The 72,089-nt window shown below is 40.2% G+C and overlaps 1 protein-coding gene and 1 pseudogene across 1 annotated transcript; both read right to left on the bottom strand.

Moving 5' to 3' along the window:
* Nucleotides 1-9,588: 9,588 nt before the first annotated feature.
* On the bottom strand, nt 9,589-28,553 carry MED6 (mediator complex subunit 6). The gene is made up of 8 exons (XM_043472424.1): nt 28,408-28,553; nt 23,503-23,662; nt 22,315-22,406; nt 20,941-21,023; nt 20,533-20,641; nt 19,022-19,137; nt 10,453-10,480; nt 9,589-9,994 (listed from the first exon to the last, which is right to left on the bottom strand). Exons 1-8 carry the CDS (start codon nt 28,427-28,429, stop codon nt 9,864-9,866), a joined length of 741 nt encoding a protein of 246 aa, XP_043328359.1. The 5' UTR covers nt 28,430-28,553; the 3' UTR covers nt 9,589-9,863.
* On the bottom strand, nt 13,103-14,115 carry LOC122443812 (annotated as a pseudogene).
* Nucleotides 28,554-72,089: the final 43,536 nt, after the last annotated feature.

A 72,089-nucleotide genomic window follows, 5' to 3' on the forward strand; every position in this document is an offset into this window, starting at 1 on the left:
GGCTTGGAGAATTTTGAGCATTACTTTACTAGTGTGTGAGATGAGTGCAATTGTGCGGCAGTTTGAGCATTCTTTGGGATTGCCTTTCTTTGGGATTGGAATGAAAACTGACCTTTTCCAGTCCTGTGGCCACTGCTGAGTTTTCCAAATTTGCTGGCATATTGAGTGCAGCACTTTCACAGCATCATCTTTCAGGATTTGAAATAGCTCAACTGGAATTCCATCACCTCCACTAGCTTTGTTCGTAGTGATGCTTCCTAAAGCCCACTTGACTTCACATTCCAGGATGTCTGACTCTAGGTGAGTGATCACACCATCATCATTATCTGGGTCGTGAAGATCTTTTTTGTACAGTTCTTCTGTGTATTCTTGCCACCTCTTCTTAATATCTTCTGCTTGTTAGGTCCATACCATTCCTGTCCTTTATCGAACCCATCTTTGCCTGAAATGTTCCCTTGGTATCTCTAATTTTCTTGAAGAGATCTCTAGTCTTTCTCATTCTATTGTTTTCCTCTATTTCTTTGCATTGATCATTGAGGAAGGCTTTCTTATCTCTCCTTGCTATTCTTTGGAACTCTGCATTCAAATGGGTCTGTCTTTCCTTTTCTCCTTTGCTTTTGGCTTCTCTTCTTTTCACAGCTATTTGTAAGGCCTCCTCAGACAGCCGATTTGCTTTTTTGCATTTGTTTTCTTGGGGATGGTGTTGATCTCTGTCTCCTGTATAATGTCACGAACCTCCGTCCGTAGTTCATCAGGCACTTTGTCTATCAAATCTAGTCCCTTAAATCTCTCACTTCCACTGTATAATCATTAGGGATTTGATTTAGGTCATACCTGAATGGTCTAGTGGTTTTCCCTACTTTGTTCAATTTAAGTCTGAATTTGGCAATAAGGAGTTCATGATCTGAGCCACAGTCAGCTCCCAGTCTTGTTTTTGCTGACTGTATAGAGCTTCTCCATCTTTGGCTGCAAAGAATATAATCAATCTGATTTCAGTGCCGACCATCTGGTGATGTCCATGTGTAGAGTCTTCTCTTGTGTTGTTGGAAGAAGGTGTTTGCTATGACCAGCGTGTTCTCTTGGCAAAACTCTATCAGCCTTTGCCCTGCTTCATTCCATACTCCAAGGCCAAATCTGCCTGTTACTCCAGGTGTTTCTTGTCTTCCTACTTTTGCATTCCAGTCCCCTATAATGAAAAGGACGTCTTTTTTGGGTGTTCTAAAACTATTAATAATAGACAGATCAATAGACCAGAACAGAAAGACTAGAAATAGACCCACACAAATATGGCAACAGATTTTGACAAAGGTAAATCACTGGAGAAAGGGTAGACTTTTTATATACAGTGCTGGAACAACTGAATGGAAAACAAAACAACTTAATTTCATATCTTGCATCACATACAAAAAATAGTGTAAAATAGACCACAGACCAATATGTAAAGCCAAAAACTATAAAACTTCTGTAAGTAAACACAGGAGAAATCTTTTAAACTGACAGCTGAAGGTTAAGCAATAATTTCTTAGATGTGGCAGTGAATAAAAAATTCATGAAAGAACAAAGTGATAAGTTGAACTTCATCAAACCTACAAGCTTCTTTTTAAAATATTTTATTAAGAGAATTAAGAGACAAGCCACAGAGTGGGGTAAAATATTTTTAAAATGTACATTTGCTAAAGGACTATTCAAAATATATTTTTTAATAAAACCTCAAAACTCAGTAAGAAACAAATCCTCAAGAAATAAGCAAGAGATCTGAACATATACTTTACCAAAGAAGGTACATGGAAGGCTAATAAGCACAGAAAAAGATGCTCCACATCACTAGTAATAGGAAAATGCAAAATTAGCCACAACGCATATCACTATACACTTATTAGAACGGCTAAAATTTAAAAGACTGACCAACCAACTGATGGTAAAGATGCTGGGGGATTAGAATTCTTACATATATACTGCTGATGGAAATGTAGAATGTTACAACCACTTTGGAAAACAGTTCTGCAGTTTCTTAAAAAAGTTAAACATTCAACTACTATATATCCAGACATTCCACTCTCAAGTTTTTACCCAAGAGAAAAGAAAGCCCAGGTTCATACAAAGATATATACATGGAGGTGCATAGCAACTTTATTTATTTAATAGTCAAAGTGGAAACGAAAAAAATGTCCACCTATTGACCGGAAAACAGATAGCAAATCATGGTGGTTTCAGGGATGTACACATATATAAAAATTTAGCTAGCTATATTACAGAAATCACAAGTCTGTGTGCCCAACACACAGTGAGGCCCATCAATACTAAACATTACAGTTTGGAAGAGAGAAAGGTTCATTACAGATTCATACAAAGAGATGGGTGGCTCATGCACTGAGAACCTCAAAGTTACTGAAAGCTTCCAGCAAGTCCATGTAAAAGCCAAGGGTGAGGGATGGGTGTGGTTAGTTATTGCAGACTTCTCGGGGTCAGGTGCTTTGTTCTTGAGGTCCGGTCACGGTCAGGTAATTATGTTCCTGTAAATCTCCACCAGATGAATGTTACTCTCTGTCCTGACCAGAATGGGCAAAGTCCCAAGGCACAACTTTCCCTCCAAGGTCCCAGCCCTGGCTAAGGGGAGGCGGATCTCAGATGGCAGCTCTTTCAGGGCCAGGTACCCACATCCTGCCCACTTGTCATGCCTGAGGGAGCCAGGCATCCAGCTCAACTGGCCCTCAGTCTCCTCAGACCGCCCAAATGGGGAGACCAGGTCTCACAGACTATGACCAGATAGATGGCTACTGCTACTAGGTCACAGAGACAGGGATGGGGGAAGGGGTTCACCGCTGCCTCAAGGCCTGGACCAAGGCTAGTGGAGGGCCTTAGTGAGGGCTCTGGAGCCCTGCAGGACATAGGGCCGTCTGTTCCCTGGGCCCTCCAGCTCACCTGCTGGCCCAAGGCTTGGGTGAGCTGGAGGCCCTCCAGGAGAAGGCCTGGTTCTCCCTCTTACCTCACTCTCCACCCGATGACCACCACACCACCCACCCTTGACTGAATCACTTTCCCCAGTGGTCCCTCACTGAGATACAAGTGGGCAGGGCCCACTGAGAACCCCGAGCAATGGCTGGGCAAGAGCCGCCGCCTTAGTTACAGGGTGCAGAGCAGTGAGGCACGGCAATGGCTGCCTGCCAGGAGCTGTGCTCACTCTGCTCTGCTGCAGTTACAGAGTAGTTCACTATAGAATAAACAAACTGCAATAAAGCTGTTTTATTAAAATAAAATTTAAAGGGGTGAAAAATTATACTGTATTAAACTAGTAGCTCTGTCTCTCTCTCACACACACACATACACACACACATATACACACACACACAATTTACTCTTTACTGAAGGAGTTTAGCAAAAATGCAGTTAATACCCTCTTAGGCTTCCTCACGGAAACAGACTTAGGTTATATCCCTTTTAGGAACAGTCAGCAGCTGGCTTTAGTAAAATTTTATCAGCCCATGGTGGGAACAAGTTACTGAAAATTAGTTTTGCCTATTTGTTCAGGACCAATACCAAGAAGTGAAACAGGCTTGATCTCTCAATTTCCATAGCCTCTTCCAGAATGCTGACCCCCTAAGCTTCTCTTTCAAATTAAATTCCCTTCACCCCAGCGTACCCTTTTGCTGCTCTTTTCCCTACACCTCCTCACTCCCCCCCTCCAAGCCGCTTCAGTTGCCTGCTCAGTTTCCTCTTGTTCTCACTCTACTTTTTTTCCTGTACTTCTCCCTCTGGCCAGCTTTCAGACCCTGGAACCCCAGCTGCAATTCCTTATAACGGACCAGCACTGAGGAACCGCCCCTTCCTCAGGGCCAGGGCGGCTGCCGCCCAACCCAGAAAGCTGGGTTCCCGCCTTGGAAGAGGGTTTGCTTAGGAAGCAAATTTTCGTACTCAAGTCTCCATCACCCACCTTCCCAAGACCGCAAAGAGCTGCGCTGTAATTCTCCGAAAGACCGCCCACGATGGACAGCTTTGGGGCCTGGCGCCTGCGACTGCGCCCTCCGGCGGCTCAAGCTGCAGGTGCTCCTAGCCCGCCCGCAGGCTCCGCGCAAATCCGGCCCAACTGGCACCGGGGCTCACCCAAAGTGGGGCTTCCCCAATGTCCCCAGCGCACGTGGAGCCTTCGCGGGTGGCTCAGGGTCTGGCCTCCAGCTGCACCCGCGTCATTCGTCTACAGCCTAAGAAGCTCTTGGTTTCCAGACACCTACAGGGAGCAGCGTGGGTTCCAAGAGAATTAGCCCTTCATCTGGGATAACTGCTACTATCATGGTTACGTGAAAGGGCTCCCAATTCTCTGGTTGTCCAGCATTGGGGAACCTTTCGAGGGATGCCACAGATAAATGACCTCACTTACAAAATTGAGCCCTGAAGCACTCTACCACATTTGAACACCAGTTGTTAGATAAGATACTAACAAGGGTCAGTTTTCATGAAATGCAGCTTCGAGGAAGAAATAACTATATCAGAAGCTGGAGTTCAAGGCAGAGTTTAAAACTGCCACAATGCCACAAAACTGCCATTCCCTTGGTTGCTGGACTCACTGGCCCTTTGTGGAGTGTGCTTATGGTGGTGGACAATCACAGTTTCAATTATTCAAATGTCTCCAAGGCCACAGAAGATATATTAAATGTGCCTAATGTAACAGATCCAATCTGTCTACAGCTATGTCTTCACGTTTCTGTAATTGGGACTGAGATTTGGAACCACGGGAATCTTATTAATGTCAACCAAGACATGAGTCAACTTCTTGACAGCTTCAATTGAACTGTTCATCTCTACCCCCATTTGCCACGTTTCTGGGCATCTGTTTGTGTGCAAGGACTTTTCTAATGTATTTAAGTTGGCTTGAATCTCAGGGATATGCTACCATCTTTTTGGGCTAGCAGTTTATAAATGCCTCAAAGGTAAATCAAATGCTTTCATTTTGCAGTGGTCATTGTTCAACAAGGGTCATAATCTTGCTATGTCTTACCAAGGACATAGGAATTCTGTTTATGTGAGAAAAAACATTGCATCATGAATGCCTATAATACAAATATCAGTGCTTCTGGCAACTGCTGCTATGGAAGTTACTTTAACCTCATTAATTACAAGGGACTCTGTGTGATGAATACACCAACTTCTCAAAACATCACCCATCAGAATAATGTCATAACAAGGAAGCGGAAGTTGAAAAAGTATGCTGTGACTGTGGATCAGAATGTCAGTGCAGAAAGGATCCTTGTGTACTTCTTGTAAATTGAAACCTTGGGCAGGCTGCTTTTGGATCTTGCAATGTAAAATGTAAGTTTGCTTCTCTTGGAATGCTCTGTAGAGCACAAAAATGTAACTTTCCTGAGTGGTACAATGGAAGTTCAAGGTGACACCCTGACAATTTCTATGTGCAGGATGAGATGTCTTGTGGTGACATTTTGTGTTACAAAATGTGTAACCACCACAATAAACAAGGTCAATACATTTTTGATCAAATGGCAAGGAGTGCCCCCTGAGCTGATACAAAACAATTAACGCACAAGGAGATAGTTGAGGCCAATAAGGTGTGGAAATTCAACATACAAAAGATGTTTTCCTTCAAATGTTTTGTGTGAAAGAGTACAGCCATGAATATATAAACAATTCCCAATCTAAAGTAACACAATGCCATAATTCAGATAACACTGTTAAAGGTATCAAGTATCGGGAAGCCAGCTACCACTTCAGGACGGATACAGTTGATATTGGAGAAGTAAAAGATGGCACCCTGTGTGCTCCAGGCAAAGTGTGCTTAAGAAGGAGACTGTCAGTTATTTGACCCTCAACTCTGTAAATTAGTGACATGTCATTAACAGAGGAGAAGGCAATGATAAAAGACACTGCAACTACTGATTGGAGTATGCTCCTCCCTATTGTGACTTTACAGGCCTTGGAGAATGCAAAATAATGAAGCTTATAATCAGAAGAGTACATTTTCATAACTGCAATGTAGAGAAAAACCTCAAACAAGACACAAAAAAGCATTAATAAAGGAGGAGACTGACAAACTAAGCTATGTTAAAATTAGAAACACTTGATCATTTTTCAGTTCAGTTCAGTTGCTCAGTCATGTCCGACTCTTGGCGACCCCATGAAATGCAGCACGCCAGGCCTCCCTGCCCATCACCAACTCCCAGAGTTCACCCAAACTCATGTCCATTGAGCCGGTGATGCCATCCAACCATCTCATCCTCTGTCGTCCTCTTCTCCTCCTGCCCTCAATCTTTCCCAGCATCAGGATCTTTTCAAATGAGTCAGCTCTTCGCGTCAGGTGGTCAAAGGACTGGAGTTTCGGCTTCAACGTCAGTCCTTCCAATGAACACCCAGGACTGATCTCCTTTAGGGTGGACTGGCTGGATCTCCTTGCAGTCCAAGGGACTCTCAAGAGTCTTCTCCAACACCACAGTTCAAAAGCATCAATTCTTCGGCGCTCAGCTTTCTTTATAGTCCAACTCTCACATCCATACATGATTACTGGAAAAACAATAGCCTTGACTAGATGGACCTTTGTTGGCAAAGTAATGTCTCTGCTTTTTAATATGCTGTCTAGGATGGTCATAACTTTCCTTCCAAGGAGTAAGTGTCTTTTAATTTCATGGCTCCAATCACCATCTGTAGTGATTTTGGAGCCCAAAAAATTAAAGTCAGCCACTGTTTCCACATCTATTTGCCATGAAGTGATGGGACCGAATACCATGATCTGAGTGTTGAGCTTTAAGCCAACTTTTTCACTCTCCTCTTTCACCTTCATCAGGAGGCTCTTTAGTTCTTCTTCACTTTCTGCCATAAGGGTGGTGTCATCTGCATATCTGAGGTTACTGATATTTCTCCCGGCAATCTTGATTCCAGCTTGTGCTTCTTCCAGCCCAGCGTTTCTCATGATCATTTTTTTTTTTCCTCATGATCATTTTTAGGTCACCATTAAACGGTAAGAAGGCAAACCCGAGTGGACTTACACTCTGGCTTTAAAAATACATTTAAAAACAATACATGTAAGGACTCTTGTCCATGCATACAAAGGACTCTTCTGACTTTGGGAGACAAACAGACAAAACATACTTCACAAAAATGGACACACACACTTCACAAAAAAGAATATTCAAATAGTCAACAGTCACAGGAAAGAATGCTTAATTAACATCACTAAATCACCAGGAAATACAAATTTCAGCCTCAACAAGATACATAAGATGGGTGGTAGTGGTACTGTTCAGTCACCTAGTCACGTTCGACTCTTTGTGACCCCATGGACTGCTGCAAGCTAGGCTTCCCTGTCCCTCACTATCTCCCAAAGTTGGCTTTTCACATCAAGTGGCCAAAGTATTAGAGCTTCAGCTTTAGCATCAGCATCAGTTCTTCCAACGAATATTCAGGCTTGATTTCCCTTAAGATTGCTTGGTTTGATCTCCTTGCTGTCCAAGGAACTTTGAAAAGAGTCCTCCAGCATCACCATTTGAAAGCATCAATTCTTTGGCACTCAGCCTTCTTTATGGTCCAACTCTCATATACGTACACGACTACAGGAAAAACCATAGTTTTGACTATATGGATCTCTGTCAGCAAAGTGATATCTCTGCTTTTTAATATGCTGCCTAGGTTTGTCATAGCTTTCCTTCCCAGGAGCAGTGTCTTTTAATTTCATGGTTGCAGTCACCATCTGCAGTGATTTTGGGGATAGCTTTTAATATATACAGAATAAACTGATACGTGTGCGGACGTACGTGTATTCATTCATGTCATACACACACACACACACAATCCTTTTCTTTTTTTTTTGGCCATGCCATGCAGCATGCAAGATCTTCCTTCCAGAACCAGGGATCGAACCCATGCCCCCTGTAATGGCAGCACAGAGTCTTAACCATCAGGCCACCAGAGAAGTCCCAGTATATATCTATTTCTTAACTCTATCAGCTAAAAGAGCCCAGAAGTCATGGCACCCCAGTAGCAAATGCACACACCTAGCACACAGATCTTGATTTCCAAATATATTCTCTATTAAAAAGAAGGAGGGATCCTTAGAGAAATGGCTGACTCTAGGGTTTTTGAGATGAACCTGGGGTATCTTACTGTGCCAAAACACAAAAGAAGATACTCAAGGAATGACAGGATTATGTCAAAAGGACCACAGGAATCAGTATGAACCAGTTCCCATTGGCCCAATCTAGGACAATTTGAGCATCAGTATAAATTAATGATGGTGAAGAAATACAACACATTGAACAAATGAGATTCCAGGCATCTATAGTGATATAAACAAATAAGTACTGGCGTTGGGGGGGGTGTGCGGGTGCAGCTCTTATTTATAACAGAAAGCCAAGTAATAAACACAGAAAGAAAGAAGAAATTAGAAAACCACCATCTGGCAACCGTAATAGTAATAAATGATTCAGGTAAGAATGATCAATGAAAGCTGCTGGACGGTAAAAGTTTTGAGGAATAACATGGTATTTACAGAGCCTCAAACTACTTCCCCAGCCCCTACCCCCACCTCATGATACTTAAAATTACGAAAAGAAAAATTCTAACTTTACAGTGGAGTACCTGACAAACACTACCTTAACTAAGTATTCCAAGTTAACATCACTAGCAATGGAAGTTGGTATTTTCATATTTTGTTACTACTGTAACAGCAAAATAAAACCTTTGCGAAAAACCACCTGGCAATATGGACTAACAACAACAAAAAAAGTACAGATTCTAGTGATTCTACTGCTGCGAGTCTATACTGAGGAAATAAATGCTAAATGTAATCACTGCGTGCGTGCGTACTAAGTTGTTTCAGTTGTGTCCAACTCTGTGCGACCACATGAACTGCAGCCTGCCGGCCCCTCTGATCCTGGAATTCTCCAGGCAAGAACACTGGAGTGGGTTGCTGTATCCTCCTCCAGGAGACTTTCCCGACCTAAGGATCGAACCTGTGTCTCTTGTGTCTAACCTGCATTGGCAGGCGGATTCATTACCACTACCACCACCTGGAAGCCCCAAAATCACTACAGTCTTATTTAAATAATGCAAACTGGGGAAAACTTAAGTACAACACAGGGAGAGCTTAAGAAAAGACATACAGTCATTCACAGAATTATTCAGTCAATAAACTATAAATAGTCTATAAAAACTAGGTAACCATGGCATAGTGCATACAACAGACAAAACGTGATAAAGTAAAACAGTATGAACAGAAAAATTACAAACTATTGTTTTGAAAATATCTCACACAGGAACTTTCCTGGTGGTCCAGTGGTTAAGACTGCATGCTTCCATGCCACGCAGTGAAGCCAAAAAAAAAAAAAGAATCTACACATAGAAAAAGACGACAAGGAAAATTCACAACATTGCTACGGTATTTGTGAGACAGTGGTTTCGGTGAATAAGGTTGTTTTCCCTTTATCTTTCACATTGTTAGTAACTTTACTATTTTAATACTGAGGAATATGCAACTAAGAATAGAAAATCAGCTTAGTTGCTACTTTAACAAAAATCCTTTGTGTTCGCAAAATGTACCTGGAAATATTTCAGAGGGAAAATGGAGGGGGGGGTGGAGTCAAGATAAAGTAATTTATACAAATACCTTTATTTTGTTTTTAAACATATATAGCAGTAAACATGTGAGACAGGAAGCTGCTTAAGTCCAGAAGGGAAAAGGTTACGAAAGATACATTAAAAATATTTAGGTTGAAAGCATGAGCATCCTTACATCCTTTCTTAAAGAATAAGCACATTCTATACAAATGATTGTGACAAAGAATTTTAAAGTCCAAGAGCCTGTCACAGTAATGAGGTAAAACGTGGACAAGAGGAGTCTTGCCAGCTTCTCTCTTCTCCAATACTCACTGAAGTCTCATTCGTTTTTCAGGTGGGCCTTTAGTGCCCACTGTCTGTTGCACATTCTTTGCAGTCTCCTTCTCCTCAGATTTTACAGTCTCTGGTAGAGGTTCTGCCTCTTTCTTTGTCTGATCCACTAGACATCAAAAGCAGGTATTTTTTGGAGGGGGTGGTGGGTGGAGGGATAAGATCAGTTTAGACAATGGTTAATGTGAATGGGTCAGACTCTCAAATTCATTTGAACTACTTATCCCAAGTTCTAGATTTAGCTGTTTAATCAGGCAGATGTTTAAGAACCAATTCATTTTACCTGGTAAAACCCAAAACCTGGTAATACAAGCAAATTATGATACAACCTCAAATCACCTCACCTCTTCCATGCATCCTCAATACCTATTCATCCCACTCCAATTCATCTTTTAAATACTACTATAATTACCACAAAAACACCATCTTTTGGCAATTCAGCAAATCAAAACAAAGGTTAGGAGTAACAAATTACCATTAGAGAGTTGAAAAGGACAAAATGACAATTCATCTCACATGTTATAGTTACTATTATTTCAAGTTTAATAATTATCAGATGAACCATACCTGGGACAGGCTTTTCTCCAGACTTTTGCTGCATTTTAAGAAAGAGTACGGGAGGGAGGTGGAGGAAAAGGAGAAAAAAAACAGGGAAGGTTAGCAAAGCTTTCTTCTTCTTGACTTCACAATCTTCATTAAAATTATACCTGCATGCAAATTATATTATAAATGACTTCATGAAGAAGAACTACTATCCATGTACCATAAAAAGTAAACTTGTAATTTTCTACTTCTTATCCCCCAGTTCAGAAAAGACACAAATGTAAAACTAGAACAAAAGAATCAAACATTTAAAAAAAAGAAAAACCTGGAACATCAACAAAATCCTTTGTGTCTGCACCGAGGCTATATATTTTTAAAAAGTAGCTAAGGAGAATCCAATGAGAGGGAATAATGGAGTTTTTCAAAACTCCATAGACTTACTTGCTTAGGGGAAACGAGCTATAAGTAAGCAGAATGAAACCTGGATGACTGATTTTTAAAGTTGGCAGGTATGGGAAGTAAAGAAATAGAGGTATTTTTTTCTGACTATAAGACTTCTGTTGAGTGAGTGCACTATTAGAAATCAAACTGCAGGAAAAAATGATGAGGGCACTAGGAGTCAGGAACAAGGTCAGATCCTTCATTCAGCATGGCAATTCTTTCACTTGAGTGGGTCCTGTTGTCTCTGGGATCTCACTACCCAAGTTAAATACTTTAAAACACTTTCCTCCTCCCCCTCTCCTTCTTCCTCCTCAAGGCTCACAACCTACCCTTCACCATCAGCCAAGGAAGCTGTCAACATCCCAAACTCTCTCCCTTCTATCTACCTTCAAACATATAATACCTTTACATGCAGACATACATACATGAGAAATACTTCTCTATACTTCCCTGTCATCTCAGAATAAAAGTATAATGCTGGGAAGGATTGGGGACAGGAGGAGAAGGGGATGACAGAGGATGAGATGGCTGGATGGCATCACCGACTCAATGGACATGGGTTTGGGTGGACTCCGAGAGTTGGTGATGGACAGGGAGGCCTGGCATGCTGCGATTCATGGGGTTGCAGAGTTGGACACGACTGAGTGACTGAACTAACTAATAGAACACTTAATGCCTCTGTTTAATGAATTTCCTTCTGAATTTACATGCCCTCCCTAAGCTTTCTTTTCTATTCCTATGACTAAAGGCTTCAAAATTTTCTGTTACCACATGCTCCAGAGTCATGCTGCCCACTGCCTACCAACCCACTCCAACTACAAGTTCTGGGAACCACTACACTTAATAAGACCAAAACTGAGTTCCCCATTATTACCCACTGTACAGAAAAGGTTAACACAGAAGGCTACGATCCTTAGAAGGGCCAGCTTGCAAGGCTGGCCTTTGACTGGTATCTGGAAACTTGGATTTCAGGAGGGTTCCCACCACTTCCTAACTGATAACGGCAGTTCATTATGCCTAGACTGTTTGTATTTACAATGCTGTTTTTGCTTCCTTCAAAGAGTGCGGTGGAATTTTGCTATGTGCTAGCTGTGCGGGTGCTAAGTCCCGTCAGTTGTGTCCAACTCTGTGCAACCCTATGAACTACAGTCCGCCAGGCTCCTCTGCCCACGGGATCCTCCAGGTATGAATACTGGAGTGGGTTGCCACGCCCTTCTCCAGGGGATCTTCCCAACCCAGGGACTGAACCCGCATCTCATGTCTCATGCATTTGCAGGCGGGTTCTTTACCACTAGTGCCACCCGAGAAGCCGACATGTGTTAGGTAAAGGGCACCTGAGAAACCTCCCAAAACCTGGGCACCAAGTCTCTAACAGACTTCCTAGGGCAGAAATATCACAAACACATTGCTGCATTTTCACTGTTGAAACGAGTATATCCTGTATGACTCTTGGGTTATGGGTTTAAAATAGTGACTGAACACTGGACTACAGAGTTAACAATAAACTCCTTTGTGGAGCATATAAAGTTCTTCTAAATGTGACTTTAACCCAATTTTTAAGTCTCATATTTCACCACTCTTCCCTTCATAAAACATGTAAGAGTGATCAAACTTCAGAGTATTTTCTGGTTCTTTTTTTTTTTTTTTTTTTACAAGTACATTGCAGTATAACTGATATGCAAAAATATGGCACATATTTGATACACACAACTTGGTGAGTCTGGACATATACATACACCTGTGATACCATCACCACAATCAAGGTAATAAACATATCCATCACCCCCAAAAGATTCCTTTTGCTCCTTTAGTTTGGAGTTTTGTGTGTATGTGTGCGTGCACGCTAAGAACACTCAACATGAGATCCACCCTCTTAGCAAGTTTTTAAATGCACAACACCATACTGTTAACTATAAGCAGTATGTTATACAGCCTATCTCTACAACTTATTCATCTTTATAGAGCTGTAACTACATCCTTTTTACAACTCCTTATTTTCCTCTTCCTTCATCCTTTGGCAACCACTATAATGTTTTCTGCACCTGTAAGTCTGACTACTGAATATTTTAGATACCTCATGTAAGTGAAATCATATAGTATTCATCCTTCAGCGACTAACTTATCTCACTTAGCACAATATCTCCCAGGTTCATCCATGATACCACAAATAGTACAATTTCCTTCTTTTTCTAAGACTGAATAATATTTAACTGTATGTCTATCCCACAGTTGCTTTTTTTTGGAAGTTAATTTAAGAGTTTATTATGATTTATAAGTCTCATTTTAAAAACATCAGTCCATCAAACCATGTAGAAGTATGCAAAAAGTCTGCAAAACAAAACACACTTTAAACATGTTTAAGTAGAGAAGTTATCTGAAATTCTGGATTTTCAGTCACTTCATTATTCATATTATTATGCAATGGCAGCCAAATAATCCTTAACTTCAGTTGTTGTAAGCCTCCTAAATCCAGCTTCATTGCAGATTCCAACTTCTATATTATCTTCTGTCACCTGCCCTTCAAAGCTTTCCTTTAGGGTTAATATGACTGTATGAATGGCATCTTCAAGTTCCAGATCTTCATTGTATCTTTCCTCAAGGAAAGCTTTCCCATTCACATAGTTCTTTCCCATTGCTGTGGCTTTCCAGGCAAAGTAAGCTCCAGATGGATCTGACTGAAATAAATATGGTCATCTCTCATTCCAACCACAGATAAGTAAAGAAACCCCAAATGGGTGAACACCACCTGACTGGATGTATTCCTGCATCATGGAAGTTACTCTCTGGACCAGCTGAGCTGTGGGAATCGGTTCTTGGTAAATGAGATAGTTCTGTTGAGCTAGTTTTCGAGCTCTGTGCTCTGGGCCCATGCCACTATACACCAAACCTATATGTGTGGTGATCGCTTCCACTTTGTGGACACTTTGCTCATCGTACAGAATGGGCTTCTGTTTCTTCTCAGTTGCCAAGACCACGCCATTTGCAGCTTTAATTCCCACTGAAGGAGCTCCTCCGGCTACAACAGCCAAAGCATATTCTATCTGGACAAGTTTACCAGACGGGCTGAATGCAGTCAGCAAAAAGCTGTAACCATGCTCCACCATCTTTACCTGAAGACCTTATCCCAGATTCTTTATCCATTCATCTGCTGATGAACATTATGGCTGCTTCCAGATTTTGGCTATTGTGAATAATGCTAAAATATTCACAATAATTATACATGTGGGAGTACAGATAACTCAGATTTCAAACTATATTACAAAGCCACAAAACCCAAACAGTATGGTATTGGAATAAAAACAGACACAGAGCAATGGAACAAAATAGAGAGCCCAGAAATAAACCCATGTTTATATGATCAATTTACACCACACACAAAAATTAACTCAAAGTGGATTAAAGACTTAATATAAGACCTGAAATCATAAAACTCCCAGAAGAATAGACGGTAAGTTCCCTGACATCAGTCTTGGTGATGACTTTTTGGGTATGACACCAAAAGCAAATGCACCAAAAGCAAACATTAACAAGTGGGACTATATACATCAAACCAAAGAGCTTCTTCACAGCAAACTAAATCATCAACAAAATGAAAAGTCAATCTACAAAATGGAAGGAAATATTTGCAAATCTCATATCTGATAAGTTAATATCCAAAATATATAAAGAACTCATACAAGTCAACAGCATAAAACAAACAATTCAGTTAAAAACTGGGCAGAGGACCTGAATAGGTATTTTTCAAAAAAGATACACAGATGGCCAACAGATACATGAAAGGTGCTCACCATCACTAATCATTCAACACAGCACCATAAAGCAATTACACTCCAATTAAAAACAAAAAAGACAATTGGTGAGAATGTTTAAAAGAAAAAAGAGGGGAGGAACACTTGTGCACTATTGGTGGAAATCTAGTTAGCCACTATAGAGAACTATATGGAGGTTCCCCTAAAAATTAATAACAGAACTATCATATGACCCAGCAATCCCATTTCTGGGTATATATTCAAAGGGAATGAATACAAGATCTTGAAGAGATACCTGCATTCCCATGTTCACTAAAGCATTATTCACAAAAGTTAAGATATAGGAAACAACCTATACATCTGTCAACAGAAAGGATAAAGATGTGATGTGTATGTGTGTGTGTATGTGTGTGACAGCGAGACTTATGTGATACAAACACACACTGGAATATTATTCAGCCGTGAGAAAGGATATTCTCTCATTTGTGAAAAAAACAGATGAACTGAAAGAGCACTATACTAAGTGTTGAATAATTCAGACAGAGAAAGGCAAATATGGTATCATTTATGTGTGGAATCTAAAATATTCAAACTCATAGAACAGAGTGGTTCCCGCCAGTGGTTGAGGGAGTGGGGGAAATAGAGAGATGCTGGTCAAAGGTAAAAGATGAAATGAGTTCTGGGAATCTAATGTGCAACTTGGTAATTACTGCTAATATTACTGTAGTATATATTTGAAAGTTGCTAAGAGTAAGAGCTGACTCGTTGGAAAAGACCCTGAGGCTGGGAGGGATTGGGGGCAGGAGAAGGGGACGACAGAGGATGAGATGGCTCAGTCGTGTCCGACTCTTTGCGACCCCATGATTTGCAGCATGCCAGGCCTCCCTGTCCATCACCAACTCCAGAGTTTACTCAAACTCGTGTCCATCGAGTCGGTGATGCCATCCAGCCATCTCATCCTCTGTCGTCCCCTTCTCCTCCTGCCCCCAATCCCTCCCAGAATCAGGGTCTTTTCCAATGAGTCAACTCTTCACATGAGGTGGTCAAAGTATTGGAGTTTCAGCCTCAGCATCAGTCCTTCCAATGAACACCCAGGACTGATCTCCTTGCAGTCCAAGGGACTCTCAAGAGTATTCTCCAACACCACAGTTCAAAAGCATCAATTTTTTGGCACTCAGGTATTAGGTAATGCTATGGTGGTAATCATTTTGCAATATGTAAGTGTATCAAATCCACAGGTTGTACATGTTAAACTTACACAACATGGTACACCAATTATATCTCAATAAAGTTGATAATAAAAAGTTTATCTCTGAGTGTTTTTTGATGCTATTTTAAATGGAATTTTCTTGCTGTCTTTTACTGATAGTTTGTTGTTAGTATATAGACATGCAACTAATTTTTGGGTTTTGATTTTATATCCTGAAACGTCACTGAATTCATGTATTGGTTCTAACAGTTTTTTAATGGAGCCATTAGGGTTTGCTATGCAAGCAGACAATTTTACTCCTTTCCTATTTGAATCCCTTTATTTTCCTGTTGCCTAATTTCTCTAGCTAGGCCTTCTAATACTGTGTTGAATAGAAGTATGAAGAATGTGTATCTTTGTATTGTTTTTCATCCTAAGAGAAAATGCTTTGTTCTTCACGACTGAATATGACAGCTGTGAGTCTGTTACAAACAGCTTTTATTATATTGAGGTATGTTCCTTTCATACCTTTGTTTTTATCATAACAGGATACTGAATTTTCCCAAATGCTTTTTCTGCATCTATTGAGATGATTATGTGATTTTTATCTTTCATCCTAATAGTGTACTATAATGATTGATTTTGGTATGCTGGACCATCTCTGCATCCCAGGGATAAATCCCTCTTGTTCATGATATATGATCCTCTTAATGGGCTATTGCATTTAATTTGCTAGTATTTCACTGAGAATTTTTGCACCTATTTTTAGTAGGAATATTGGTCTGCAGTTTTCTTGTCTTGTAGTGTCTGTATTTTTGCTATCAGAGCAATGCTGGCCTCATAAAATGAATCTTGAAGTGTTCCCTCCTCTTTAGTTTTTTGGAAGAGTCTGAGAATGATTGGTGTTAATTCTCTTTAAATATTTGGTAGAATTCACCCATGAAGTCATCTCTTCCTGGACTTTTCTTTGTTGAGAGGTTTAAGATTACTGATTCAGTCTCCTTACTCATTATTGGTCTGTTCAGATTTTCTATTTCTTAATGAGTCAGTCTTGGTAGGTCATGTATCGAGGAATTTCTTACAGGTTATCCAATTTCTTGGTATATAAACTGTTTACAGTAGTCTCTTGTGATCATTTTATTTCTGTGGCTTCAGTAGTAATGTCTCAAATTTTATTTGAGTCTTTCTTGTTAGTATAGCTAAAATTTAGCAAATTTTATCTTTTGAAAACAGCAGCTCTTCGTTCCTTTGCCTTTTTACTGTTTGCTTGTTTTTAAATTGAAGTACAGCTGGTTTAAAATGCTGCATTAGTTTCTGGTGCACCACTGATTCTTTCTATTACTTTTCTAGTCTCTATCAGTGGAAGTTAAACAACATACTCCTGAACAACCAACAGGCCAAAGAAGGAATGAAAAAGGAGAATCAGAAATTATATGGAGAGAAATGAAATTGAAAACATAACATATCAAAACTTATGGGACAGCAAAGGAAGTACTAAGAGGGAAGTTTACAGTAATAAAACTCTTCACTAAAAAGAAGGAAAGATCTCGAAAAGTATAACTTTCCACCTCAGGAAATTAGCAAAAGAACAAACAAGGGATTTTCTTGGTTTCTGGGTATATTTTCATCAACAATTTTTCATGTTTCTTGTTTTGCGTTTTCCATTTCCCTTTTCTAATCAGCACTGCCCAAAAAAAATGTGAGCTACAAATGCAACTATATATGTAATTTTAAATTTTCTAGTAGTCACATTTTCAGAAACAGATGAACTTTAATATTTTTAACCAAATGTATTTCAAATAGTATCCTAGACATATAACCAATATTTTTAAACTAGACATTTTATATATATTTTTATGTACTAAGTCCTTGAACCCAGTATGTCTTCCACACATATCACAACTCAATATGGACTAGGTGTGTTTCAAATGCACAGCAGTCACATGTGCTGAGGGTCTATTGTACTGTGTAGGTCTAGATGTTCTGCCTCCAGCATTCCTAGTATATATATTATGTACTCACAGAAAGAATGGTCAACCACATCTAATCTCTTACACTCTGTAGTCACTACTCATTATTTTACATACAGCTGTAACTCACTTATTTATTTATTCAACTGACATTGTTTCATCTTCAAATGTAATTCATGAGATTTCTCTAAACTGACTTTTCTGTTCTGAGTTCCAACTGGGCCTCTGCTCCCTTCAGAACCATATCACCATTCCAACAGTGCATCTCATCCAGTAGTCAGAGAAGGGGGAAGGGGAGGTCTGTTCTAACATCATCTCAGGGTGCGAAAAATTCCAATCAGAAACTACCCTTGAAAATCTCTTAAATAGGGCCGCAACAAGAAAAACAGTATCTATGACCTTAAGTCTAAGTATCTAACTTGTATCTGACTCTTGCAACCCCAAGGACTGTAGCCCATCAGGGTCCTCTGTCCATGGGATTCTCCAGGCAAGAATACTGGAGTGGGTTGCCATTTCCTTCACCAGGGGATCTTCCTGACCTGGGATGAAACCCAGGTCTCCTGCTTGCAAGCCAATTCTTTACCAACTGAGCTACGAAGGAAGCCCATCTATGACCTTGTGTGTATACAATCCTGTAAAGACAAATAAGAGCTGAGACAAATCATGAGAATAACATGTTCACATATTCCATTTCACACCTACTTCTCTGCCAAACCTGCTATTGCTGTTGGAATATCCAAACATAATAGAATTCATTTTAATTTCAACACCAGTAGGATATAAGCCTATTTATTTTTACTCCTGCCTCCTCCATTTGTCATGCCAAACCCTCCACATCAAATGTGCTAATCTGTTACAAAAGTTTAAGCTATTCTATCATTTAACGACTTAAATATCCACTATATTCAGGCTAGAAGGTAGCATACAGAGGGACAGCATGAGTTCCAAATTCTAGTTTTGTTACCAACACGTTCAGCAACCTTCTGAATATATTATCTATAAGCAGGCCTCACAGTCTGTGAGGATTCCATGAGGAATTAAACTTAAGAGCACAGAATAGTATTAATTTGGTTCCCTTTACCCATTTCTTCCATTAAGTCCTTGAAAAACTTTCTTTTCATTCAGAGTTTTTAACTAATGAGGAAATCAATATGTTTAGATCACATCCGAAACAGTTCTTACTTAAAAATAAAAATGTCAGGAAAAAGTGCTGAATCAAAATTAACCACATGTATTCTCATTACCTGCACAAATTTGGGTGGAAATTTTTGTCTAAGATCTAGGAGTAAAGCATCCACACGCTGTCTCTGGAAAATAGAGCTTGGTTCTTCTTTCCTTTTGACTTTAGGTTTGACTTTATCTATTAAAATATGAAGTCCAAATCAAAACACTGATTACTTTGGTGCCTTATATTTTACAAATCTTTGTCTGCAACAAATATATTCAAATTTCATTTTTTTTAATGGCTGCTATTCCAAAGGCAATCCCCCTAAATACATTAAACATAGCATAAGGACAGAAGCATTCACATTCCCTCTCTGAAATGAGGTTAAAATTCTAACATTTAAAAGGCTGACATGTCTTTTAAAGATATAGTTTTAGCATGGATAGACACTGTCCTTACGTTTTCATAATTATTTAATTATGAAAAACTTTAAGGCTACATTTTCCATAATTGTCTAACACATTCTGATTATGTCTGAAATTATCTTATGTCTACTTTAAGTGTATTAAATTTGTCTTCCCACAAAACCTAATAGGCACAAATGGAAAATGTAATTTTCATAAACTTAAGTTACCATACTCAATTATGAAGACTATAATCCACTACAGACAACAAAACCAGACAACAAAAGATCATGAAAAGAGAAAAGAACTTACAAGAGAAATTCTGAAATTAATCATGCATGGGATTTTCCCTGGGAGGGGAATGTGCTGGTGGATTGTTTCTAAAAGAAGGGTTCCAGTTAAGTTTTACTTCAAATACTTCATTAGGGGAAAGAGCTCTTGGGAGAAGTTTATTCAACTCATGCAAACTTTCCTAAATCAAATGTTGTCGCCAGCACCTACTATCAAGAATAAATACACCTACATCTCAAAGACCCTTTATTCCACGGGTCTGAATTTTATTTCAAGGCTACCTTTTCCATAGTAATTCATCCTAAGTTGCTATTTCTCTAAGAGAAATACAGAATATAGGTATACTGCTGTAGATGTGTTTCTAGAAGTATTTTTATTGGCAAAATATGGTGCAGAACAAGTAGTGGATTAGCAGCTATGGAAACTATAGACACCTGGCATCACAACAGGTGGTAATATGGAAAAATCAGAAACAGACTGGTAATCATCTGGAGATATGGCTTTAAGAGCATCTCCCCTAGTTCAAAGACTCAGATTTAGGTTCCAGGCTTCAAGATGACTCAAGAGTTAGGTAAGAAGGAAATATCATCATTACTCTTTCCTCATCATTGATTTCCCTTATGTTTTCTAAATATTTTAAAACTTTGAATCAACTTATCAAAAACATCACTTACCAAAGAGATTAAAATTTATACCTGCTGTACCTATGCGAATGCTATGACTACCACATCTAGTTACAGGAAACCTAGCTCTGACAATGTTATCATCCTATGAAATCTTCCTATAAGAGGTAAAACACACCAAGAAATCACTGATAGCCATTTTTCGAAAGAAAAACAGCTTCATCCTCCAAGTAACAAAAAGTGTTTTAGGAGGGTCCAGGTGTCCCACCTACCTTGCTCTTCGTGATCTCTGAAGTGCCACCAATACCCTTTGGAAGGGTGGTATCGACAGTATGACATAGCCTCATCAAAAGCTGACTGAATGCCATGCACTGCAGTAAGCTGACAAAGGGAAAACCAATTTTGAATTTTTCATCAGTCATCCATAATTTACAGAGTAACTACAAAGTATTACATGTGCAAAGATAGTAATTCTTCTGTTTTTCAGAACCTGAATCACTATGTATCTGGGGCTGTGGTATATACTTTGAACATGGAGCAGGCCCACAGGAGGCAATGCTTAAGACATTCTAATGGTCAACCCTTTATTCCAAGGGAGAGGAGTTCCTGTTTAATTCTTGGAAGCAAGGTAGTTCAGCTACAAGTTTTCTGTAATGTTTAAAGAATGTAAAGACACTTACCACTCTAGAGTTTATAACTGACCCCAAGTCTGGTGCCTGATAGATCACTCCAGCAATAATATAGTAATCAGCCAGTGGGATAACTAAAGCAGTGGAAGAAACAAATGTTTATTAACACAGCTATGCACACAAACTGCTAAATACACTTCCTTAAGAACAACTAAAGTTTGACATTTTCCCATATTAAAGCTTAAGGTGGGATTTGCCAATTCCTGCTTTTGTAAATAAAGTTATATAGAAAAATCGCCACAACGCTTCATTTGCATCATTATCTAAGGCTGCTATAGCACTAGTGGAGTAGTCTCAGAGACCATGAGGCCCACAAAACCTAAATACTTAGTCTTTGTGATGTGGACCATCACAGAAGTGTGCTAACTTTTGCCCTAGGAGTGGTGCTTTTAAAACTTACTGACCATCTGAATCATCTGAGTATCTTGTTAAAATTAGACTCTTGAGTAGTAAGGACAATGCATTTCTAACAAATTCCTAAGTGATCCAATGCTACTGTCAGTCAACCACACTTTGGGGAATAAGACCTCAGAGCACGAGAGATTTAGGGTCCAGGATGAAGGTATCAGACGCACTGAACTTGGCTCTGTGCTCCAGTCCAAGGTTCTAAGGAATAAAACAGCTGCTAGTGAGGCTGGTGTCAACGTGGGTCACTTTTGTACCTAGAATCCTCCCATCATGGAAACTGTGTCCCTGGGGAGGGACTCTGATCTTTGATTTTGAAAGTTAGTTTGGATTCTTGACTCTGGAACCACAACTTCATTAGCAAAGTCATTCTATGGAATCAACACCAGGGTGAAGGTTGTTCTCAAAGATCTTGAAGAGAGTATGTAATTTAGGAGACGCAGCTGATCATCTCTGGAATGAGTGACTAGCTCTTTGATTCAAAATCAAGTCTGAATTCTATACTCTTCATACAATTTCTAAAGCAGTTTTTATTCGGTAATATAACCCAAATAAGACTTTTGGTTCAATGTGTCGATGAGGATTTTCAGTTGATCTTTTACAAATCTGGTGCAACTGCATCTACCAGGAATTAAACATGATTTCCTTCTGAGAGACTAGAATTTTGACAGACAGAAGATGTCTACATGATCAGGCCTCAATAAAAATTCTGGACTCAAGAGTCTCCAAGGGTCTTCCCTGAGCAGACATCTTATGCACGTGGGGGTGCATTTCCCTACTGGAGGGAGGGTGCACTTGGTCTGGCCCCTCACAGAAGGGAAAGCATGGGAAGCCTACACATGGATTCCCACAGATCCCTAAAATAGAAGCCAACCCAAAAACATAAGAACATACAGCTCAGGAGTCAATATATCATGGTATTTTAAGAAGAAAATAATACCTGAAGTTTACACATTTTACCTTGAGTAGGGGACTGCCGCTGTTGCTTCCGAATGATAAAAAGAATGGGCTCTTGAGCGTGTAAAAGGATGTACTCCACTCCAACCATCTGACTGAAAACAGGAGACAAAACTTCAGAGACCTATGAAAGCCACCCAGACAACTCTGCACAACATTCAATTACTAGATAAAAGCGGAGCAACAATGTAAATAGGATAAAACTTCCTGTGTGTGACATTAAAAATTGGCTGTTCAATAAAACTGGCTGTTTGTCCCAGGTAGGTGGAGCACAGATAAAGATATGGTTTTTAAACAATAAAATTTCTCTATAAAAATTCATGATGAACTTAGAGTATTTTCAGTCATGAAAAGTACCCTGAACTTACATTTCAAAAAAGGCAACTAAAATACCCATGATGCTTCCTGACCAAGGAGATCTACAAATATATATAAAATATAAAAATATACATGAACACTATGTCTGTCTTAATTATATCTCTCTACTGTATATTCTACCCAACCAGAAAACAAACGTTATCCTCACCTCCAACAAATTTTCTCCTGACATACTATATTTAAAAGCAACAAGGAAAAAAATAAAAAAATAAAAAAAAATAAAAGCAACAAGGTGCTTCAGTTAACGTAAATATTTACCTCACAATGAAAGCTATTTAAAATACCAGAAATTTAATTACCTGGAATCCACTCTCCCCATGTATAGCTGACAGATGAAAAACTCTATTACACAGTTGTTTCAGAGACTTTTGTATCAGTAATAAATTCTTAATTATTCAGCATCTGAAGTCTGAAGAATCTTGCTTTGCATTAGTATGGCTAAAATTTTACTTGTCATACAAAAAAATTTTCTATAAACTGCACTATGGTTTAAAACATTAAATTAGATGTAGAGGAGATAATAAATATAGTTACCTGGTTAAGGACAACAGAGCTGCATTGTTAAAATCAATGACATCTACATCTAAACTTCATACTGCATTTTAAATGGACTATAATATAGAAAGTTATAAAGAAAAGACTTCCTAGGTTACAAGTGACTACTAATAATTCCTTTGCAGGTCAAACTTGTACAAACAAAACTCCGGTTCTTCCAAAACTTCTACTCTGTACTTCATGATCCACAGCTGGAAAGAAATATTCATTACAAAATCTGTAGCTGGCAAAGATGCTATCTTCTGACTAATAACTTACTTTAAGTGCTCTAAAGTTAGCCTCTGCATTTTGACCACTTCGTTATTACATGTCCTGTCATAAAAAGGATTACTTCTTTCTGAAAAATAATCCAGGACACTTCCACTGTTCAAAATAGGGATCCAGGAACTGTCAACCCAAGAGATTCCCAGCAGATTATCTTCAAAAAAAGAAACAAAATGATAAAGGATGAGAAAAGAGAAAAAAATCCAATCCAACAAACATTTATTATGCATATAACACAGGAGGCACTATGAATATAAGAATGTCATGGATCCTAAACTATATACCCTCACGGTCTAACAGAAGTGATAAGTATGCAAGAAAACAATGACAACACAACATTAAGAACTATAATAAAGGTGTGAATAAATATGTTATGGGAGCACAGTGGAGCGAGCAGAATACCTCACCTGAGGGAACAGAAATGATTTTTCATGGGGTGAGGAGAAGGTGGGTTTTAGCAGGTGAGTTTTAACATGATATGTTAAAGAATAAATAAGAGGCTCACCATGGAGAAAAGAGAAGCAAAGCAATTCCAAGCAGAGAGAATGTAAATACAAAGGCAGGGAAATATAAAAATATATGATTAAAGGTTTAGGTGAAGAAGTTATAGGACTTGAAATCTAGAGAAGTCTTTATTGGAAACCCTGAGTTTTTATAATGCTGGCAACTAATTCAAAAATTTTCAAACAATACTCATGCCAAAGAAAACACAGCCACTGCCACTAGTCTGAGACCTTCCAATTAAAGAGACAGAAATAAGTTAGGAAGCTATTTTTATAGATGAGATAATAATGATGTTAAAGGGGCAAATGAAAAGTTGAATGCCCTTAATTACAGCCATGCCATTTCATGTTTTAAAGAATTAAACCTTAAATTTTTCAAAATGGAAAAAGAAAAAGACAGACTTGGAAAGTAGGGCTAGACAGCTTTAATTGCGCTTTTATTGGGTAGCAGCTGCAATGCTTCATAACACTGACAGTACCAAATCCCACTGGGTGTTAAGTCATGGATGTCAAACTGCCTAAATAATACTGGTTGAAGGAGGTAGAACTGAAAAGTTCAATCTCTTCTAAACTGTAATTATTTCTGGCATCTATAAAGAAGTCAGACCTAATCCAAGGTGACAAGCAATTTAGAGGAAAATGAATCAAATTGAAAAAGCAATTACACAAAGGTAAAACATGCTGTGTACATTATAAAATAAAGGAGGAAAAATAGATGAAGCATGTTAACGACCAAATAATCAGTAGAGACCACTGAGATGGCCCATCATAAATGGACCATGCCATAAACAAATATTTAACAGGCCAGGAAAAAATATTTTCAGAGAAAGAAAGGTTTTCCAATGAAAAATAACTAAAGATAATCATTATTTTCAGCTTTAAACATTACAGTCCAGTTACTAAAATTGTTTTCTTTAAATCAACTTTCTCACACTTTTCTTTTTTATTTCCTTAGGAACAATTATATAAAAGCATTTGCAGAATAACAATTTGAGGTTGGTTTCTCCTTTACATAGTAACTATGTCTATACGGTGTTATAAGTTATTGACAAACCATTATAGTATCACAGATCATTTCAGCATAGGCAGAAAAATGATCTGCAGAAGCAAATAAATGTATAATTACAGATTCTTCCTATCCACAATTATGGAGCATTAATAGATAAAGGCATGAGGTGATGAGGAATTAGTGGAAGGCAATGGCAATATACAGCAAGATAAAAACAAAAGAAACATTTTTAGGGGGGGAAAGAGACAATTTTCTGAATGACCAATTATAAAGTCAGCAAGCTTAGGAACCAATAAACGATTTATGAAGGTGTAATGAATTTGGCTTGAATACACTGAGTTTACATATGGCATCAGACTCTCGGAATCAGGAAAAATTACAAATGTCATCTGATCCAAGTGACTGTTCAGTAAATTCTCTCTACAATTTTCTTCATCTAGCTATTTCTTGATCAGCAATTTTATGTCATATTTTCCTCATTTAGTAAACTAGTCAAATATAAAAAGTAAGGTGAATATGACCTGGAGATAAATACAGAGAACAGTATTTACCACTTTTGAACACTAACAGTACAGACACTAACTACTTTACCCATTAACTTAAGATTGGTATTATTATTAATATTAGTTTACAAAAGAAAAACCTGAAACAGCAAGGTTAACTCGTCCAGGTCACAGAATCACTAAATGGTAGAGTTAAGATTTGAAACCAGGCAGCTCAGCTCCAGAGCCCACACACGTCTATACTTGTCTGCCTCAAAATCAAAATACTGAGTAAGGAGAATTTCTGAGAGAAGTGAGGGCTGATACTACAGATTTGGAGACCACTAGTAGAATGAGTGCTGTGCTGGAGAACAGGGGGTCTAATCAAATTCACTTCCTCTTCTCCATTCCTTTTGCCAGTATCACATCTAATCTTCTTCCAAGTGTCACTTGGACAGCAGCCTCCTTACGGGGCTTCCTGTCTCCAGATCTCTCAATCCTATTCAGCCTTAAAAATGCCACTTATACATTAAAAAAAAATTTAATTAATTGATTTTATTATTTTTGGCTCTGCTGGGTCTTTGCTGTGAGCGGGCTTTTTCTAATTGCTTAGAGCAGGGGCTATGCGGTGCATAGGCTTCTCACTACAGTGGGTTCTTTGTTGCAAAGCACGCCGGCTCACTAGCTGTGGCGCGTGGGCTTACTTAGTTGCCCCATGGCATGTGGAATTTTCCCGGACCAGGGATCAAACCTGTATCCCCTGGATTGGCAGGCAAATTATTAACCACTCGACCACTGGGGAAGCCCAACTTGTACATTTTTGAGTGAGAGCTGCATAATACGTCATGATATTCTATGCAAAATTTAATTATGTCACTTCTTAAAGAACAGCAGTGCATCTACAGTCTAAAAGAACAAGGTCCAAATTCTTTAACATGGCATTTCACAATCTAGCTCCACTATTCCTACTTCACTGCCCACAATTCACCATCACACAGCAGAATGGCAAAGGAAAAAGTATTGACAACTATAAGACTTCAGGTGAGTTAACCTCCCCATGCCTTACTTTTCTCATCTATAAAACAGGGATTAATATGTATGTAAGAGGTTTAGTACATTGTAAAAATCCAGTGTCAATTATGATGATGATGGTGGTAGTGCTGGTAGTCAATTTCATTTAAGATTAATATGACTGACCTTATTTCTGGCTTAACCAAGGCTGTCCTAGTTTGGGCCTCTTTTTTCTTCTTTTTCTAGTTTATACACTTTTTTGGAAAAAATAGAAACCTCTTTCATTCTCAAAAGGGTACAGGTTTACCAGAAAATTCAAAGGTTCATGCTAGATTAAACTCATTTCAAATGTTACTAATCTCTGCAAAGTCTTTCTCCAGTTAGCAAGGTAGAAATAATGGCTTCTTTCTCTATGTTCTCATAGCAGTTTCTATATACTTCAATTATTAGTTATTAATAACCCACAAATACAAATGTGTTCCTATTAAATGCTGACAGTTTACAAAGATAAACTCAGTTTTAAGAAACTGGGGCTGTGGGTTACTAATCAAAATTAGCACAGGATCTGACTGGTAAGACTAAAAAGTTTATTAACTCATGATTAAGGGCTAAGGGTAAGTTACTCTACTGATCATAAATTTGCACATACTCCAGTATCCAAAGATGTTCATTTACAAAATAGTTAACTGGGTGTAAAAGAGAATACCTTAGCTCTCCCACATAGTAACTACCTAAGACCACAACACAATAAAGAGAATACACTACCAAAACAAGCAGACTCCAACTACTACTTACCATCTCCACTGTTACCACCCTAGTCTGAGCTATCCCCAAATCCCCATGCATTACAAAAATGACCTTCTAACTAGCCTCCCTAATTTCACCATTGCCCTCCTACACTGTTCTCAGCAGCCAAGGTGATCGTAAAAAAAAGTAAGTTACATTATGTTCATCCTCTTTGGTGAGAACCCTCCAGTGGTTCTCCATTTTTACTCAGAGGAAAAGCCAAAGACCTTATAACAGCCTACAATTCCTATGTGACCACGTCACCAATTCTGACTATACAGTCCATGGAATTCTCCAGACCAGAATAATGGAGTGGGTGGGTAGCCTTTCCCTTCTCCAGAGGATCTTCCCAACCCGGGGATGGAACCCAGTTCTCCCGCTTTGCAGGTGGATTCTTTACCAGGTGAGTCACCAGGGAAATCTAAAGTTAGGAAAACTAAACAGTCTGATAGACTTTTTATTTTTTATTCAATTGCAAGCGAGAGCGTGTTGACGTGGCCCTAACAAAGCTGTCTGACAACAAGCGAGTAATGAAATTAGGTAATTGATATTCTCACTTATAATGAAAGAAAAACATATAGTAAGCATTATTCAGAAATGCTGAAGATCACTAGACATTTTGACAATATATAAATGACAATTTATTTGCAATGCATGTGCCAGACTCCAAATTGGTCAATAAAGAAAAAGGAATCTCAAACGTCAGGATTAAGGTGGCCCCCAGGCCAAGTCCCAAATATGAACCAAACCCTGTGGCGGCTTATTACCCCACCCCCTTCTCTACCCAAAGGCCGTTCCTTCACCCGGATAGGCAGCCCCAACCAATACTGTTGGAGAGATACGTATATAGAACAACACCGCAGGTATCAGGGCTCAAAGCACAGGGCTTCTTCCAACCGCCTTCGTTTTAACGTCTCTAAGAGACTCCTGAAGAACTGCGAAAATCTAGGCAGTTTTCCGCCAGATTAGAGCTGCGAGTCGTTCAGAAAAAAAAATCAAAAGAGTTTGGCAGACATCACAAAGGAACCAGAATTTTGCCCTCAAGAGCCATAAATCCCTAAACCAGGCCCCAGACAATCAGAAAACAAAGGATGATAACACAGGTTACCTCGGATATCCACCGCCGCCATAACTCCGAAAGCGTTCTCAGGTCCTTCTTCCGGCGCAGAGAAAACGTCACAATTCAGAGACGAAAGAGGTAGGCTGCAGAGCGGAAGAATGTCGAGGAGGAACCAAAAGAGGGCGAGGCGGGCAGAAGCGGGGGTGGAGCGGCGACGGGGAGAGGGAGGGACTGAGACCGAGTGGGCGGGGATAGGGGGAGGGGCGGGGATGGGGGCAGGGCTGGGATGGGGGCGGGGCGGGGAGGAGGGGATAGGAGAGCGTTGCTGTAAAGAGCCGCTACCGACTCTGTGTGACCCCATAGACGGCAGCCCACCAGGCTCCCCCGTCCCTGGAATTCTCCAGGCAAGAGTATTGGAGTGGGTTGCCATTTCCTTCTCCAGTGCATGAAAGTGAAAAGTGAAAGTGAAGTCGCTCAGTGGTGTCCGACTCTTAGCGACCCCATGGACTGCAGCCTACCAGGCTCCTCCGTCCATGGGATTTTCTAGGCAAGAGTACTGGAGTGGGTTGCCGTTTCCTTCTCCATGCTGGAAAGAGAGAGCAGCTTCAAAGAAAGGAGAGGTGGAAGCTGGAGATGCTATCGGGTTAAAAATTTGGAGACTTTTGAGGAAAAAGGGACTGAGCAGAGGCCTGCCCAACGCCCATTACTGAGGGATTCGAAAATTCCACCTTGATCTGTGATAGTTTAAAAAAAACAAATTCTGATTGTGCAGAATTGGGGGCGGTAACGTTTTTAATTTTAAAAACTCTTTCAGGAGTATTCAATGAACTGCTCAGTTTAGGAGCCACTGTACTGTTCTTAGTCACTCAGTCGTGTTGGTTTCTTTGCGATCCCATGGACTCTGTAGCTTACCAGGATCCTCTGTCCATGGGGATTCATCCAGCAAGAATACTAGAGTGGGTTGCCATGCCCTCCTCCAGGGGATCTTACCAACCCAGGGATCGAACCCAGGTCTCCCACATTGCAGGCAGATTCTTTACCGTCTGAGCTACCAGGGAAGCCCAAGAATATTGTAGTGGGTAGCCTATCCCTTCTCCAGGGGGTTTTTCCCACCCAGGGATAGAACCAGGGTCTCCTGCATTGCAGGTAGATTCTTTACCAGCTGAGCTACCGGGGAAGCCCTTAGGGGCCACTGACCATTCTATTTTTCACCCTACCTCAAGTGTGGGAATTGGACAGGACTAAGCAGGAGGAATTTGACAGCTATTAGATTTATGTGACCAAGCCCATTAAAAGTCTAAACCATTGAAGAAAATATTACATACCTTTGAGACAAAATTTTCACAAGACAAGGCTTCCGGCACAAAACATTAACAAGATTAAAAGAAAGGGAATACCCTGGGTCCCTGAGTAAAGACATAGTGTCCAAATTCCGGGTAATCTGGGCTAGATAGCAAGATGCCTTAGAGGGAACAATTCTGGAATGGGGAAGCTATAGGGAGTCTTAGATTTTCAAGCTCCAGTGTGTCTCCATAAAAGCAAAATGTTGAGGATATTTGCAAGCAACTCACAGATGCCATGAAGAGAACCCCAAAATCAGAAGAAGCCCCTTGTATGGGGATGAAGTGTTAGTGCCTATATCTTCTCCAGAATTTAGGTAGTGTGAAGGTTCCCCCAGAATTTAAGCACAGAACAGTGCTAAGGGGTGGGGTGGTTACAGGCGCGGGGGGTGAGGGGCAGAACGACCATGAACTTACTGGAATTTTCGACGTTATAGACTGGGAATTAAAAACTTTTAACTCTAAGTGGCATAAAAATATATTGCTTTGTTTTATTCCAGTTTTTGAACTGGGATTTTATGCTTGAGATGGTATGTATACGTGTCCCAGTAAAAGTATGCACACACACAGAGCAGGGTTTAGTTTTCAGAGGAGGAAGGCCTGGTGGGGCCTGGTTGAGGAGGCATTCCAAAACAGGGGTTATCACATCCAATAAACATAACTGTGAAACATCAAGCTTTCTGTTTTGTTTATGTTTTCTTGTACTTTTATTAGGAGAAAATAACAGAACACAGATCCTTAGGTAATAAAACATATGGTAAGCATAGTAAGCCAGACCTGGGAACTCAGCCTTTATCTTGTAGGCAGTGGGAGAAGTGAAATTGTGATTCCATTTTATCAATATGAAGATTATCCAAGGAACACGAGTTAGAGGCATTTATAAGACCAAGAACAGGAAGTCAGTTTAGGAGACGATGGCAAACAAATGATGTCTGCACTCATACAAAGGCAGTATTAGCAGAGGGAAGAAAAAGGATGACAAGTATTTAGGATATAAAATCAAAAGGTAATTAGTGACTAGTAGATGAGCCTGATGAAGGACAGGCAGGAAATAAAAAATTATTCCCAGGATATAGCTTTATAAGACTAAGTGCTCCTGGAGAAGGAAATGGCAACCCATTTCAATATTCTTGTCTGGGAAATCCCATGGAGAGAGGAACCTGGCAGGCTGGACTCCTGGCAGCTGGAATCAAGATTGCTGGGAGAAATATTTGTAACCTCAGATATGCAGATGACACCATCCTAATATCAGAAAGCAAAGAGGAGCTATCTTTCACCTTGATGAAGGTGAAAGAGGAGAGTGAAAAAGCTGGCTTAAAACTCAACTTTAAAAAACAAAGATGATGGCATCCGGCCCCATCACTTGATGGCAAATAGGTAGGGAAAAAATGGGGAAGGTGACAAATTTTATTTTCTTGGGCTCCAAAACCACTGTGGACAGTGACTGTAGCAGTGAAATTAAAAGATTCTTGCTCCTTGGAAGAAAAGTTATGATAAACCTAGACAGCATATTAAAAAGCAGAGACATCACTTTGCTGACAAAGGTTCATATAGTCAAAGCTATGGTTTTTCCGGTAGTCAGGTATGGATGTGAGAGTTGGATCATAAAGAAGACTGAGCACTGAAGAATTGATGCTTTTGAACTGTGGTGTTGGAGAAGACTCTTGAGAGTCTCTTGAACTGCAAAGAGATCAAACCAGTCAATACTAAAGGAAATCAAATCCTTAATATTCATCAGAAGGACTGATGCCAAAGCTGAAGCACCAATACTTGGGCTACCTGATGTGAAGAACTGACCCATTGGAAAGGACCCTGATGCTTGGAAAGATTGAAGGCAGGAGGAGAAGGGAACAACAAAGGATGAGATGGTTGGATCGCATCACCAACTCGATGGACATGAGTTAGAGCTTGCTCCGGGAGTTAGTGACAGACAGGGAAGCTTGGCATGCTTTAGTCCATGGAGTTGCAAAGAGTCAGACACGATTGAGCAACTGAACTGAACTGAACTGAACTGACACAAATCTGGAGTATCTACTGATTCATGGACAAACCACTCAGAGAAACAATTTGCCTTCTCAGTATTCATTCATCTAATCATTTTTATTTATCCATTCAGCTGTCTGTTGTGGGTGTGTATCAAATGGCCTTGTGAACCAATATTGTCATACAAATTGGAAAGTGATGTAATAGATGTTACTACTACAGGCTTACATAAGACAAATCAACTGTAAAACTGCTGAGGAGCGATGGAATAATGGGGAAATCATTCTATGCTTAAGATTTAAGGTTGTATTTTTAGATGATAAAACATAGTTGTACACATGTCTATGCTCAAAGATGATATAAATAATTCATAACTAATTCTTGATGCAAATTTTATTATCCTTCTTACCAGAAAATTCTATCTACATAGAAGAGTTTGTCAGATATTAAAAGCTAGATTAGAAATCACAATGAGGGACTGACTTCCCTGGCAGTCCAGTGGTTAAGAATCTGCCTGCCAAGGCAGGGAACATGGATTCAATTCCTGGTCCAGGAACTAAGATCTCAAGGAGAAGCGACCACAATGAGAAGCCAGTGCACTGCACCTAAAGAGTAACCCTTGCTCTCTGCAACTAGAGAAAGCCCTCATGCAGCAACAAAGACCCAGCACAAGCCATTCCAAAAAAAATTTAGAAATCACAGTGGTATGTGTAGCATTTTGATATAGAATGAAAATAAATTTAATTTTGACACATAGTTAAAATTGAAATAAATCAAATTTGAAATTAAAAACAAGTTCAAAGTGGTATATAAAAATCACAGTTGTGTGTATAAATTCAGTAAAAATATTTTTCCCCATACAGACATAATGAACATAAGTACAAAGAGTTTTACTAAGGTAGACTCTTTGAATTATTTGGTTATGTTAATATTGCTTATTATTAATGCAAAGCATTGAAAATACCTGACTGGACTCTAAGAACCTCCAAAATACAAAAGCTTGATCCTGGCTCAAAAGTTCCCGATGGAATTACAGTTAAAAATATCATTATCACATGGCACATGGCAGTTCAATATCATTTGTTCAACCATACTCCATGAGATACAACTGGAATAAATGCCAAGGGAAAAAGGAACTACAGTTGATAACTACTGTTACCTTGGTCATTTGTTTCACCCAAATTAATATAATCCTATGCATACAAGGTGGCTAAGTTAAAACATAAAAGTTAGAACACAATTAAGTTGGAGAAAATGTCAGCAAAAATAAAAAAATAGTCAATATTTACATATTAAGTACTTACAAGATGCCAGGCACAATGCCAAGCCCTTTAAAAAGATGACTGCATTTAATCTTCCCAACAACCTCATATGGTTTAAGGGTTTCCCTCATAGCTCAGTCGCTAAAGAATTTGCCTGCAATGCAGGAGACCCGGGTTCATTTCCTGGGTCAGGAAGATCCTCTGGAGAAGGAAATGGCAATCCACTCCAGTATTCTCACCTGGAGAATCCCATGGACAAAGAATCCCAGCTCACAGAACCAGAAAGTAGAATGGTGGTTGTCAGGAGCTAAGGAAAATGGGGGAGAAATTGGTCAAGGGTATAAACTTTCAATTATAAGACGAATAAGTTTGGGGACTCTCACAGTGATTATAGTTAACTAATACTGTACTGTATACTTGCAATTTGTTATGAGAGTAGATCTTGTCTTCTCACCATGCAAGGCGATGGCTGTGTTACCTAACTGGACTGTGGTAATCATTTCACAAGTATATGTATCATCACATTCTACAACCTAAATATATACCATTTTTATTTGCCAATCATACTTCAGTAAAGCTGGAAGGAAAAAGTCATCACCTTATGTATGAGGAAACAGAAGCTGAGGGAAGTTTACCAAGTCGCTTGAGGTTACAGTGATCAATGGTGGAACCTAGGTATCCAGTCTCCTGTTAATCACTCAGTCATGTCCAACTCTTTGTGACCCCATGGACTATAGCCCAACAGGTTCCTCTGTCTGTTCTCTTGCTTGGGATTCTCCAAGCAAGAATACTGGAGTGGGCTGCCATGCCCTTCTCCAGGGGATCTTCCCCACCCAGGGATTGAACCTGAGTCTCCCTGCATTGCAGGCAGATTCTTCACTGTCTGAGCCACCAGGGAAGCCTCCCTACTCTTTCCCATTTTGCTATTCTGCTTTTAACATATTGAACATAACAACCAAAATTAGAACTACTATGAAAAGATGATTATGATTTTTTCCTAGAAGAGAAAAAACAACAGGCACTTTGACTGGGAGAAGAGCTGGCACAAAGCCACCTAAGTGGACAGGATTTTGTTCAAAAGAGAGCAAGCATGTTGTGCATTGCGTGAACAATATGATAATGCTGGATGATGATGAAAGATAAGATCCTTGGGCCCCATTTGTTTCAGACCTTATTTGCTTAAGAGTTTTGACTTGATCCTAAAGGCATTGGCTACTCAATGGAGGTTGTTATTTGATCATGGGAACTCATGTGTCACTGTGGAGGCTGAATTAGATGGAACCTGAGTGATAGTTCCTAACAGTCCAGACAAAGGCTGATGATGGACAAAACTAAGGCAGGAACTAACAAAGTAATGGAGATACAGATCTTGAAGGGGTCAAGGAAATTTACTCTCCTCTTCCCCAAGCCCATAGATACAAGTACTTCAACTGGCTGTTGAATGTGTGCAAAAATGGGAATGGTCAGCAAAAAAGTGCTGAGTTTTTCCACACAACAATATTTCCTGCTGTGGGCTCTTCTTTACCAATCCAGATGGGAAATTATTACTTGTAGACTTCAGAGGAAAAGGTAATTACAAAATTCATTAGGCTTCCTGAGTGAAGAAGTGCAGTGTCTTCCAAGAAAATAATTAAACCACTGTGGGCCAAGAGCCTCATCTGTATAATTTAAAGCTATGCAGTGGGTCATTGTTTATGTCTCAAATCTAGTCTACATGTAGCTAATTCATAATCATGCTTCACCTGGCCAAAAAAATTACATTATTCTGTAGGCCAAGCAAAAATATTTTAAAAAGAGGTTTTAATATCCTATCCAGTGTAGTTTAATGTGCATCTATAGTATCCATTCTCCTTTTCTCAGAATATTTGAATCTTGCTAGAGTGAAAAGAAAAAATTAGAATATATGGCATGTATAAGACAAAGCTCTTGTTTCAAGAGCCCAGAGTCCTTAATAGAACAAAGTTAGGATGGAACATTCTTGTATCTATTTAAAGGTCAGGAGACTGGGAAAACAGGCAGATGTGTGCCAAGCTGCCAGGTGTTGAGGTGTTCAATTAGGATTACAAGCCAAGATGAAAGTAACAACCAAACCTCTTTATTCATTTCCTGCAACAGTGCAAGTGAGAGGTGAAAGAGAAAGGCATTGGCTCACTAGCATTTCACATCCCCCCATGGAATGGCCCCAGGCAGGGATCAGTGGAAGCACAGATGGGAGATAAATCTCACTGTCAAGGAGCCCTGAACAAAAAGCTCCTGCTTTTTAATGGACCTGTGTGGCTATAGGAAAAAAGGAAAGAGCTGGGTGTGAAAAGTACTGACTCAAAGTGAGAAAAACGGGCTCAACCAAGGGTCCTGGTCTTGGTAGAGGGCCTTGGAAAACATCTCAGCCAAGGTAGTTTAGTCGTTTATATGTTAAGTCGTGTCCAAATCTGTGTGACCCTATAGACTATAGTTGGCCAGGTTCCTCTGTCCATGGGATTCTCCAGACAAAAATACTGGCATGGGCTGCCATTTCCTTCTCCAGGGGATATGGAGAACCCAGGGTATCCCTGGGTTTCCTTCCCAGCCCAGGGATCGAACCCAGATCTCCTGCATTGCAGGCAGATTCTTTACCAACTGAGCTACAAAGGAAAGCTACTATCTCAGCCAAAGCCCCGAATAAAGAGCATTGGTCTGAATGGAGGTACCGGGCTGGGGATGCAGATATGAGCATGGCAGCCCAGCGAGGCCTGAGTTCATTGACTGCAACTCCCTCCAGAAAACTACAAAGCACTGGCTGTGCACCAAATACGACGTGGGGAAGGCAGCTTCTCCCGTGAGGCCTGCCAGGCCTGACCATACACAGGATTCTGTCTTAGAGCTGCACTACTCAATGAGAATCCAGGAGAAACCAGACATGATAGTAAGTTGAAATAGCTTCATGTGTCCAGCGTGCCAATCTGCCAAAAGCCATAAATTGTGAATGGAGAGCATAGAGAAAAATTTTTGGTCTAATGTTATGCAGCTACTAAAGGTTGCCATCTTGATTTTGTGCTTTTTATCTGAGAGGCCCAAGTACAGAGTTTAGGCCCAGGGTTTGGGTAGTGAAAGGAGAAACTGGGATTTTCCCTCCTGTTTCCCAACTTTGCTGATGTCTCACCTTTCTGTACATTAGACTTTGAGAAGAGAAGGGAGGAGAGAAGGAGTGGTGCTCTGAAAATGTTTGACCTTCTCAGTCCGGTGAGCACTCACTGGGTCAGCCTTCACCACCTGGGAAGTAGACATCAGCACATACAGCATAATTTCAGAGCAGTGGCAGAAGGTTCTTCATCTGGCCTGGTGCAACTTGTGTCACTAACATCTCTTCAATTTGTTCCCTAATTTCCATTCTCATTGCTTCTCGCTTAAGTTATTATAATAGACTTTGGATTACAGTCTCTGCATCTGGTTTATTTCCCCCCCCGGACCATTTGATAAGCCCTAAAAGACATAGAACCAGAGCTTCTCTGGGAGTTAATAATGTAGAGTTGGTAATTGAAGCTTATGGGAATGAGTAAGCTTTCCTAGACAGTGATGTAGCATTAAAAAACAACAATAACCAAACTCTTCCACTAACGAACTAGGGAGAGAGGACACATCCATTTTTTCCACTTACTCAATAGATAATTATTATGAATATTTATTTATACCATTACCACACTAAAGATTAAGAAATCCTATCCAGGAAATAAGGAGGACAATAGGGTGGAGTTTTCAGCAAGGCTTTGTATGACATTTGAACTGACATGAAAGATGAAAAAGGTTTTTTTTCCAGATAGGGAAGGAAGGGGAGGAAAGAGAGGAGTAGGAAGGAGGAAGGAAAAGAAACAGAAATATTTAGACATGAAGCATCCTGGAATATTCAAAGTCTTGCAAACATTTCTCTATGTCTGGATAAGGTAGATTTTGAGTGAGATGAGTGAGCATAAGATACAATAGGAGGCAAATCGAAGCCCCATAACTGGAGGGCTTATAGCCCATGGTAAGTAGTTTGGGTTTTATTCAGTAGGCATTTGAGGAACCATTGGAGATTTTTTTTACCTAGAGGAATAATAAGGTCAGATTTTTATTTTAGAAAGCCCGTCTGGCAACTGTATGAAAGATGAGTTGAAGGATATAAGTGACTGAAGAGATTACTGCCAGTAAGTGGAAGTGAAAAAGAATATGGACGTGAGTAGGGAAAATAGCAATGGAATGAGGAGGAAGGAATGGATGTGATGGGCATCAAGAAAGTAGAATTTAAAGAACTTAGTGATTGAATGGATGTGAAAGTGAGAGAAGTCCAGGGTGACTCCCCAGTTATTTGGCTTGGGTGAATGGATACATATCATTTGCTGAGAAAGGGAATAAAAGAGGAAAAGGGGACTTATTAGCATATTAAGCTTGAGATTACTATAGAATATATAAAATAGTGTGGTCCAGATGGCAATTGGAATATGAACTAGAGGTCAGAGGAAAGCTGTACCTGGATATTGTTTAAAGCAAAGAGATCTCATATTTCCTCTCTGTAGCCGGGCCTGTGACTTTGTTCATGACCTCATCATTTCTCATAGCCTCCTCATTGATCTTCATTCTCTACCCTTTTCAGTTCATTCTTCACATTCCCATCAGAATTATATTTCTAAAATACAATTATATACTCTGCCATTTAAAACTTCTCATGGCTCCCCCCTACAAGTCTGCAACAGAAAAATCCATACTTCTTGCTTTGGCTTTTAGAGAATAGAGTAGCCTCATTAAAGGCATTTATTTTTACATCATCCATTGTAAGGCTCTAACACTTTACAGTTATTCACAGGATATCTTGGAAGAGTGGTTCCCAAACATGTATGTTGACTACCCTCTGAAATGACAAAGTCAGATGGCCAAGATATTCTTCATGGTTGTCTTAAGATCTTAGACACATTAAGAAAATAATTGCTCTTCTTTACCAACTACGGCTTTGAATCCAAACCCTAGTGCATTATCCTGGAGAACTTGAATTGCCACCCAGAATGGGCAATTCTCAAAACTCCAGGTGAAACACAAGTGGAAGTGTTTACTTGGCCCCTTGCCCCATGACCTATTCCCTAATCATTACCCTCAGATACTTGTCATCTTAGTGATAACTAAAAGGAACTAAATAAATGACCCAAGAGAACAGAAATTTCTCCCTGCCCTCTAAATCTCTTAGAGATTTCACACTGGCAGCTGCTACAGCAAATTCTACTTAAAAGCATCTTTTGTTAGCTAACACAGTGAGGCCCCATAAAATATTCTTTGTAAAATCTTTATCGCTTCCCTTCCATAAAAACATGAAAAATGAACTTGCAGAGGGGTGCTGGTGCTCTTTACATTTTAACATCCCACAATCACCTGGAGCTAAAATAGTATTCCTTTTAAGATGGAGTATTCATCTTCCAGTCCACCACCGACCCAGTTCCTTCATGGGAGTTAGGCCAGTGCTTCTCAGTCATTAATATACCTGCAAATCCTCTGGGGAATCTCATTAAAATTCAGTTTCTGACTTCACAGGTGTGGTGCATGGTCCAAGATTTGCTCCAGCTAATTCTGCTACCACAGTCCAGAAACCACACTTTGGATAACAAGGAATTAAGCAGGTATCATAGTAGTTAAGGGGCTTCTCTGGTAGCTCAGCTGGCAAAGAATCCACCTGCAATGCAGCAGAGCCCATTTCAATTCCTGGGTTGGGAAGATCCCCCAGAGAAGGGATAGGTTACCTACTCCAGTCTTCTTGGGCTTCACTAGTGGCTCAGACAGTAAAGAATCTGCCTGCAATGTGGGAGACCTGGGTTCTATCCCTAGGAAGATCTCTTGGACGAGGGCATGGCAACCCACTCCAGTATACTTTCCTGAAGAATCCCCATGGACAGAGGAGCCTGGCAGGCTACAGTCCATGGGGTCACAAAGAGTCAGACTCGACTGAGCAACTAAGCACAGCACAGCAGCACATAGTAGTTAAGTGCTTCTCTGTGGAGTCAGCAGTCTGATTTTGTATTCTAGTTCAGCCACTTACTATTATAGTTGAACCTCTTGGGAAGATTTTCTACATTAGCTGTGCCTCAGCTTCCTCATTTACAAAATGGGTGCTAATAATAGTTCTTAAAGAATTCCAGAAAAGATTGAATCATTGTGTGTGACATTGTCAAAAGGATGCCTGCCACACAATAAGAAACCAATGAGTGTTAACTATTATTATTCATTACTGAAGTTATAGTAGGTCACTCGCTTGCTTAAAATGATGGACTGATTTTCCATTGTCTTCAAGATGAAGTCCAAACTCCTTGTCATGGACTATACTCCCCTTTATGACTTGACCTCTATTTTCCTTTCCAACTTCTCTGGCTTTTGTCCCTAGCAATGCACTCTCATCTTGATCCCTCTTGGCATGGAGTTCTCTCTACCTAGAATACCCTTCCTTTTCTCTATCCTGCCAACTCCTAGAAGTTCTTGAAAACTTAGTTGAGGCAACTCAAGTTAGTTGAGTTGGAATTCTCCCCAGAGTGTCCCCCATACCACTGTGAGTTAGGTAGCTCTCTTAAACATTCCCACAGCATCCATAGCACATCTCTCTCCATAACGCTTATCACATTACATTGTATTAGTCCAATTGTCCATGTCTTCTTTGGGGAAACTGTTGTGGGCATGAGCTTTCAATTTGTCCAGTGAGGAATTAATAAGTGAATAAATGACCAAGTATGTTTCTTGATGCTACTGTAGATCTCTATTGGCCCAAATCCTTTGATTAGATCTCTTCTTTTATGATTTGTGGATCTCTGAACTTTAGGGATCCAGCCAAGCTATAACCCATTCCTTCATCCCAGGATACACCCATATTCATGATCCTGCCAAGTAACTGTTATCATAGTAGCCCTGTGGGCAAACAATGCACATGACATTGCACAAGTTCTTGCATTTCCAGATTCAAGAAGATGGCTCATGGATGTGGAAGATGGTGGTATGGATGTGGAGCTCAATCATCAGGTAAATGACTACCCAGCACAGTAATTTTAAGGGATTCACGGGTGACTCGGTGGTAAAGAATCTGCCTGCCAATGCAGCAGATGCAGGTTTGGTCCCTAAGCCAGGAAGATCCTCTGGAGGAGGAAATGGCAACCCATTCCAGTATTCTTGCCAGGGAAAATTCCGTGGGCAGAGGAGCCTGGTGGACTACAGTCCAAGCAGTCACAAAGAGTTGAACATGACTGAGCACACATGGTAATTTTAAACCTAGATTTAGCAACTTCGATTCAAATTCACGCTAAGTGCTTTCCATAAGCCATATTCATTTAACCTTCTAAATTCATTTTCATGACTTGTGAAATTGTCTATGATCTACCTCCAGTTCACCTCTCCAACCAAGTTTCACTACACTTTCTGTGCTCCCACCACGTTGGCCTGTTTTTGGTTCCCGAAATAGCCAGCTGATCTCTGCAGGATCTTCCCACCAGCTAGTTCCTTGGCCTGAGATACAGCTCCATCCCACACACCACTCCCACACCCTCAGAGACTGTAGACCATCTCTGCCCCCTTTTCACTTCCAGAATGCAAGCTCCTTGAGGCCAGTTCTTTGGTTCCACCACCACCTCCCCCCCCCCACCTGCTCTATTTCTAACACCAAGAATAATGCCTGGCCCATAGGAAGAGCTCAGTAGTTATTTGTTGAATGCTGGCGTGCTGTGGTTCATGGGGTCGCAAAGACTTGGACACGACTGAGTGACTGAACTGAACTGAACTGAGTGAATTAAGACATCTTATCAGGTCTCTGACTGTATCCTTCATGCTTGCTGCATGTTAAGGGCAGCCTCCCTCCGCCTTTAATTCCTATGAACTCTCACTGGATTTGTTTTATTTTATGGCATCTATCATGGCTTCTGAATATTTCTGTTTGTTTGTTCTTGTCTGTCCCCGGCCCCTGCCCCAAGCTGTGTTCTCTCCAACAGACTCTAAGTTCCATGTGGGAAGAAATGATATTAGTTTTGTTCAATGTCTGGCACCTAGTAATTAGTTGATAAATTTCTTATTTTTAATATAAATTTATTTATTTTAATTGGAGGCTAATTACTTTACAATATTGTAGTGGTTTTGCCATACATTGACATGAATCTGCTACGGGTATACATGTGTTCCCCATCCTGAACCCCCCTCCCAGCTCCCTCCCCATCCCATCCCTCTGGGTCATCCCAGTGCACCAGCCCCAAGCACCCTGTCTCATGCATCAAACATGGACTGGTGATTCATTTCACATATGATAATATATATGTTTCAATGCCATCCTCCCAAAACATCCCACCCTCACCCTCTCCCACAGAGTCCAAAAGACTGGTCAATACATCTGTGTCTCTCTTGCTATCTCACGTATAGGGTATTCATTACCGTCTTTCCAAATTCCATGTATATGCATTAGTATACTATATTGGTGTTTTTCTTTCTGGCTACTTCACTCTGTATAATAGGCTCCAGTTTCATCCACCTCATTAGAAATGATTCAAATGTATTCTTTTTAATAGCTGAGTAATATTCCACTGTGTATATGTACCACAGCTTTCTAGTCCATTTGTCTGCTTATGGACATCTAGGTTGCTTCCATGTCCCAGCTATTATAAACAGTGCTGTGATGAACATTGGGGTACACATGTCTCTTTCAATTCTGGTTTCCTCAGTGTGTATGCCCAGGAGTAGGATTGCTGGGTCATATGGTAGTTCTATTTCCAATTTTTTAAGGAATCTCCACACTGTTCTCCATAGTGGCTGTACTAGTTTGCATTCCCACCAGCAGTGTAAGAGGGTTCCCTTTCCTCCACACCCTCTCCAGCATTTATTGCTTGTAGACTTTTGGATAGCAACCATTCTGTGAAATGGTACCTCATTGTGGTACCATTCCCAAAAATACAGTATTTTAAAAAGAAAAAATAAATAAAAACAAAAAACAAGCAAACAAACAAAAAAAACCAAAGTCACAGAAATTATTTAATATATATATATGAAGTTTGCTTTAAAAATAGGGTCTTTTTTTTGCAAGGCAATAGTTGGTTATAAAATTGAAAATTAAAGGAGCAATGGGGACGTAAAAATAAAAAAATTAAACTAAAAAAATTTTTTTAAATTTTAAAAATGATAATAGTAAAGATATATCTAAGACTTTCTCTGGAGCTGTTGTGGACAGTGTGGGGTCAGTTCATCTTCAGGTTGTTCCTTGGTCTGGCTTGTACTTCTCAAGGTCTATAGGCCCCTTCCTATACAGTCAGTGCTAACTACAGGGTTTTAATCTATTGCACCTGTCACTTTCAAAGCGGTTCCCTCTGTTTATTTTAGCTTCTGTTTGCTGGTCTCTTCAGTGTCTAATTTCTGCCCTGCCACAAGGGGCATGGTGGTGGTCACTTTTTTTTTTTTTTTTTTTTTTTTTAGGCTCGCTTATTCAGGCGTGCTTTGGGGAGGGAGGAACACTGCGAACAAATATCACTGGCGTGTGCTCACAGTGATTCAGCCACACTGGGTTTGTCCCTGCTCATGGCATGTGTGTTTTCCCAGTCTACGCTGCTCAGACTCCAGGTTGCTCTGCCGGGAACTGTCTGATGTGGGCCTGGTTTACATGCACTTCCCAGGTCTAAGCCACTCAGGTTCAGGTTTTCAGGTACTCCACAAAGGCACAGACTTGGTTGGGCCTGTGTTTTGCGCCTGTCCCAGGTCCGAGCAGCTCAGACGACCAGGTGCTTGGCACGTGTAGTTGCCCCCAGTTGAAGGATGCAGCTTGTCCCCTCCCCCTTCCCAACCGCTTGGTTTTCTGGGTGTACAATGGGCGCGCCTTCTCAGGTGTGCTGTGTGTCTATTCTGGGGAGCTGGTCTCCTGCTGCGACCCTCCCGGCAGATGTCGATCATCTAGAATCCCAAGAAGTCTTGGTTAGCAAAGAAGTCTGCTTGCAGTTTGGTATAGGATGTCTCTCTGGGGCCTCGATTGCCCCCTTCTGACTCTGGCTGCCCTCGCCTGCCTGTCTCCGGTGGGGGATGGGCCAGTCTGCAGCCGGCTAGCTCTGCTCAGTCCTTTGTTCTGTGAGCGTGCCTGGCGGTGTCTTTGTGTCTTCGGTTAGGACTTTTTCCCAAATAGCTTTCCCACAGTCTGGGTTCTATCTCAAGCTAGTTCCCTCAGACTGCCCTCAGGGCATTCAGGCCCAGTCCTTACCCTAAGCAATGCAGACTGCTCCTCCTTGTCCCTCCCCCGCTTGCTAGAGGGGGATACGAGCGTCTGGGCTGCTGCTCTGCTGGGAGCTGCTGTTAGGCATGTAATCTGTAGGTTTTAATTATTTATTTATTTTTCCTCCTGGTTATTTTGCCCTCTGAGATTCCAAGGCTCGCCAAAGACCCACCAGAGAGAGTGTTTCCTGGTGTTTGGAAACTTCTCTCTTAATTTTCATTTTTATAACCTACTATTACCTTGCAAAAAAAAAGATCCTATTTTTAAAGCAAACTTCATATATACATATATATGTATATTATAATTTTTGTGACTTGGTGTTTTTTTTTAATATTGAATTTTTGAGAATCCACCCCTACTCTAGATTTTTAATCCTTGCTTTTTGGTATTTGTTATCAACTTTGTACCTTTAAGAACCCAATCTTCAGTACCCATTTTTACTTGGGAGCAGGATCACTGGCCTGATTGCTCTCTCCCCTTTTTGACTCTCCTTTTTCTCCACCAGATCACCTCTATCTCTCCCCGCCCCCTTTTCTTCTCTACCCAACCCGGTGAATCTCATTGTGTGTTCCAGGCTGTGGAGAACACTTAGGGAATTGATTACTGGCTGGATCTGTCTCTCTCCTTTTGATTCCCCCTTTTATCCTCCTGGCCACCTCTGTCTCCCTCCTCCATCTTCTCTCTGTGTAACTCCGTGAACATCTCTGAGGGATCTAGACTGTGGAGAGCACATAGGGAAGTGATTAGCTGGCTAGCTTGCTCTCGCCCCTTTTGATACCCTCTCTGCTCCTCCTGGTCACCTCTATCTCCCTCCTCCCTCTTCTCTTCTCCATGTAACTCTGTGTACCTCTCTGGGTGTCCCTCACTGTGGAGAAACTTTTCATCATTAACCTAGATGTTTTATCATCTGTGCTGTATCGATGGAGAAGTCTTGAGGCTACTGTAAGAATAAGACTGAAAACCAGAAGCAGGAGGCTTATGTCCAAAACCTGAGAACACCAGAGAACTCCTGAATCCAGAGAACATTAATCGATAGGAGCTCATCAAACGCCTCCATACCTACACTGAAACCAAGCACCACCCAAGGGTCAGCAAGCTCCAGAGCAAGACATACCATGCAAATTCTCCAGCAACACAGGAACATAGCCCTGAGCCTCAATATACAGGCTGACCAAAGTCACACCAAACCCATTGACATCTCAAAACTTATTACTGGACACTTCATTGCACTCCAGGGAGAAGAAACCCAGCTCCACCCACCAGAACACCAACACAAGCTTCCCTAACCAGGAAACCTTGACAAGCCACCCTTCCAACCCCACCCACAGTGAGGAACCTCCACAATAAAGCAGAACCACAAACTGCCAGAATATGGAAAGGCCACCCCAAACACAGCAACATAAACAAGATGAAAAGGCAGAGAAATACCCAGCAGGTAAAGGAACAGGATAAATGCCCACCAAACCCAACAAAAGAGGAAGAGATAGGGAATCTACCTGATAAAGAATTCTGAATAATGATAGTGAAAATGATCCAAAATCTTGAAAGCAAATTGAAGTTACAGATAAATAGCCTGGAGACAAGGATCGAGAAGATGCAAGAAAGGTTTAACAAGGACCTGGAAGAAATAAAAGAGTCAATATATAATGAATAATGCAATAAATGAGATCAAAAACACTCTGGAGGGAAGCAACAGTAGAATAATGGAGGCAGAAGATAGGATAAGTGAGGTACAAGATAGAATGGTAGAAATAAATGAAACACAGAGGAAAAAAGAAAAAAAGAATTAAAAGAAATGAGGACAACCTCAGAGACCTCTGGAACAATGTTAAATGCCCCAACATTTGAATCATAGGAGTCCCAGAAGAAGAGGACAAGACAAAAGACCATGAGAAAATGCTTGAGGAGATAATAGTTAAAAACTTCCCTAAAATGGGGAAGGAAGTAATCACCCAAGTCCAAGAAACCCAGGGAGTCCGAAACAGGATAAGCCCAAGGTGAAACACCCCAAGACACATATTAATCAAATTAACAAAGATGAAACACAAAGAACAAATATTAAAAGCAGCAAGGGAAAAACAACAAATAACACACAAGGGGATTCCCATAAGGATAACAGCTGATCTTTTAAGAGAAACTCTTCAGGCCAGAAGGGAATGGCAGGACATACTTAAAGTGATGAAAGAAAATAACCTACAGCCCAAGTCACTGTACTCAGCAAGGATATCATTCAAATATGAAGGAGAAATCAAAAGTTTTACAGACAAGTAAAAGCTGAGAGAATTCAGTACCACCAAACCAGCTCTCCAACAAATGCTAAAGGATCTTCTCTAGACAGGAAACACAGAAGGGGGTGTATAAACGTGAACCCAAAACAACAAAGTAAATGGCAATGGGATCATACTTATCAATAATTACCTTAAATGTAAATGGGTTGAATGCCCCAACCAAAAGACAAAGACTGGCTGAATGGATACAAAAACAAGACCCCTATGTATGTTGTCTACAAGAGACCCACCTCAAAACAAGGGACACATACAGACTGAAAGTGAAGGGCTGGAAAAAGATATTCCACACAAATAGAGACCAAAAGAAAACAGGAGTAGCAATACTAATATCAGATAAAGTAGACTTTAAAACAAAGGCTCTGAAAAGAGACAAAGAGGGACACTACATAATGATCAAAGGATCAATCCAAGAAGAAGATATAACAATTATAAACATATATGCACCAACATAGGAGCACTGCAATATGTAAGACAAATGCTAACAAGTATGAAAGGGGAAATTAACAATGACACAATAATAGTGAGAGACTTTAATACTCCACTAACACCTATGGATAGATCAACTAAACAGAAAACTAACAAGGAAACACAAACTTTAAGTGATACAATAGACCAGTTAGACCTGATTGATATCTATAGGACATTTCACCCCCAAACAATGAATTTCACTTTTTTCTCAAGCACACATGGAACCTTCTCCAGGATAGATCACATCCTGGGCCATAAATCTAGCCTTGGTAAATTCAAAAAAATTGAAATCATTCCAAGCATCTTTTCTGACCACAATGCAGTAAGATTAGATGTTAATCACAGGAGGAAAACTATTAAAAATTCCAGCATATGGAGGCTAAACAACATGCTGCTGAATAACCAGCAAATCACAGAAGAAATAAAAAAAGAAATCAAAATATGCATAGAAATGAATGAAAGTGAAAACACAACAACCCAAAACCTATGGGACACTGTAAAAGCAGTGCTGAGGGGAAGGTTCATAGCAATATAGGCTTACCTCAAGAAACAAGAAAGAAGTCAAATAAATAACCTAACTCTACACCTAAAGCAAGTAGAAAAGAAAGAAATGAAGAACCTTGGGGTTAGTAGAAGGAAAGAAATCTTAAAAATTAGGGTGGAAATAAATGCAAAAGAAGCAAGAGAGACCATAGCAAAAATCAACAAAACCAAAACCTGGTTCTTTGAGAAGGTAAGTAAAATAGATAAACCATTAACCAGACTCATCAAGAAACAAAGGGAGAAAAATCAAATCAACAAAATTAGAAATGAAAATGGAGAGATCACAAGAGACAACACAGAAATACAAAGGATCATAAGAGACTACTATCAGCAACTATATGCCAATAAAGTGGACAACTTGGAAGAAATGGACAAATTCTTAGAAAAGTGCAACTTACCAAAATTGAACCAGGAAGAAATAGAAAATCTCAACAGACCCATCACAAGCACGGAAATTGAAACTGTAATCAGAAATCTTCCAGCAAACAAAAGCCCAGGACCAGATGGCTTCACAGGTGAATTCCACCAAAAATTTAGAGAAGAGCTAACACCTATTCTACTCAAACTCTTCCAGAAAATTTCAGAGGAAGGTAAACTTCCAAACTCATTCTATGAGGCCACCATCACACTAATACCAAAACCTGACAAAGATGCCACAAAAAAAGAAAACTATAGGCCAATATCATTGATGAACATAGATGCAAAAATCCTTAACAAAATTCTAGCAAACAGAATCCAAAAACATGTTAAAAAGATCATACATCATGACCAGGTGGGCTTTATCCCAGGGATGCAAGGATTCTTCAATATCCACAAATCAATCAATGTAATACACCACATTAACAAATTGAAAGATAAAAACCATATGATTATCTCAATAGATGCAGAGAAAGCCTTTGACAAAATTCAACACTCATTTATGATTAAAACTCTCCAAAAAGCAGGAATAGAAGGAACATACCTCAACATAATAAAAGCTATATATGACAAACCCACAGCTAGCATCACCCTCAATGGTGAAAAATTAAAGGCATTTCCCCTGAAATCAGGAACAAGACAAGGGTGCCCACTCTCACCACTACTATTCAACATAGTGTTGGAACTTCTGGCCACAGCAATCAGAGCAGAAAAAGAAGTAAAAGGAATCCAGATAGGAAAAGAAGAAGTAAAACTCTCACTGTTTGCAGATGACATGATCCTCTATATAGAAAACCCTAAAGACTCTACCAGAAAATTACTAGAGCTAATCAATGAATATAGTAAAGTTGCAGGATATTAAATTAACACACAGAAATCCCTTGTATTCCTATACACTAACAATGAGAAAACAGAAAGAGAAATCAAGGAAATAATTCCATTCACCATTGCAATGAAAAGAGTAAAATACTTAGGAATAAATCTACCTACAGAAACAAAAGACCTAGATACAGAAATCTATAAAACACTGGTGAAAGAAATCAAAGAGGACACAAATAGATGGAGAAATATACCGTGTTCATGGATCAGAAGAATCAACATAGTAAAAATGAGTATGCCACCCCAAAGCAATCTATAGATTCAACGCAATCCCTACCAAGCTACCAACGGTATTTTTCAGGGAACTAGAGCAAATAATTTCACAATTTGTATGGAAATACAAAAAGCCTCAAATAGCCAAAACAATCTTGAGAAAGAAGAATGGAACTGGAGGAATCAAGCTGCCTGACTTCAGGCTCTACTACAAAGCCACAGTCATCAAGACAGTGTGTACTGGCACAAAGACAGAAATATAGATCAATGGAACAAAATAGAAAGCCCAGAGAAAAACCCACACACCTATGGACACCTTATCTTTGACAAAAAAGGCAAGAATATACAACGGAGAAAAGACAATCTCTTTAACAAGTGGTGCTGGGAAAACTGGTCAACCACTTGTAAAAGAATGAAACTAGAACACTTTCTAACACCATACACAAAAATAAACTGAGAATGGATTAAAGATCTAAACATAAGACTGGAAGCTATAAAACTCCTAGAGGAAAACATAGGCAAAACACCCTCCGACATAAATCACAGCAAGATCCTCTATGACCCACCTCCCAGAATATTGGAAATAAAAGCAAAAATAAACAAATGGGACCTAATTAAACTTAAAAGCTTCTGCACAACAAAGGAAACTATAAGCAAGGTGAAAAGACAGACTTCAGAATTGGAGAAAATGATAGCAAATGAAGCAACTGACATAGAATTAATCTCAGATATGTTCAAGCAACTCCTGTAGCTCAATTCCAGAAAAATAAATGACCCAATCAAAAAGTGGGCCAAAAAACTGAACAGACATTTCTCCAAAGAAGACATACAGATGGCTAACAAACACATGAAAAGATGCTCAACATCACTCATTATCAGATAAATGCAAATCAAAACCACAATGAGATACCATTTCATGCCAGTCAGAATGGCTGCTATCCAAAAATTTACAAGCAATAAATGCTGGAGAGGGTGTGGAGAAAAGGGAACCCTCTTACACTGTTGGTGGGAATGCAAACTAGTACAGCCACTATGGAGAACAGTGTGGAGATTCCTTTAAAAATTGGAAATAGAACTGCCATATGACCCAGCAATCTCACTGCTGGCCATACACACCAAGGAAACCAGAATTGAAAGAGACACGTGTACCCCAATGTTCATTGCAGCACTGCTTATAATAGCCAGGACATGGAAGCAACCTAGATGTCCATAAGCAGACAAATGGATTAGAAAGCTGTGGTACATATACACCATGGAATATTACTCAGCCATTAAAAAGAATACATTTGAATCATTTCTAATGAGGTGGATGAAACTGGAGCCTATTATACAGAGTGAAGTAGCCAGAAAGAAAAATACCAATATAGTATACTAACGCATATATATGGAATTTAGAAAGATGGTAATGATAACCCTCTATGCAAGACAGCAAGAGAGACACAGATGTATTGACCAGTCTTCTGGACTCTGTGGGAGAGTGTGAGGGCAGGATGATATGTGAGAATGGCATTGAAACATGTATATTATCATATGTCAAACGAATCACCAGTCCATGTTTGATGCATGAGACAGGGTGCTTGTGGCTGGTGCACTAAGATGACCCAGAGGGATGGGATGGGGAGGGAGGTGGGAGGGTGGTTCAGGATGGGGAACACATGTACACCCATGGTGGATTCATGTCAATGTATGGCAAAACCAATGCAATGTTGTAAAGTAAAATAAATAAATAAAATTTTTTAAAAAAGGAATGAAAGTTAAAAAAATGAAAATTAAAAAAAATGAAAATTAAAGGAGTAAGAGTACTTAAAAATAAAAAAAAATTTTAATTTACAAATGATACTAGTAAAAATATATCTGGTAAATTTCTTTCTTGAATAGTTCAGTGAACATTAATTAACCAAAGAAGAATAATGGCATTATTTTTCCAGTTTATTTATGTGATGTAAAAAATCCTACAAAAGTTTAAGTTCCATTTGCAGCTTTAAAATAGAAGCAATTAGTATTAACCACAGAAAGTTGGAGTGAGAAAAAGTCTTAGATGTCATGAGGCCCATTTTCCTTACTTTGTAAATGAGTAAATTAGGGCATAGGAAGGAGAAGTGACTTGCACAGCTAATTAGTAGCAGGATTGAAAGTAAAACCCAGGCTTTCTAATCCTACATGATTCATCCCCCAAGTTAAAAAATGTATTAAGTACCTACCCTGTTGAATGATTTTGACTTACGTGCTTTGTCACCCTGATGGCAACTCCAGGTGTTCATTCAAAGGCAGATGCAAGTAAAAGATGGAGTCCAGATTGCTACTTCTAAGAATAAGGTTTTTCCATTTATAAAGGCATATTTGGCTTTAGTCAGAAAAAGTGCACCCACTTCTATTTAAGCTAATGAAGAGCCTATTTCTGGGGGTGGTGGCTGTAATTAGAACCAATTACACAAAAACCTCATTTTGATAATCATGTATCGTCAACAAATGACTCATAGTTTTGATATCTGAAGTCAGTTAGGAAAAAAGTAAGTGCACACTGGATCATACATTCTCAGTGTGGGCAATGAAAACTGGTTCTTGGGGGAGTATAAAAAAAAACTCACTCTCTTTATGTATAAAGCACAGATATATATGCAGTGCATAAATAAATATATAGTATATCTGTCCTGAGACCACATATTAAATAATTCCTTTCATATGAAATTCAGAAAGGCAGATCTATGAAAATAGAGAGTGGGCATGAAGGTAGGGACCTGGGGTGATAATTAATGGGTACAGGGTTTATTTGGGGGTTGATGAAAATGTTCTTAAATTATTGTGGTAATAATAATTACCACAATAATTACCACAATTGTACAACTCTGTAAATATACTAAAAGTCATTGATTTGGACACCTTAAACAGGCAAATTTTATGGTATGTAAATTACATCTCAATGAAATTGTTTTTAAAAACCCACAAAACTTCCCTCAAAAGGGGGAGGGAGGGAGGGAGGGTGGCAATTAGGAGAAAGCCTCTGAAAAGGTTCTTTGATGAGTCAGTAATGGAAAAAAAAGAGAAACACTGCCTTGGACCCAAAAAAATGAATTTCATTTTAAATCTCTGTATTCCCAGTTCAAACATCCATGATGACACAGTTCACTTTGCCTGAACAGTTCCTGGGTTAATCCTCCCCAAGCCAGGAATGTCCTCTGGGCCTCATCACTACCAGTAGGTGGAGTCTGGAATTAGTTTTGCTGCCCAGCACCTGGTCTGTAAGAATGGTGGGGCTGAGAAAAGGACTTGAGGAAGACACACGTTATGTGGCTCAGGAATCATGGCTGCCCTGCCGGAGTCATATTAGAAACCGTCTCCTAAAAACTAGGTTGATTAGGTTGCTTGCCACTGCTAGAGGCTCTCTGAGCACTTAACTGTGTAACTCAAAGTCAGAGGGTAAGTTCTCAGGCAGATAGACCCTGAGGTGGTTAACAAGCATGGCTTTTCTTATGGAGTACTCTGGGGATCAACTTCTGTGGAAAAGAGCAGGAATCAGCTGGTGAAAAGTTGACCTGTGATGCAGGCCTGACAATGGCTTTAACCTGCCTCAAGAGAAGCGCTACCACTGGGATAGCCCTTCTGAGTTGTCCCAACAACTGAGCATAACACCTTCATTTCTGAAGGGGTATCTGAGTGGTGCATCACAGCATTCGTCCCACTTAGCATCTCACAAGGGTCAGAAGTGGAGTGTTAAAGAACACTAACAGAAGCTCATTGAGTATCTTGGTTGCTGTAACTAAAGTTGATGGCAGGAAGTGACTTCCCAGATGAATTCATCCTTTCAGTCACAGAACCATAGAGGATGAATTTGTATAGCATCACAAGGAATATGCAACTAACATTAGCTAATATCACAAATTTATATTGATATTATGACAAAATAGATGACCCAGCCATCAAGGAAGCCACATCCATCAATATACAAATAGTTCATAAATACTACCAATAATGTACATTTTAATACTATGCATCTATGTGCATGTGTTGTGTTATCTGGCATGCAATATGTTGGGTATGATAAACCCTAAGACATATTGCCACATATAATATAAAAAGCTATACAAATATGTTCAGTTTTTTCGTCTATATTTAAGAATATTGCAGCAACATGGATGGACTTGGAGGGCATTATGCTAAGTGAAATAAGTCAGACAGAGAAAATGTCATATACTGTATGTCATATACTGTATGACATCATTTCCATGTGGAATGCAAAAAATAAAACAAACCAGTGAATATAACAAAAAAAAAAAGTAGACTCATAGAGAGCAAGTTAGTGGCTACTAGTAGGAAAAACAAAGGGGAAAGAAGCAATAAAGAGGTAGTGGATTAAGAAGTACAAACTATTAGGTATAAAATAAGATGCTAAGATATATTGTATAACATGGGGAATATTGTTGTTCGGTCACTAAGTTTTGTCTGGACTGCAGCATGCCAGGCTTCCCTGTCCTTTACTATCTTCCAGGGTTTGCTCAAACTCATGTCCATTGAGTCAATGATGTTATCTAACCATCTCATCCTCTGCCAATCCCTTCTCCTCTTGCCCTAAATCTTTCCCAGCATCAGGGTCTTTTCCAATGAGCTGGCTTTTCGCATCAGGTGGCCAAAGTACTGGAGCTGCAGCTTCAGCATCAGTCATTCCAATGAATATTTAGGGTTGATGTCCTTTAGGATTGACTGGTTTTATCTCCTTGCAGTCCATGAGACTCTCAAAAGAGTCTTCTCCAACACCACAGTTCGAAAGCATCTTCTTCAGTGCTCAACCTTCTTCGTGGTTCAACTCTCACATATGTACCTGACTACTGGAAAAACCATAGCTTTGACTATACGGACCTTTGTCGGCAAAGTGATGTCTCTCCTTTTTAATACTCTGGCTAGGTTTGTCATAGCTTTTCTACAGCCAATATTTTCAATAACCATAAATGGAATATAACCTTTAAAAACTGTGAATCACTGTATCATATACCTGTAACATATAATATTGTACAACAAGTATACTTCAATTTTTTTTTAAATAATGTATTAAGATTTCCCATGTTCTGTCAAACATAGTTCTGGGAAATCTTGCTCTTACCAAAAGCCACCCCCATCCATAAACCTTCCATGCTGTCCTGCTACTATGTCTTCCTGGTCCCTTGTTACTCTCTCTGTTGAAAACTCTCTATTTAGAAGACATAAAGAATTCAGAGAGTTTATAGAAGGGCTTCTAGAACACTGTGAACTCTAAAGAATTGAAGGCAAAATTTGTTCTTCGTCACCTATGTACATTTTTTTAGGACAAGAGTCCATAACTTCATCAGATTCTCAAGTGGGTCCATCCTTTTGAGTTTATTCATCATTTCATCTTCCATAGTGTTCTTTATCCTGTGTTCTTATATTCACTTGGTATTTTGTTTTCCATCATGTTATGAACTAGGATAATTCCCTCATCTCTTCAGAGTGTCCACCGAGGACCATCAGAGGAACACTCTGAGTTCCCCTGAAAAAATATTTCTCTCAAACAGATACCACTTGGCTGAAGATATTTGTTAATATTCACTGCCTAACAGTGGACATATTGCAACTGGATCCATCTCTAATATATTCAAGAAGCTCCCTAGAGTTGTTGATATGACTGTCCAAGATGACAGTGTCTTCATTTACATATACTCCAGGTATGGCTCTAGAGAGAAATCCCCTGGGCCTGGTAAATTATATAACCAAGTGAAAGTGAAGTCACTCAGTTGTGTCCGATTCTTTGTGACCCTGTGGACTGTAGCCCGCCAGGCTCCTCTGTCCATGGGATTCTCCAGGCAAGAGTACTGGAGTGGGTTGCCATTTCCTTCTCCAGGGGATCTTCCCAACCCAGGGATCGAACCCGTGTCTCGCTCATTGCAGGCAGACGCTTTATCCTCTGAGCCACCAGGGAAGCCCAACCCCACCCCACCCCAAAAAAAATGGCATTGTATTTTGGTCTTTTATGTATAGATGCCATGTACCAGCACTCACCAAATGCTACATAAAAAATCTCATTTCAAAAAAAAAAAAAAAATCTCATTTCACTGATGTAACAAGTCTATGAGATGAGTATTTTCTGAAGCTAATTCAGCAGAGCTCACAGAAGAAATGGGGGGGGGGGAGATCAGTAAACAGAAATTTCCTAGAAAGATATTCCTTATCAGTTTATTTGTGCTACACAGGAAAACCTGTCCCAGACACAGGAAGAATTTTCCACTTTTCAGGTTATAAAAAAACAAATCTACACAGTGACCAAAATATACAAGTCTAATGAAGTCTTTCCCACAGATGTAATTTCATGATTAGTAATGAAGGATTTAAGAGGTCTGGTTTGTCAGAGGATTAACTAAGCCACAAGAATGAAAGCTCCTCGAAGGATTTTTGTCTGATGTTCAGAATAGGGTCCAGCACATAGTAGATGCTCAGTGAATATTCGTGGGTTGTACAATGCAAGCATAGTGTGTCAAATGTCATTTCTAATTATTTCAATGAGAAGCCCAATAAGTTTATAGATTCTTGAATCTGTAAGGGATGGAAACTTGACATCTTAAGCCATTGGCATAGTCAGCATTTCAGTGCTCCTGCATCAAGCAGTTGGCTCACTCTTTCTTTAGCTACTTGCACTGAACTGAGCGTGTGATGAGATGACAAGCCTCAGTGGTAGACTTGTTGGAGATGCTGATTAAGAGAGAAGTTCAAGATCATTCAATTTCTGGTTATATGTGGATATATCTAAATATGGCTGATTTTACCTGAAGAGAGTTGTAATACTTTTTTGTGTTATTATTCAAAATTTATTTTTTAAAAAATAGTTATTTGTAACCTCTTGTGCCAACCACTATGCCGATGACAGAGAAATACAGTGAATAAGATAGACATGGTCTCAATATTTCAGGCTGCAGAGAGATATGGGCAAAAAATAAGAATTAAATTCCATTGTAATTGGAGCTATGATGGAGGAAGCAGAGCAATCAGAGAGTATAAAAAGAGGGTGCAAAACAAAGGAGGGAGATGAGGAAGACTGTCTTGAGGAAAGGATGTCTAAGCAGAGACAAGAAAGAAGACTAGGAATTCACCAGCTGAACAGGAGAGGTAGGCAACTGCAAGGCAGGGAATTCCTTGGGAGTTCCGGTGGTTAAGACTCCACGCTTTCCCTGCCAAGGGCCTGGGTTCAATCCTTGGTTGGGGAACTAAGATCCCACAAGCCACTTCGTGTGGCTGAAAAAGAAAAGAAAATGCAAGATAGAAGGAGGAGCATGAACTAGAGCTAAGAGGCAGGAGAGAACAAGAAAGTGAATGTTCAGAATGACTGGAACATAGAATATGTGAAGATCTGGAGGGACGAGGCTAGAACAGAGATCAGGTGCAAGATTACTGTAAACTACATCAAAGAACTGAGAGCAGTAGGGAACTAAAGGAAAACTTTAAGGAAGTGAGTGACAAGGTCAGGCTTGAATTAGGAAGTCTGTTACTATAAACTAAGCCTGAAAAGACAATGACCTCCACTAAGGAAGTAACAGTAAGAAATGAAGGAAGTAGAATAGGTGGGTTTTGTTTTACTTGTATTTCAAGTACCACTGAATTGTCCAAGTGAATACATCTACTGGGCAGTTAAAGCCAAGTAAAATCCATGGATCCCATATGTAAATTCAGGAGCACTGGTAATCATTGAGTATAAAGTAGAACACAGCAGCTGTATCAAAGATATTAAAGGAAACAGGTACGATGGATACTTTTTATTGTTCCATCATGAGCTTGAGTTGATTTAATATTCTATTCTGGCTTCCTGCCCTTACTTGCTGTATAAAGACCTCTCTAAAACTTGGTGTTTATTCTGAAGCAGATCCTATCTGCCAAACTCTTCTACATCCTTTTCATTCCAGGCAGTTACCAGGTCTACATGTGAGAAAAGTGAGGGTGGCACTGAAGGTCACATTGTTTGCTAGGAACAACACAAACAACTAATGTGTTAAATATTTGGAACAGGGTGATGCTGAAGCTGAAACTAATGCTTTGGCCACCTCATGCGAAGAATTGACTCATTGGAAAAGACCCTGTTGCTGGGAGGGATTGGGGGCAGGAGGAGAAGGGGATGACAGAGGATGAGATGGCTGGACGGCATCACGGACTCGATGGACATGAGTTTGAGTAAACTCCGGGAGTTGGTGATGGACAGGGAAGCCTGGCGTGCTGAGATTCATGGGGTCGCAGAGTCGGACACGACTGAGCGACTGAACTGAACTGAACTGAATGCCTAAACACTTTTTACCACTGCCACAGACACAGTCTCATAACTCCCTCTTCTGAGCCTAATTCTTCCTTGTGAAAACCTTCAGGTATTCTCCTAGGGAAGAGCCCAGCCTTGACTAGAATGACGGTATCCTCTGTCTGAACATAAGTTAGGTTGACCTCTATTGTTTAGAAAACATGTTAGACCATCAAATTCAAACTTTAGTAAGCTTCTTTCAACTCCAAACTCCTCTGCAATGCATGGGCATACTGAGTCGTGTCCAATTCTTTGCAACCCTATGGACTGTAACCCACCAGGCTCCTCTGTCCATGGAATTTTCCCTGCAAGAATGCTGGAGTGGGTTGCCATTTTCTCTTCTAGGGGATCTTTCTGACCCAGGGGTTAAATGTGTATCTCCTGTGTTTCCTGCATTGCAGGCATATTCTTTACCTCTGAGCCTCCAGGGAAGCCCCAAACTCCTCTATATACCCCATTTTTAGAAAGCACTAAAATGGTTTTCTAGTTTGGCACCAAACCTCTCTATATTTCAGTTTATGTCTCAGTTACTCAGATATTGAGGTAAGTACAGGCAACATTTTTTTCATGTAAACCTCACAATGATCCTAGAGAGGATACTGGGGTTTTAAGAGGTTAAATAGCTTTCTCAAGCTCATGGAGCCCACATTCTTTAGCTATAGTGGCTCCCACTTTCTATTATCTTAATCTTAATGATAACAATAATTACCACAAAAATAATTAACATGTTGCTGCTGCGTAGGTGCTTTGGTCATGTCCTACTCTGTGTGACCCTATGGACTGCAGTCCGCCAGGCTCCTCTGTCCATGGGATTCTCCAGGCAAGAATACTGGAGTGGGTTGCCATGCCCTCCTCCAGGGGATCTGACCCAAGGATTGAACCCAGGTCTCCTGTATTGCAGGCAGATCCTTTACCACTGAGCCACCAGGGAAGCCCAATTAATATATAACAAGTATTTATTATGCCCTAAAAACTCAATGAAACACCTGACATAAATTTTGGCCTTTAATCCTCTCAACAATTTTATGAAGTGTTGGGTTGGCCAAAAAGTTGATCTTATGGAAATGTCTGAATGAACTTTCTGGCTACCTCAATACTATAGTCTCCAATCTTAAGATGAGGATTCTGAAGCCTATAAAAGTTGTCACTTTTTGACTGCACACAGGTGATAAGTGGCAAAGCCAGGATTTGAACACAAAAGCCTGGCTTCAGAGTCCTCACTGTAATCACTACACTTTGGTCAGGGTAACCTCTGATGTCCCTCTCCCACTACCTAACCCCGGCTGCCACCTATTCAATGATTCAGTGATTTGTTCCTATACCATGGAGCCTTATGACATTTTATTTCACACAAGTTACATCATTAAAATTATAGGTTTTGAATGGTTGTGTTGAGTTCATCTGGTTTAACAAGTTTTGTCTAGCTTAAGCTCTAGAAGTAGCTAAGAAAGAAGAAGCAGGTAGAGCCAGTTACAGGTTGGCCCAGGACAAAGGTGAGGCCAAGAGATTTATTTTTCAACCCTGAAGGGGCATGGAAAGAGCTGAGCCTTGGCTTTCCGTCCACAGCTTGGAGAGCTTAGTGCCTTCCCAAATAGCAGGAGCCACCTTTACCAGCAGGAGTCTCTGCTTCACAAAGCAATATCTTCTTGGCTCTACTTTTGGCTCCAGAAATGCGAAGCTGGCTGGATTACCTTCGCAGTGCTCAGGAGGAACTCTAGAGCCCAGATTTACCAGGAAAACAAAATAAAATAACATTTCATCTTTTTATGGCTTTTAAATGATTTTTTCAAAAATATCCTGAGCTTGAAAAGTGAAAGTCGCTCAGTAGTGTCCGACTCTTTGTGGCCCCATGGACTACACAGTCCATAGCATTCTCCAGGTCAGAATGCTGGAGTGGGTAGCCTTTCCCTTCTCCAGGGGATCTTCCCAACCCAGGGATCAAACCCAGGTCTTCCACATTGCAGGAAGATTCTTTACCAGCTGAGCCACAATGGAAGCCCAAGAATATTGGAGTGGGTAGCCTATCCCTTCTCCAGGGGGTCTTCCCAACCCAGGGATCAAACTGGGGTCTCCTGCATTGCAGGCAGATTCTTTACCAACTGAGCTATCAGGAAGCCCATCCTGAGCATAGTGCTACCCAAAGCCTTCAAGCTAATTCACAAGACTTGTAAATGAACACTTGGCTTGCTTTTTTGTACCTGCCCCCTGGCTGTCTGGTAGCCCTCACCGCATACTATGATAGCCCTCGTAGTACCTATGTATTGCCCTTCAAGCCCCTCATTCAGGTCTATTCATTCTGAAGATTCTGAACTCTTCTCTAGACCTCCTTTCCCACATGCCAAGGTGTCCCTGATAATGCTAGAATTTTTGAGAATTAAATAACAGGCAGCTCAAAACAATATAGTACCTACCTTCCCAGCACAGAAAAGTACTTGACGAATTTGGAATTAATGGATCAACTACAGTACGACTTGGTTGCTGGAAAATAGAAGTAAAGAAAGATTGGAAGGATGAAAAATGAAAGAGGTAAAGAAAAAGAGAGAAGTTGGTAATAAGCTTTATCTATACGGTGTAATATATGCTTTCACATGTTTCTCTCTCAATAGTAGCCTTAGGCAGCCTCCTTAAACCACACCAGTGAGCATGAACTTTGATTTATTGAGAAAGTTCAGAGAGCCCTGGATTTCTGGTGTTAATACTTCAGGTATTTTACAATTCCTGTATAAGATTATCTGATATACATAAGAGAAAGAAGTATAAATGAAGCTTTATGTTCATCCTAATTCTTTTTCTCTGCCCTACCAACTTTTATGTCCAAATATGTCCCTCCCAGGCCCACACCTCAGCCCTGAATTTACTGACAAAGCCTCTGCAGCCTGTGAGTGGGAAGGCTGAGGCAAAGTGTAAGGAGAGGAAATAAATAATGAATGATAAGCTTGGCTGGTGACAGATTGTTGCCACAGCAGCAGAATCTGCAGAAGTTTAGATGCGATTCTGCATATCTGAAGAGATCTTGAGAACAAGAGAAGGAAAAGAAAATGTGTCCATCTTCAGTAGCTCCGTAACAAGTCTACCCTTCACATGTGGTTGTCACAAGGCAACAAACAGTCCCATGCAGTCCAAACATTTGAGGTGGTCAGTAGTGTGATTGGAGTTGCGTGAGAACAGCTGCCTGCTCAGGAAAAGCTCTCTTACTGGGCCTGAAATGTTCTATTCATTCACCAAACCTTGATGATTTCCCAGTTTCAACATCATAATATCAGGGCAACCATATTATACCAGTTAGGTGCTCACATTTGAGAAATTCGAATAGAAAAGGGATTGATTAAAGGCTAAGAGTTGTACTATAAAGAAAACTGAGTGCTGAAGAATTGATGCTTTTAAACTGTGGTGTTGGAGAAGACTCTTGAGAGTCCTTTGGACAGCAAGGAGATCCAACCAGTCCTTCCTAAAGGAAATCGGTCCTGAATATTTATTGGAAGGACTGATGCTAAAGCTGAAACTCCAATCCTTTGGCCACCTGTTGTGAAGAACTGACTCATTGGAAAAGACCCTGATGCTGGGAAAGATTGAAGGCAGGAGGAGAAGGGGTCAACAGAGGATGAGATGGTTGGATGGCATCACAGACTCGATGGACATGAGTTTGAGCAAACTCCGGAAGTTGGTGATGGACAGGGAGGCCCGGCATGCTGCAGTCCATGGAGTTGCAAAGAGTCGGACACGACTGAGCGACTGAACTGAAGTGAACTGAAAGGCTAAGGGGGGACAAGAGTGATGTCAGCAAGATGTTGGACTAAGAAGCTTCAGGCCCTCCTTCCCCACAGAGACACCAAGTTAACAATACATGGACCAGAATACCTCTGTGAGAACTCTAGGGACAAGTCAAGAAGCCACAGCACCCAGGTCACTGTGAAACAAGAAGAGCTTTCAACAACAGGGGTAGGTAAATTTACAGCATTTGGCATACCCATCCCTGTCCTTCCTCTGTGCATCATAGTGCCGAGCAACTGGGAAATCTCTCAGACCAAGACTCCCTTTTAATATGGAATCAAAAGAGTGGACCATATATCTAGCATTCTAGCTTGTCTGGAGGGTTACCTGAGGGACTGGTTTCTATCTTGCCTGACTTGGACCACTGAAGGCGCTTGTACCTGAGTTTGGAAACCGCTGAAAACAGAGGCAAGCAGTGTGTTAGAGCTGCAGAACCACAGGTAGGCACTAGGGGGAGCAATAGGTCACAAAAGATTTGAGATTTCCTACAACTTGCAGTGGAGCTGACTGGTGAGCACACAAAGGCTGGGAGAGGTGGTTATTCTTTTTAAATCCTAGCAAAATATTATAAGGCACACAAAGAACACTGGAAACATGGGCCAATTCCCTAATAAAAATAAAACTCCAGAAACCGACTCTGAAAAAAACACAAAATTATGAGCTGTCATAATTATTATTAACTGGCATAAAGATGCTCACTGAGGTAAAAGAGAACACAAGCAGAAAACTAAATGAAATCAGGAAATGATGCCTAAACAATATGAGAATGTCAACAAAGAGAAACTATAAAAAGAAGAACCAAACAAAAATTCTGGAGTTCAAAAATGCAAAAGTACTGAAAAATTGATTCAGTTCAATTCAGTCGCTCAGTCATGTCTGACTCTGTGACCCCATGGGCTGCAGCATGCCAGACTTCTCTGTCCTTCACCATCTCCTGGAGCTTGCTCAAACTCATGCCCATTGAGTTGGTGGTGCCATCCAACCATCTCATCCTCTGTCAGCCCCTTCTCTTCTTGCCTTCAATCTTTCCCAGTATCAGGGTCTTTTCAAATGAGTCAGTTCTTCACATCAGGTGGCCAAAGTGTTTGTCTAAAAAGTCATTAGAGGAGTTCAATATCAGATTTGACAGGCAGAAGGAAGAACCAGTGATCTTAAAGGTAAATCATTTAAAACCATTGATTCAGAAGAGTAAAAAGAAAAAGAAATGAAGAAAACCAAAGAGAACATAAAGTAATTAATGTACACTATCTGCAGCAGTAATATACATATTAGGGATCCATAGAATAAGAGAGAGAAGTTGGCTGAAAGCTTACTTGAAGAAATAATAGCAAAGCTTCCCAAATCTGAGGAAATAAGTGAACATACAGATTCAAGACACTGAAAGAAATCAGTCAGGATAAATCTAACAAAAACCACATTGAGCTTCATTGCAATCAACTGTCTAAGGTCAAAGATAAAGAGAGAATCTTGAAAGTGGCAACAAAAGACAGTTTGTAACATGAAAGAGAGCTTTCATAAGAAATCAGCAGATTTCTCAGCAGATACTTTGCAGGCCAGAACAGAGTAGCATCATATACTAAAAGTGCTGAAAGAAAAAAAAATCTATCAAGCAAGAGTACCATATTCATTAAAACTATCCCACAAAAATTAAGGAAAAACTAAGACTCTCCCAGATAAACTAAAACTAAAGAAGTTTATTGCTACTAGACTTGCTCCACAAGAATTATCAAAGAGTCCTTCAAGTTGAAACAAAAGGAGAACAGGCAGCAACACAAAGATGTATGAAAACATAAGATTCTCCAGTAAAGGTAAATACATGAACAAATATTTTAATAGTAACCTGTACTATTGTAATTTAGGTACACAGAACTTAAATGACAAAAACATTTTAAAGATAACTATAGATCAGTATTAAAAGATATATAATATCTAAAACCATAGTTTGTGATATCAATAACATAAAGTGGAGTGGTGAGGCTGTAAAACAGCGGAATTTTTGTGTGCAATTGAAGTTGTATCAGTTTCAAATAGAATGCTATCACTTTAAGATGATTTTGTAATTGTAGTGATAACTACAGGAAAATGTTATGTGAAGTACTGGGTCAAATTTACAAAAACCAAAAATGGAATGGTGATTACCAGGGTCTGGAAAAGGGGGAGGAGAGTTGTTTAATGGGTATAGAATTTCAGATTTACAAGGTGAGCAAGGTCTGGGGATCTGCATTAGAACCATATGAATATACTTAACACATCTGAACAATACACATAAAAATGATTAAGATGGTAAATTTTATCCTTTTACCACAATAAGAAAAGGAAGGGAAAAGTATGCATATGAAGGGAAAGTTCATGTTCAATGGGTATAGAGTTTCAGTTTTGTGAGATGAAAAGAATTTGGGAGATGGATGGCAGTGATGGTTGTATAACAATTTGCATGAATGTAATACCATTGAACTGTGCGCATAAAACTGGGTAAGATGGTATGACATAAAAACCACACATGCACAACCTCACACACCAACCTCAGAGCAGGTCTCAGCACTTGACTGAATAGGCTACTGCCAAGCAGATAGAATTTGAGAGTAAAAGGGTTGCTAATAGCTCCAAATAGCTTGCCCTATTAATAAGACTTCCCTCATAGCTCAGTCGGTAAAGAATCTGCCTGCAGTACAGGAGACCTGGGTTAGATTCCTGGGTTGGGAAGATCTGCTGGAGAAGGAAATGGCAACCCACTCCAGTATTCTTGTCTGGAAAATCCCATAGTTAGAGGAGCCTGGCAGTCTACAGTCCATGGGATCACAAGAGTTGGACACGACTTAGTGACTAAACCACCACAATTAACAAGAAATTTTACCATTAAAGACTTAACATCTTAAAACAATATTTATAATAGGGTCATGACGGAATGGACTTCCCTGGTGGCTCAGATGGTAAAGAATCTGCCTGCAATGCGGGAGACCTGGGTTTGATCCCTGGGTTGGGAAGATGCTCTGGAGAAGGGAACAGCAACCCATTCCAGTATTCTTACCTGGAGAATTTCATGGACAGAGGAGCCTGATAGGCTGCAATCCACGGGGTCACAAAGAGTCGGACATGGTTGACAGAATAACACACACACACACACATGACAGAAAACAGAATCTTACTCTAATGGTTCATCTGAAAAGACTTTTAATACAGAGACTACTTACAAAAGTATGGGCATGATTATTAGATCCAAGAAAGAATGTTGAACCTACCACAGATGATCAAGAGAAGGACGATATTGGGGCAAAAGGCAGACATCGTGTTTGCTGTTGTTTTGCAGTCGCTAAGTCGAGTCCAACTCTGTGCAGCCTTGTGGACCACAGCAGACCAGTCTCCTCTGTCCCTCACTATCTCCCGTAGTTTGCTCAAATGCATATCCATTGAGTCGGTGATACTCTCTAACCATGTCATCCTCTGCTGCCTCCTTCTCTTTTTGCCTTCAATCTTTCGCAGCATCAGTCTTTTCTAAGTGAATCAGCTCTTTGTATCGACGGCCAAGGTATTGGAACTTCAGCTTCAGCGTCGGTCCTTTCAATGCATATTCAGGATTGATGTCCTTTAAGATTGACTAGTTTGATCTCCTTGCAGTCCAAGGGGCTCTTGAGAGTCTTCTCCAGCAGTACAATTCAAGAGCATCATTTCTTTGGTGCACAGCCTTCTTTATGGTCCAACTCTTACATCCATACATGACTACTGGAAAAACCATAGCTTTGACTATAAAGACCTTTGTCAGCAAAGTGATGTCTCTGCTTTTTAATACACTGTCTAGGCTTCTCATAGCTTTCCTTCCAAAGAGCAAGTGTCTTTTAATTTTATGGCTGCAGTCACTGTCCGCAGTGATTTTGGAGCCCAAGAAAAGAAAATTCATCACTGCTTCCACTTTTCCCCCTTCTATTTGCCATGAAGTGATGGGACCAGATGCTGTGATCTTAGTTTTTTGAATGTTGAGTTTTAAGCCAGCTTTTTCACTCTCCTCTGCCAGAGTCCATTGACAGGTAGGCCCAAAGAAAAGGGGTCACAGAATCATAACTACCACATTGTCAGGACACAGCCACCCCCCAAACCATGGTGCCTCAGGGAGGGAGAAAGTGGGAAAGAAATGTATTCCGTTCTCTTCCTTCATCTTCCAGTCTCATGTTGGGGCTCTCCTCTGTGCAAAACTGACCAGAAGCAAGAGGGCAAAGGAGCCCAGTCAGTGAAGAGGTCAGTCTCCCAGAGCAAATCTAGACAGAAAAGCACAGCAAATGGATGGTGAGGCATGGCACAGTATTAGAGAATTTCTAGCTTCTTAAAGAATCTTTAAGGTCATCTAAGACAGTCCACCAGGAAGTCTGTGTAAATCCTCTTTACTTTTCTCACTGATGTACCAAAACCTCCAAAGGCAGCAAAAAGCGTGGCCTCTGGAGTCAGGCAGGCCTGTTCCCTACTTCCAAGTTGTGTGACCTTGGGCAAATTACCTAACTTCTGAAAACAGGTTTCTTCTTTGTAAAGCAAGCATCATAATAACAGCCTCATGAGGTTGTGGTGAAATTAAAAAATAAATACAGAGGTGAGGAGACTGGGCCCCTCCCTGACAGGGAGCTGTTGGCCTAGTTAAGCATGGACAATTTGGTCACCAGATTCACAGTGCTACCTGACTTCCCTATTGGTTGAGTGGTTCATCAAAACATCTTTGTTTCTACTTAAACACCCATCAACTGATGCCTGGTAAAAAACATTCTGATACACCTGTACAAACAAATACTGTATAAGTATATTTTAAAATGTGGTAGTTCTATACATACATTGTATCTGAAATACAATGATTTCCAGATAATACTTATAATTTAAGATAGATAGGGAAATAGATAGGTTGATAGATTATCTCTGGAGCAATTCACAAGGGCAAATAGCACTGGATACCACTAGGAAGGATTTGGTAAGACTGAGTGCAGGAATAAAAGGAAATTTTAATTTTTATTATATAATCTTGATACTAAAAGTATTTTGAGTTGGTATCTTATATTCTTCTGTTTATTCCATTTTCACACAACCATTACAAAATGCCTAGTAGGTACACAACAAGGAGATCAAACCAGTCAATCCTAAAGGAAATCAACCCTGAATATTCACTGGAAGGACTGATGCTGAAACTGAAGCTACAATACTTTAGCCACCTGATGTGAAGAACCAACTCATTGGAAAAGATCCCGATGCTGGGAAAGATTAAGGGCAAGAGGAGAAGAGGGTGACTGAGGATAAGATGGTTGGATGGTATCATTGACTGAATGGACATGAGTTTGAGCAAATTCTGGGAGATAGTGAAGAACAGGGAAGCCTGGTGTGCTGCAGTCCATGGGGTCACAAAGAGTCAGACATCACTGAGTTACTGAATGACAACAACAATACTAGGTGCTGGGAATACAAAAATAAAGACACTATCCCTACTTTTGAGCAGCTCTAGCCTAGGTGACAAAAAAGCAAGTAGAGAACCGTTATGCTACGTAATGTATGGCCTATCTGATTTTCCTTATTCAAAACTTGAAGACACTCACCAATCACCCTTTAAACTCCTTTTTTATTGCACATATCACATTCTAACATCTTATATATTTATCTATCTATGATATTTCTTGTCAGTTTTCTCCCATCCCATGAAGGTGAAAATTTTTGCCTGTCTTGTTCCCTGATACATCTCCGATGCCTGAAATGGCAAAAATTTTCAGTGGATGTTTGGTGAACTAATGTTGAATGAATAAACATTATGTAATATAAAAGCACGAAAAAGAAGCTCTCAGAACCCAGCAGAGGAACACCAAATGTATACGTGGAGGTCAGTAAGGCTTCATAGAAGAAGAGACACTTGTCCTAAGTCTTGAAGGAAACCTGAGTGACACTGGCTGAAAGACCCAATGTTCAAAGAGCAAGTCCTGAGAAATATAGAAAGATGAGCCATACAGGGAACTGGAATTCCAAAGGTATAAAGATATGAAGGAATGGCAGTAGAGAAAACTGAACGTAGGCCAACAATTATGTGTTCCTGTTAACTATTTATGTTGGTGAGGCAGTGGTTTCTTGAAGACTTGTTACAGTGTTCTTTCTTCTATGTATATTTAATTTTTTTTCATAATACAAAGATAAGAATAAATGAATAAGGGGTTTCTCTGGTGGTCCAGGGGTTAAGACTCCATGCTCCTGGTCCCTGGTTGGGGAATTCAGATCCTGCAAAAAGCCTGCCTGCTACACGTTGCAGTCAAAATAAATAAATAAATAAAAAGTTTTTGAAAAAATAAACCTTTGTAAAAGAAAAAAAAGAATAAATGAACAAGCAAACTACTTTAGGAAAGTATAAAAATGTTTTCTAGAGAGTTTTGAGGAGTATAAAAATGCTTTTCTAGGCAAGGGAACATGTCAATGGTTACCAGCCACAAGTAACAGCAGCCAAACTAGGGTGGCAGTAAGTGGTAGGTAAAAAAGGTAAATACCTTAGAAGGAACACATAAGTCCATAGTTTTTCAATTGTAAATGACAACTCAAGATTAAGTGTGAAAGGGAATTTTTACTGATTCACACACTAGGAAGTCCAGGGAAGTATCTGGGCATTAAAAACTGCTGGATCTATAGCACAAGGAACTCTCCTCAATGCTCTGTGGTGATATAAATGGGAAAGAAATCTAAAAACAAGTGGATATATGTATATGTATGACTGATTCACTTTGTGTACAGCAAGAAACTAAGCAACATTGTAAAGTAACTATACTCCAGTAAAAATTTCTTAAATGAAAAAAAAGAAAAGAATAACTGCTAGATCTAAGAACTTCATGGCTAACACTAGAGCTTTGTCTCTCCCTTAAAACCTTTTTGCTTCTGTTCCAATTCAGTTTTCAGACAGAATTTCCTTATATGGTAAGAAAGACAGCTGTCAATTGCCCCCACCTCAAATCCTCCCAACTTAAAGAGCCACTGTCTCCCAATGTCTGTATAACTCTCAGGGAAAATCTAATTCTCTGCTTGGGTCACGTGCTCCTCCCTAACCAATCACTATGGGGTAGAGAGATGGAATAATACGACTGGCCAAGCGAGGAATAGGCACTAGCTGGAGAGGATGGAGGCTCAGACACTCTTTTTGGTGTACTGAGCACCCAGTTCCAGTATGAGGGAAGGGGAGGTCCCCCTACACCAACAAGCAATTCTTGAGACACCAGCTCCATTCTGACACTGTCTACCCAGAGATAGCATCGGATTCTACAGGTTCTACAAGACTGCCACACACACACCACCTCCCCCCACCCCCACCACCCCATTTAAGATGCCACTCACAATTCCAGGTTGTTACCTGTGCTTCTGACTAACTGGCTATAAATCAAAGGTTACTGTGATCCCCCTCCTCACCTCTCCCTCCCGTTTGATTAATTTGCCAGAGAGGTTCACAGAACTCAGAAAATCCACTTACTCTTTAGATTACTGTTTTATTATGAAAGGACACAACTCAGAACAGCCAAATGGTAGAGATGCATACGGCAAGATGTGTGGGAAGGAGCATGGAGCTTCCATGCTCTCTTCAGGCATCCTATTCTCCCCAAATCTCTATATGTTCAGCAACCCAGAAGCTCTCTGAACCCTGAACCCTGTTTTTTTATGGAGGCCTCATTACCCAGAAATGATGGACTAAATGATTAACATCAGTGATTGGACTCCAGCTCCAGCTCCTCTCCCTTTCCCCAGAGGTTGGAGATCTGAGGACTGAAAATTCCAACCCCCTAATCACATGGTTGATATTTCTCCTGGCAATCTTGATTCTAGTCTATGCTTCATCTAGCCTGGCATTTTGCATGATGTGCTCTACATATAAGTTAAATAAGCAAGGTGACAATTTACAGCCTTGATGTACTTCTTTGCCCATTTGGAACCAGTCTGTTGCTCCATGTGCAGTTCTAACGGTTGCTTCTTGACCTGCATACAGATTTCTCAGGAGGCAATTGCCGGGAGAAATATCAATAACCTTAGATATGCAGATGACATCATCCTTATGGCAGAAAGTGAAAAGAAACTAAAGAGCCTCTTGATGAAAGTGAAAGAGGGGAGTGAAAAAGCTGGCTTAAAACTCAACATTCAAAAAATGAAGATCATGGCATCCGGTCCCATCACTTCATGGCAAATAGATGAGGAAACAATGGATACAGTGACAGACTTTATTTTCTTGGGCTCCAAAATCATTGCAGATGGTGACTGCAGCCATGAAATTAAAAGATGCTTGCTCCTTGGAAGAAAAGCTATGACCAACCTGGACAGCATATTAAAGAGTAGAGACATTACCTTGCTGACAAAGGTCCATCTAGTCAAAGCTATGGTTTTTCCAGTAGTCATGTATGGATGTGAGAGTTGGGCTTGAGAGTCCCTTGGACTGCAAGGAGATCAAACCAGTCAATCCTAAAGGAAATCAGTCCTGAATATTCAAAGGAAATCAGTCCTGAATATTCATTCAAGGAACTCTCAAGAGTCCTCTCCAACACCACAGTTCAAGAGCATCAATTCTTCTGTGCTTAAGTGAGTTCCAAAAAGTCATCTCATTAACATAAAAAAGACACCTTCATTGCTCTCTTCATTCAGGAAATTTCAAGGGTCTTAGGAACTCTGTGTCAGAAACAGAGATAAAGATCAACTGTATATTTCTCATTATACATCATAATATCACAGACATCATGATTGACAGCTCTAGCAGGACCCCATGGAATAGGGGAAGGAAGAATCCCCTAAGGAAGACATGCTGACAGATCCAAATAACTGGTATCATAGCCCCTGTGGAGGGCCACGATTGATAGTGGAGATGGGAAGATTGACCAGTGCAGAGTGGATTGAGTAGTAGGAAAGGGTAAGGATAGGCAGAGAGGGTTTGTTTTTCTAAATAAGACCAGACTGAACTAGACTGTGATAGAGGAATTTCTTGTTGGGGTGGCAGTGGGGGATGAAAATATGAAGCTCAGGGAGGGGGGATCGGGATAGGGAATACGTGTAAATCTATGGCTGATTCATATCAATGTATGACAAAACCCACTGAAATGTTGTGAAGTAATTAGCCTCCAACTAATTTAAAAAAAAATTTAAAAAAATAAAAAATAAATTAAAAAAAAAAAAAGAAAATATGAAGCTCACATTAGCCTCATATGGTTAATACTACATCTGGGCATGAAATAGTTAAAAATCCCCCACTTTCCCATAGAGGGATTTTTGAAGGTTGAATATGGATTAAAAGCTGGTAATGAAAATGTTGTCATTTTCTCAGGTAAATTGTGAAGTTGAATGCAATTAGAAAAACATCCCCCAAAATAGCGTTGGTTTTGTTGGCATGGGACCAAACCCTGAACAGCTTAGATTAGTATAAAGAAGATTCAAATATATGTCTTTCACAGATGCTTAAGAAACTGAGCTGAAGAAGGGAAAAAAGCAGCACATGCCATCTGTTTAGGAGGTATGAGAGCTCCAGAGAGGGTTGGGAAAGAAAGGGAAGCTTCAGTCTCCTAAGACCAGGAGGCAGTGACAAAGGCAGAGACGCAAAGAAATGGAAGCAAGGTCAGGACCAAGGGCAGATACAGAGCCTGCGGCCCATAAAGTCAGCAGGAGCACTGTGCCTTCTGCTGTGGATCACACCAAATTCTTCCCATCAAAATAATCCATCAACATCTCTAAGAAATCTTGCAATGTGTCTCAGTAGTAATGAGCTATTACATTAGTGATAAGATCACCCATAGGACTCACTGTCCTATGTCCAGTGCTGGCCTGTTAGGAATGAAGGGAGAGGTCTTGATGACCTTGGGCCAAAGGACCAATGAAGCCATCTGTGTAGCAGAAACACACTGTGGCTCAGTCTTCATTCTCCCCTGTGAAATCCATGAGCAAGCAATATACTCAAGGACCACCTACAGATGAGCAGTCAAAATATTATTTTCACCTGAATAGGTGCTCAGTTTCTTAGTGCAGAGTTCTCTTGCAAAAACAAGATTAGAGCAAAGTAAAAGCCAACAGTAAAGGTCAGATGAGCCTTGCCCTCTCCATCACATACCCAAATCTTTTCACTCTCTGTCCTGCCATCAGTTCAGTTTAGTTGCTCAGTGTCTGACTCTTTGTGACTCCATGGACTGCAGCACATCAGGCCTTCCTGTCCATCACCAACTCAAGGAGTTTACTAAAACTCATATCGGTGATGCCATCCAACCATCTCATCCTCTGTCATCCCCTTCTCCTCCCACCTTCAATCTTTCCCAGCATCAGGATCTTTTTCAATGAGTCAGTTCTTTGCATCAGGTGGCCAAAGTACTGGAGTTTCAGCTTCAGCATCAGTCCCTCCAATGAGTATTCAGGACTTATTTCCTGTAGGATGGACTGGTTGGATCTCCTTGCAGTCCAAGGGACTCTCAAGAGTCTTCTCCAAGACCACAGTTTAAAAGCATCACAAGTGCTCAGGCCTGGTGCACTGGGAAGACCCAGAGGAATCCAGTGGAGAGGGAGGTGGGAGGGGGGATCGGGATGGGGAATACATGTAACTCCATGGCTGATTCATGTCAATGTATGACAAAACCCACTACAATACTGTAAAGTAATTAGCCTCCAACTAATGGAAATAAATGGAAAAAAAAAGAAAAGAAAAATAAATAAATAAAAGCATCAATTCTTCAGCGCTCAGCTTTCTTTATAGTCCAACTCTCACATCCATACATGACTATTGGAAAAACCAAAGCTTTGACTAGACAGACCTTTGTCAGCAAGGTAATGCCTCTGCTTTTTAATATGCTGTCTAGTTTGGTCATAGCTTTTCTTCCAAGGAGTAAGCATCTTTTAACTTCATGGCTGCAATCACCATCTGCAGTGATTTTGGAGCCCAGAAAAATAAAGGCAGCCACTCTTTCCACTGTTTCCCCATCTATTTGCCACGAAGTGATGGGACTGGATGCCATGATCTTAGTTTTCTGGATGTTGAGCTTTAAGCCGACTTTTTCATTCTCCTCTTTCACTTTCATCAAGAGGCTCTTTAGTTCTTCACTTTCTGCCATAAGAGTGGTGTCATCTGTATATCTGAGGTTATTGATATTTCTCCCGGCAAACTTGATTCCATCTTGTGCTTCATCCAGCCTAGCATTTCTCATAATGTACTCTGCATATAAGTCAAATAAGCAGGGTGACAATATACAGCCTTGACATACTCCTTTCCAGATTTGGAACCAGTCTGTTGTTCCATGTCCAGTTCTAACTGTTGCTTCTCGACCTGTATACAGATTTCTCAGGAGGCAGATCAAGTGGTCTGGTATTCCCATCTCTTGAAGAATTTTCCACAGTTTGTTGTGATCCACACAGTCAAAGGCTTTGGCATAGCTAATAAAGCAGAAGTAGATGCTTTTCTGGAACTCGCTTGCCCTGCCATACTGGGCCAGAAATGGAAGCAATAAAAAGTATGCTTGGCTATGCATCAGAGGAAGAGAAAACAAGATGGCCTGACCCCCAAGAGGAGGCTCTGACTCAGCTTATCCATTCCCAGTGCATGAAATGGAAGAGAAAACTGCATGGAGGTTCAGAATCCTGCCCTTGTGACGTGTGGACTAATTAATTTTCTGGAATCTGCCCAAAATAGTGAATATGTCTTCTCTGGGAGAAAGCAAAGGCCAGGAGAGAAGGGGAGAGATGGAACGTCCTTTCTTTTAAATACTTGCTCCTCAAAATGTGGGCCACAGACCAGCAGTATCATCTTCCCCAGGTGGTTTGTTAGAAATACACTTTTGGGTCCCACCCTAAACAGCAGAATCAGGGAAATGCTTTTTAAAAAGATCTCCTGTGGAGTCACACGCATGTTAAAGTTTGAGAAGCACTGAGTTTGTGAATCCTAAATCCATGCCCAAATTGTCTATCATTTGGATCTTCACTCACTTCCTAAGACAGTGCTCTGTGTATAGTCAATAGTTAACGAAAAGAGTGTTTGAGAAATTCTCTCTGGCACCTATTTAATTCCATTGAAGGGAGGAGGCCATTTCTGAGAAACCACCACACACTTATCAGGGAGTAGTTTAGACAGAGACA

This window comes from Cervus canadensis, chromosome 6 (assembly GCF_019320065.1).
Source record: "Cervus canadensis isolate Bull #8, Minnesota chromosome 6, ASM1932006v1, whole genome shotgun sequence".
NCBI classification, from domain to species: Eukaryota; Metazoa; Chordata; class Mammalia; order Artiodactyla; family Cervidae; genus Cervus; species Cervus canadensis.

Excerpts from the sequence above, each read along its gene's own strand:
- MED6 (XM_043472424.1), bottom strand. The coding sequence starts at position 28,429 with ATGGCGGCGGTGGATATCCGAG. Across the intron at positions 19,138-20,532 it reads CAGAGATCACGAAGAGCAAG|ATAAAGTCAAACCTAAAGTC; the intron begins GTAGGTGGGACA and ends ATATTTTAATAG. Across the intron at positions 10,481-19,021 it reads TTCCACCCAAATTTGTGCAG|CAAAAGTCTGGAGAAAAGCC; the intron begins GTAATGAGAATA and ends CTTAAAATGCAG.